Below are 72,089 nucleotides of genomic sequence, written 5' to 3'. Positions count from 1 at the left end.
CTCAATGGACGTCCACTGACCTCCATGGACATCCCTAATGAGGAACCATGGGAATCTGAGGCTCACACTGAGACCATAGAGATTCCAGTGAATTTACTTTTGCCATTCATGAGCTCTGATGAGTATTCCTCCTCTGAAGAGGATGAAGATGTTACTGAAGAAATTGCTAAGTACCTTGGAGCAATCATGAAGTTAAATGCCAAGTTATTTGGTAATGAGACTTGGGAGGATGAACCTCCATTGCTCATTAAAGAACTGGATAACCTGACAAGGTAGAAATTCCCTCTGAAGAGACAGGATCCTGGAAAGTTCTTAATACCTTGTACCATAGGCACCATGACCTTTGAGAAGGCTCTGTGTGACCTAGGGTCAAGTATAAACCTCATGCCTCTCTTTGTAATGGAGAAGCTAGGGATCATCGAGGTATAAGCTGCAAGAATCTCACTGGAGATGGCAAACAATTCAAAGAAACAGGCTTATGGACTTGTAGAGGATGTCTTGGTAAAGGTTGAAGACCACTACATCCCTGTTGACTTCATAATCCTAGAGACTGGGAAGTGTATAGATGAATCCATCATCCTTGGCAGACCCTTCCTAGCCACAGCAAAAGCTGTGATTAATGTTGACAGAGGAGAATTGATCATTCAAGTGAATAAAGACTCCCTTGTGTTTAAAGCTCAAGGATATCCCTCTGTCACCATGGAGAGGAAGCATGAAGAGCTTCTCTCAATACAGAGTCAAACAGAGCCCCCACAGTCAAACTCTAAGTTTGATGTTGGGAGGCCACAACCAAACTTTAAGTTTGGTGTTGAACCCCCACATTCAAACTCTAAGTTTGGTTTTGGGAGGTTCCAACATTGCTCTAAATATCTGTGAAGTTCCATGAGAGCCACTGTCAAGCTATTGACATTAAAGAAGCGCTTGTTGGGAGGCAACCCAATTTTTACTTATCTATGTTAAATTTCTATTTTCTATTTGTTATTTTATGTTTTCTGTAGGTTGATGATCATGTGAAGTCACAAAAATAATTGAAGAAGCAAAAATAGAAGGAAAAATAGAATGAAAATAGAACACCCTGGAGGAGAAACTTACTGGCGTTTAAACGCCAGTAAGAGTAGCAGAATGGGCGTTAAACGCCCAGTCTGGCACCATTCTGGGCGTTTAACGCCAGAAATGGGCACCAGACTGGCGTTTAACGCCAGGAATGGGCAAGAAGCTGGCGTTAAACGCCAGAAATGGGCAGCAGCCTGGCGTTTAACGCCAGGATTGGCAGCAAGGGGCGTTTTTGCACGCCACATGGTGCAGGGATGAGAAATCCTTGACACCTCAGGATCTGTGGACCCCACAGGATCCCCACCTACCCCATCTCTCTCTCTCTTCTTCACCCATTCACCAATCACCTCAATACCTCTTCCCCAAAAACCCCTCACCTATCAAATCCCACCATTCTCTTCACCACTCACATCCATCCTTCATAAAACCCCACCTACCTCACCATTCAAATTCAAACCACTTCCCCACCCAAACCCACCCATAATGGCCGAACCGTACCCCCCCTCTCCACTTCTATATAAACCCATCTTCACTCCTTCATTTTCACACAACATACACACTACCTCTCCCCCTTGGCCGAAACACAAAGCCCACTCCATCTCCTCTATTTCTTCTTCTTCTACTCTCTTCTTTCTTCTTTTGCTTGAGGACGAGCAACCTTCTAAGTTTGGTGTGGTAAAAGCTAAAGCTTTTTTTGTTTTTACATAACCATTAATGGCACCAAAGGCCGGAGAAACCTCTAGAAAGAGGAAAGGGAAGGCAAAATCTTCCACCTCCGAGTCATGGAAGATGGAGAGATTCCTCTCAAGGGTGCATCAAGACCACTTCTATGAAGTTGTGGCCAAGAAGAAGGTGATCCCCGAGGTCCCTTTTAAGCTCAAAAAGGGCGAATATCCGGAGATCCGATATGAGATTCGAAGAAGAGGTTGGGAAGTTCTCACAACCCCATGATACAAGGAGATGCACACCCATACACTAGAAGGGTCAACTTTGATCAAAGGTTGGACCAAGTCCTCATGGACATCTGTGAAGAGGGCGCTCAATGGAAGAGAGATTCAAGAGGGAAGCCGGTTCAACTAAGAAGGCATGACCTCAAGCCCGTGGCTAGGGGATGGTTGGAGTTCATCCAACGCTCAATCATTCCTACTAGCAACCGATCTGAAGTTACTATAGACCGGGCTATCATGATTCATAGCATCATGATTTGAGAGGAAGTAGAAGTTCATGAGATTATATCCCAAGAACTCTACAAGGTGGCGGACAAGTCCTCCACTGTCGCAAGGATAGCCTTCCCTCATCTCATTTATCACCTCTGCAATTCAGCTGGAATTGACATAGAGAAAGACATCCTCATTGATGAGGACAAACCCATCACTAAGAAAAGGATGGAGCAAACAAGAGATCCCACTCATGGACAAGAGCATGAGGAATTTCCTCATCATGAAATTCCTGAGATGCCTCAAGGGATGCATTTTCCTCCACAAAACTATTGGGAGCAAATCAACACCTCCCTAGGAAAATTAAGTTCCAATATGGGACAACTAAGGGTGGAGCACCAAGAGCATTCCATCCTCCTCCATGAAATTAGAGAAGACTAAAGAACCATGAGAGAGGAGCAACAAAGGCAAGGAAGAGACATTGAGGGGCTCAAGCACTCCATAAGATCTTCAAGAGGAAGAACAAGCCGCCATCACTAAGGTGGACCCGTTCTTTAATTTCCTTGTTCTTTATTTTCCTGTTTTTCGAATTTTTATGCTTATGTTTATTTATGTTTGTGTCTTTATTACATGATCATTAGTGTCTAAGTGTTTATGCCTTAAAGTTATGAAAATGAATCCATCACCTTTTTTAAAAGAAAAATGTTTTTAATTGAAAAAGAAAAAGAAGTGCATGAATTTCAAATTTTAAAACAGTTTAATGTGGTGGCAATACTATTGTTTTTCTGAATGAATGCTTGAACAGTGCATATTTTTTAATTTGATTGTTTATGAATGTTAAAAATTGTTGGCTCTTGAAAGAATGATGGAAAAAGGAGAAATGTTATCTGATGATCTGAAAAATCATAAAATTGATTCTTGAAGCAAGAAAAAGCAGTGAAAAGCTTGCAGAAAAAAGATATAGTCAAAAAAAAAGCAAGCAAAAAAAGCCAATACCCCTTTAAACCAAAAGACAAGGGTGATAAAACGGATCCAAGGCTTTGAGAATCAGTGGATAGGAGGGCCCACAGGAATAAAATCCTGGCCTAAGCGGCTCAACCAAGCTGTCCCTAATCATGTGCTTGTGGCGTGAAGGTATCAAGTGAAAACTTGAGACTGAGCGGTTAAAGTTGAGGTCCAAAGCAAAAAGAAGAGTGTGCTTAAGAACCTTGGACACCTCTAATTGGGGACTCTAGCAAAGCTGAGTCACAATCTGAAAAGGTTCACCCAGTTATGTGTCTGTGGCATTTATGTATCCGGTGGTAATACTGGAAAACAAAGTGCTTAGGGCCACGGCCAAGACTCATAAAGTAGCTGTGTTCAAGAATCAACATACTTAACTAGGAGAATCAATAACACTATCTGGATTCTGAGTTCCTATAGATGCCAATCATTCTGAACTTCAAGGAATAAAGTGAGATGCCAAAACTGTTCAGAAGCAAAAAGCTAAAAGCCCCGCTTATCTAATTAATACTGATCTTCATAGATGTTTTTGGAATTCATTGTATATTCTCTTCTTTTTATCTTATTTGATTTTCAGTTGCTTGGGGACAAGCAACAATTTAAGTTTGGTGTTGTGATGAGCGGATAATTTATACGCTTTTTGACATTGTTTTTAGTATGTTTTTAGTATATTTTAGTTAGTTTTTGTTATATTTTTATTAGTTTTTAAATAAAAATCACAATTCTGGACTTTACTATGAGTTTGTGTATTTTTCTGTGATTTCAGGTATTTTCTGGCTGAAATTGAGGGACCTGAGCAAAAATCTGATTCAGAGGCTGAAAAAGGACTGCAGATGCTGTTGGATTCTGACCTCCCTGCACTCGAAGTAAATTTTCTGGAGCTACAGAAGCTCAATTGGTGCGCTCTTAATTGCGTTCGAAAGTAGACATTCTGGGCTTTCCAACAATATATAATAGTCTATACTTTGCCCGAGATTTGATGGCCCAAACCGGCGTTCCAAGTCAGCTCAAGAATTATGGCGTTTAACTCCAAAACTGGCACAAAAGCTGGAGTTAAACGCCCAAACTGGCACAAAAGCTGGTGTTTAACTCCAAGAAAAGTCTCTACACATGGAAGCTTCAATGCTCAGCCCAAGAACGCACCAAGTGGGCCCGGAAGAAGATTTCTGCATTAATTACTGATTTCTGTAAACTCTAGGCTACTAGTTCTCTATAAATAGGACCTTATACTATTGTATTTTCATCTTTGGACGTTTAGTCCCTAGACCTTGGAGGCTGGCCATTCGGTCATGCTTACACCATTATCACTTTTGTATTTTCAACGGTTGAGTTTCTACACACCATAGATTAAGGTGTGGAACTCTGCTGTTCTTCATGAATTAATACAAAGTACTATTGTTTTTCTATTCAACTCAAGTCTATTTCTTCTCCAAGATATTCATTCGTTCTTTAACTTGATGAATGTGATGATCCGTGACACTCATCATCATTCTCACCTATGAACATGTGCCTGACAACCACCTCTGTTCTACTAGCAATGGCTTGAATGCGTATCTCTTGGGTTTCTAATCTTAGATTAGAACCTTCGTGGTATAAGCTAGAATTATTGGCGGCCATTCCTGAGATCCGGAACGTCTAAACCTTGTCTGTGGTATTCTGAGTAGGATCTGGGAAGGGATGGCTGTGACGAGCTTCAAACTCGCGATTGTTGGGCGTGTGACAGACGCAAAAGGATCAATGGATCCTATTCCGACATGATCGAGAACCGACAGATGATTAGCCGTGCGGTGACAGCGCATTTGGAACGTTTTCACTGAGAGGACGGGAAGTAGCCATTGACAACGGTGATGCCCAACATAAAGCTTGCCATGGAAAGGAGTATGAATGATTGGAAGAAGGCAATAGAAAAGCAGAGGTTCAGGAGGAACAAAGCATCTTCATACGCTTATCTGAAATTCCAACCAAAGAATTACATAAGTATCTCTATCTTTATTTTATGTTTTATTTATCTTTTAATTATCAATTCTCCATCACCATCTGAATTCGCCTGACTGAGATTTACAAGGTGACCATAGCCTGCTTCAAGCCGACAGTCTCCGTGGGATCGACCCTTACTCACGTAAGGTATTACTTGGACGACCCAGTACACTTGCTGGTTAGTTGTGCGGAATTGTGACAAAGTGTGATTCATGTTTAAGAGCTCCAAGTCCTTTGGCGCCATTGTTGATGATCACAATTTCGTATACCAGTAAGTCAATTCGATACTATTATTAAGTAATTTCCGGATTAAGCTCACTCTTTTTTAGAAGAGTAGTATCTGCTCTCCGAATTGTGATTCTGATACAAGTTTGATTCGATACCCTGTCGAGATATACCAAAAATTAAGTGAAACACATATAAACAACACCTTAGTGTTATTTGTCTACTTTCTGTTAGGAGTTGCAATTCTATATTAGATTGTTGATATCATGACCTAATTAGGCCCATCGTCCTACTAGATTTTGAAACTAATTTCCAAATTCAAAATAGTCTCGTTGTTTTCTTCTTGAATTTAAGGGAAAATGTTAGAGTAGTATTTAATACTAGAATATTTGTATATTATTCAGTTTGATTCTTTTATGATTTGTTTAACATCTATAAAAAACTTATATATTGTTTAAACACGAAACAAACATACATGACATATTCCTCAGATCTTCTTTTTTGGTTTCTAACAGCACCAATAATAATAATATATGGATTCAACATAGATTATATAATTGAAAATATATAAATAATACTAATTCAAAATTAGATAAGAAAATATCAGATGCCTAGATTCTTATGTGCCGTAGCTATAGCCACCAATGGCCCTCCGTTATCTGGGAATGATTGGTACTGTTATTGTTAACAACAAGCAATTAATCTAAAATTTACTTAGGAAATGTTGATAGATCAATATAATAATATGACCATATTTATTCAATATAGTAACACTACAAAAAGTCGCTGAATGCCGTCAGATTTATTAGTTGAATTATTAAAAAAATTTGCCCGTAAACTGTTTACTGTTAGATTTAGCGGCGGACTAAATCAGACGATGAAAACTTTGCTGGTAACTATTTATTAGCAGATTTTTTTGTCCACTGTTAATTACCAACAGAATTAGGAGCGGATATAAACTTTCAATTGGCAAAACTCTGGAGGTTGTTACTGTTGAAAAATTTTCAACAGTAACTTTGGCGCTATAAATTAGGTTTTCGCATGTTTACATCATTGAATTTAGCTCTCGATAAATTCGACAGTAATATATTATTTATTAATAATTAAATTATTAACTACAGGTAGATTCAACTGATAATAAATCCAATAGTAACTTAAATTTTAATTCTTTTTTTTTGAATGGCTATACAAAATACCTGTTATAACTTGATATATCATCATCAATACATCAAGAATTAATAGTCAAATACAAATTAATGAAAATCTAACAATACATTTAGGTAGTGTTTGTTTTGAAGTATTGGGACTACGATTGAGGGACTAAGACTCAATATTATGTTTGTTGGCTTGAGACTGGAACTAAAATTTTAGTCTTGAGATACAAAATTTCAGTCCTTTCAATACCTCCAGAAAATAAGGACATAAGGGATAGAATTTCGGGGATGGAAATCGAAACTTTAACAATATTTTTTCCAAAAATACCATCATTTAACTTTTCAAATTCTTAATTTACCCCTTCCACCATCTTTACATCTCCTTCCCTTCAATTGAAACATCATGTGTTCTCTCTTCAAAAATGCAACGGAAGTTATAGGGGAAACACTAACTTGCACAACCAATTGGTCCAAAAGAATTAAAAAGGCAGACGCAAAGGTATCCATCAATGACCTTGTACATGGTATTTTGAAGATCAGGAACCGACTCCATGACACTCGATTTCCATGGCAGCCAGGAAAAAAATGGAATGCAATCCGCAAAAAAAAAAGGAAATTTGAAATTGGTGAAAGTAATGTAGAGTAAGAATAGGATTGGGCGAGTACCAAAGAAGCAAAGGGGAAGGTGAAATGCGAAGAAGAGAAGGAGAAAGATTGGCGCCATGGGAGAACAGAGAACCCTAGGAGAAGGAGAAAGGGAAAAGGGTTATTCAAATAGGAAACTGAGACATAACTCTGTCCTATATACTTTACACCAAACACCAAATACCAAACACATCCTTAATCAATCATATACAACTATAATCTGAAATAACAAATGTATAGAAAAAAAGTCAAACAGATAAACTAATAGTACTATCAAACAAAGCAAAACTATATGTTGATCACTAGGGGTCTTGATAATCATCTTCGTCATTGTCTCCCTGGTCTTGCTGATTCAGAAATCTAGGTGGGGGTGTTAGTGCCTGTGTAGAGGACGAGAAGCCCATCCATAGTAGACCGCCATCTATTATCGCATTCGCTGAATCTTCTCCAGCTTCTGCCTTAGCTACTGCCTCATGGACTTTGTCTATGCATCGCGAGCATCCCTCTTTGCCATGCGTGCGAGAAGCTCATTATATCTCTCCTTAGCCAGATGCAGCTAGTGACACTGGTCCTAAAGGCTCTGGGTTAGGCAGTGAACCTGCTTGTGCAAATTGACGTCCTCGGGATCTGTAGGGCTAGTGGCTGAGATGGACGAAGCATTCAAGATGGAGGTGCGGAGGTTTCTGACAAAGAACGACTCCAGCCCATAGACACGATTCTTGTATGGCTCGGATGTGGTTTGGCACCACACTGCATCAGGATCGACAATAGAAGAAGAGGAGTTATTGCCGTCCTCCCCATTCTACTGAGATTGTTGGGTCGTGGCCTCCAAGTTCTGTGTGTATTATTCCTACCACATGATATGCAAATGTTATTACTTATTAGGAATGGACTGACTATGCTTCGATTGCATACTCTAAGCGTCTGTCATGTAGTAGGTCTCGTCTGAACGACAGGGGTTAGAGCTTTATGCACATGACTGTCTACAGATTTAACTTTATTAGTCTACCGTGCATATTTCGTGGTATTCGGTATAGCCAACCTAATGGCATTGGTCTGTGTATTTGGGAACACTAATGGATTATCATAGACGATATAGAAGTGATAAGTTATGCGAATCGTGGGGTTTGGGGAACCTTAGAAGCTATATTTCAAAGATAGATTGATTTTGAATCTTAATCTTTGCTTGTATCTTTATGGCTTGATATATCTCTTCCTTCGCAGTTTGCATTGAAATTCCTTGTTTCGGATTTCTTTCTTGAAAAGTGATTTGATTATTTCCCAATCCTGTTTCCTTGTTTGCATACATTCTTGTTTAATCTTATTTGTGAATTACTTCTTGAATCTTTGGAAACTTGCTATTAAGTTGATCAGTTGCCTTCATTTACGAACTCGTATTTTCTTGAATCAGCTGGAACTGTTTTGCCTTGCTATGCTTTATTGTTTCCATCAGAGTTCTTTAGTTTAGATTTTCTCCTTAAGATATGACTTGATCCACTTCCTAACGCACCTCAATGTTTATGGACATCCATAGTCAGTTGTGATTATGAGCACCCTTCTAAAATATTTTGTATATTATGTTAATTTTTGAGGACAGAAATTTTTTAAGTGGAATAGGATGTAAGACTCCAGACTTTTTGGAAATTAAATAATAAGTTATTCATAATTTGTTATGTTTACAAAAGATGATATTTTTCAAGATTTTTGTATTAGCTGCGCAATTTCTTATTTATGATTTTAAGCTTTAGTAATTGAAAAATATTGAGAATTTATATGTTTGAATTTGAATATTGAGATTTTGAACTTTGTTATATGAATGTCAAGAAAAAATATAAGAACATAAACTCAAGTACTTATCTTAAAGGTTTTGTCCCAAGATAAGGTCAACGGACCCAAAATCACAAACAGGCACGTGTTGGGCCCAAGCCCAGGGCTTATAAGCCTTCCACCCTTCACAATTCAGCACACTCCACTCCCATTTGAGAGAGAGGGGCACACATAGAGAGAGGAGAGGAAGAACAAAGCCCTAGCCTCCACTATTCACTTTAATCTTCAAACTTACATAACTTTCAATCCATAACTTCGATCAAAGACCCGTTTGTGGTCACGGGTCGCTCTCGATTTCCTCTTCATTTCTATCTAACTTTTATGGTGAGTAATCTCAAGAACCCATCTCTAGTTCTTAGTTTGCTTCTAATTTCAAGTTTGGGTTTGAGATATGGAGGGAATTGTGATTTTGATATTTAGGGGAGGATTAATCCTGCGTCCTAGCGGGTTTTTGCCTAAGGTTCTATCAGAAAAGATAAGAAAATATTCCTCCATTGATTTATTCTATTATATGTGAAATTCTATGTTAAAATGTATGAAATTTGGTGTTATTAAATTAAATTACATTAATTGAGAGATTAGTTTGGCGCGTAGAGCTTTGGTTAAGACTTGGATTGGATTGTGAAGGAAATTCAATTAGATTCACGCCCAAATTTATCGTCAAAATTAATGACAGATTAAGGAATTTGACGATATATTATTTGGATGATGAAAAATTATGTCAAACCGACGAAAAATTTGACGATATTATGCCGTTCTAAATTTAATGGTAAATTCAGAGATAATCAATAAATTTTTTGTAGTGTAAAATATGAGATGAGAACATATATGAGAAATGTATGGTATTATCTAGAGGTGTAAGTTACCGAACCGAACTGAAAAATACCGTAAAACCGAACCAAAAATTACAACAACCAAATAAAAAACCGAAAAAATTGGTTTTTTTTTTGTTTTTTTCGAATTAAACCGATCGATTCGGTTCGGTTTTTGGTTGGTTTGGTAAAAACCGAACCGAGACAGATGTTCTCTAATAGTTGTTTTTACTAGTTTACCCTTAGTTTAACCTAGGTATAAAAGCCTAAATCTGAAACCCCTTCACTCTCTTTCCCTTTCACTCACGCAGCCTCACTCACACAGACACCCACTTTCCCTTCCATCTTCCATTCTTCCTCCTCCATGCGGCCACGACTGAGAGAATAAGAGGTTGAGAGAGCCAGAGAGCCAGAGAGCGTCATCCACCATCAAGGAATCCCTCCACCGTCGCTCGAAGCCGTTGCAAGTCATCCGTTCATCTCTATCGCTCGAAGCCGTCGCAAGTCATCAGTTCATCTCTGTCGCAGACTCGCAGGCGTAGCAAAGAGCAGTGCCGTCGTGTAGCCAGAAGCCCAGAAGCATCATCCAGTTCGCGCCCTCCACCGTCGCTCGAAGCCGCCGTCCAGTCATAAGCCGTGGCAACAAACCCTAAGCGGAGCAGCACTCCAGTCGCCGAGCAGCACTCCCATCCCAGTTTTATTTTTTTGCTTTTTTTTTTACTAATACCTGCATTATGGGCTTAAACTTTAAGAATAATGTTGTGTTGGAATACTGTGTGCTGCCCCAGGACTGCTTTTTCATTTCTGTGGTTATCAGAAACAAACCTGCGTTGTTGGACAAGCCTGTAGCTGTATGTCACTCAAATAATTCGAAGGGAACATCTGAGATTTCCTCTGCAAATTACCCAGCTCGTAGTTATGGTTGGATATATACCAATTTATATATAACTCAATCAGCCATATTGTTTGCTCAGTTTTTTGGTTTCAAACTATGCTCTATGGTTGAAGATCCTGAACTTTTGGCTTCATCAATTAGAAAAGAGATCTATGAAACCAATAGGTGTACAGCAAGTGCTGGTATAGGGGGAATATGCTTATGGCTCGTATTGCTACTAGGACTGCAAAACCAAATGATCAATGTTACACAACTCCAGAGAGAGTATGTTTTGGAGTATTATGTGATTCACAACCTTATATCTTTCTTTCTTGTTCGTAAGCAAATTTTACTTATCTCATTTAGCGATAATAGTGTTTGTGCCATGAATTTTATGCTGAATCTCATATCCTTGTATATTTGCAGATCATAGTATCGATGTACTTGGTGCACTTGTTATTCTCTTTTTTTATTGTTGTCTATTATTCTTTATTTATAACATTTAAATGAGAAATAGCTCTTTTGTTCTTGATGGCAATTGGTAGTTGTAGAGATTATCTTCTTATTAAGTTCCATTACATATGTAGATTTTGCTCAAAAGTGATAATTCTAAGTTTCACTTGTATTGTGTATTATTGGAAGTGACTCTTTATGGTTCACTAGGAAGAGCTTATGATAGTTTATGTTCAATGTTTTCGATATATCTTATTCAATAACCTCTGGAACTTTTTTAGATCCCATTTCCGTTCTCAATGGACGATGGATGAAGTTTCTCTCCATCTATAATTTATTTGGTGATGTATAATTTTTCAGATCTTCATGAAAATCATTTTAAACAACTTTGCAATGCACTTTTACAAATAAAACATTTTTCGGAGTTTGTTCAGCTCTTTCTTCCTTCAATTGTTCCCTTGACTTCATAATTGATAATGCTAATATATGAATTTGTTATGGATGTGAAAGAATCAAGGTGGTGTTTGAGGTGGACACGTTGTATTTGAGAAGTAACATGTGGCAACTATGCTTGGGAGGTGTACACGTTGCGTTTGAGAAGTAACATGACATATTCTACATTGTTCTCACTTCTAAGAATTCTTAAAGCATTATTATTATTATTATTATTATTATTATTGTTGTTGTTATTATTATTTCTTGAACATGTTTTAATGCTGAATTTGTTGTTGGAAACAATACTTTTAGTGCTGATTTTTCTTAAAGCATTATGTTTATGTTTATAATCTATAATTCTATATTGATTTTTTTGTTTTGTTTTTGTAGAAATTGTACCAACCGGGGAAGATGATGATGAGTCTGGTGTAGATTCAGATTAAACATGGTGGCTGTTTGGTTTTTATTTGGTTTAAAGTGGCTGTTTAGGTTTTTAGTATATTTTAAAATGCGTTTGTTTTTGTTGTTTGCTAGACATTTTTAATTGTTTTTGTTTTATGTTTAATTGTTGTGACAAGTTGAATTTGTATTGAATTTGGATGTGATATAATCTTGTTATTCTAGATTATTGATGGTTTTAAACTTGATTTTATAGTAATTTAAATTCTGATTATTAATTTCAAAAACCGAAAAAATCGATCAAACTAAACCGTTATTGGTTCGGTTCGGTTCGTTTCGATTGTCCAAATAATAACAAACCAAACGGTTGACATCAGTGAAAAACCAAACTTATCGATTCGATTAATTTTCGGTTCAAAACCGAACCAAACCGAACCGATTACACCCCTAGTATTATCCCATTATAAACTCGGATATATGAGAAACGTATATATCCTCCAATAATAATATGAGAAAAATATGAGATGCGAACATGAGATCGATGATCAAAATATTTTTGAATGTATGTATTATATTTATTTATACTATATATATATATTAGGAACTATGAGGAATTTGATGTACAACTTTTTTTTTCCCTAAAATATCTTTCTTTTTACAGATATCACTAAAAATATTTGAACGACTCAAGGGTCAAGACCTTTTTCAATAAAGCTAAACATTTATTATTTTAACTAGTTTCACGTGTGTTATTATTTATATATATTTCATTAATAAAAAGTGTATATGAACCAAAATTCTGAGAATCCAATTGAATTGGTCCATTCAATTGAGTTAATTAAGAATTGGTCAGTAAATCGATTCGATTGAAGTAAAAAATTAATTAGTAATGAATCGATCAAAGAATAAAAAATTTAATGAGAAAATTAGTTAATTAGATAAATCGATACATTCTATTAACAGTTAACCGGTTTAAAATAATAAAACATAAAAAAATATTTTTTTCAAAAAATATATATTTATAAATATGTTATTTTATTATATTCAATTCAATTCTGATTGAATCTCAGTTGAGTCTCTAAATTTTTAAATTTTTAACACTACTAAATTAATGACCGATTCAATTTTGAGAAACTTGAAGTTAACTCACTATTATATATAAATCACTTGTGCAATGGTGTTAATTAATAAGTCACTGTAACCTAATGTCGTGTCTTTAAAAAATGTTTAGTGCTGCTCTCTTATTCAATAAGATAAATTTGGAGAAACAACAAAAATTAAACGACATGAATTTTGGATGTGTACTTTTAAATTTTAAAATGTATGTTGTTTTTCTTTTTTTTTTTCTTTCTTTTTTTTATTTTTTGATTTTTGCTGTTTTTCTAATAACACTGCCTTAAAATATAGATAGAATTATTCACACAAAAAAATGAAAAGAAAAGAAAAAAGGAATCTAGATATTTTATTTTAAAGAAAGAAAAAGAGAATAATATCACTTAAATATAATTAAACATGTAAACTAGCTAGCTAGCTACTACATTAGAATATCATTGTGGATTTAAAGATTCAAATACAATTTGGTGGTCAACACAAAGACATTATTACAATATATATACCCTCTAGTAGTGCACATGCTAGGGAGTAGAATAAAGTTATTAGGTATAAAAATGACAAGATGATGATATTATTCTTGTTCATTTATTGCTAATAATTAAAATTAACCATTTTGCATTAAAGCATGATCCTAAGAACCCACCATGATTTTGCTGACCAATTTATTCTCTGTCTAGACGATTGTCAAGGCATCCCATTTAGATTTGGAACCACAAAAGCATTTCAAAAGATTTTCCATCATAAATTAAATGAAAGACCTTAAGTTGTTTTTGAATGATTAGTGATTATATAGTAAATAAATTATAATTTTAACCAAGTTAATAGATACCATATGATCTCTCAACCAAAGATTTCGAGCTTGAAATCTGTCAATAGATTGATTAAATTTATGTTAAAAGATTTTTATTTCATAAGACTTCTGTTTGGCTGCATCGGGTTAGTTGAATTTTTAATATGATCATATTATATATATAAAAAATTAATTATTAAATTAATTATTTATATAGAATACATAAAATACAAAATATATATATTGAAATAGAATTAAATAACACATATATTTACACACAATATTGAATGACTGATTTAGTTATTATTTTTTTGTGTGCATATATAGCATTTTTGTTTTTCTTTTTGTAATATATAGAACTCAAAAGTACTAACAAAACAAAAGAAAGAATATATAATTTCCAGAGATCAAATTCATGGTATTGGTCCCATAGCTAGATTAGAATATCCCTCTTAAAAACAACTGTTTTATCTCATAATTGCTCAATCAATATTGTTCGTTAAACAAACTTGGATCATATCCAAATACCTAATTGATATAGGAGGTGACGATAATTAATAGAACAATCTTGTGATGATGAGTGGAGTTGAAGAAAAATAAACAAATAAATATCATTAGAAAGAGCATGATTCTTTGCCGCTAAACTTTTGGCTTTAATTCATTCTCTTATTATTCCATTCTTATTCTTAGGTATATATATATATATATATTAAAGAAGAATAGTCCTACGAGTATTAAATTAATCGCATCCATATGAAGGATCAAACAAACGTTTACCTCATGATTTGAAGCTCATCGATCTTCTTCCTTTTTCTTTAATTGATTTGCATGTGGTTGTTAATATTCAATTCGTTATGGATCCCTAACAAATTCTAGTAAATTTTTTATTCGTTAAAAAAGAAATGAAAAGTAAAATGTATACTCCAAAAAGCTGCCTCTTGATTTTATTTAACCAACGTCACTCTTTCGAATATGTAATCTAAATATGCTAAACATGATTTAATCTTAAATAATTATAGTTTAGAAATGTAGAGTTACATTCTTGCAAATGATTATATATTTTAGCTTAATAATAAAAAAATTAAAATTAAATAAAAAAATTCAAAAAAAAATATTTTGACATTCAACCAATGAAAATGTTGACGGTTGATTCTAGAATCACAATATGCAAACTTTGATTAAAAAATCTAACTCCTAAACTCATAAATCGAGATAGTAATCAACGATGGATAGAAATTTTTTTTTTTTTTGAACAAATGAGCTCAACACAGTAAAGTGGAGCGATAGAACAAACAGACAGGAAAACATGTAAAGACTATAAATAGACAACTATCTCTATTGTCATCTCCGATATTGCCATCAATAACAAAAGGGATCCAAGCTACTCCACTCTCTGAAATTGATTAAGGATTTTTGGAACACCTCCTCCGTACTCCCTTCCTTCATATTGAAAAGCCGCCCATTCCTTTCTAGCCAAACGTTCCAAATAACCGAAAAAAAAAAAACATATGAGCCACTTGTTGCGTTCTCCCTTCCTATTAGCAACACCTGTCCAGCTCTCAAAGTGTTCTTTTAGCGAGCCCGAAAAAGACCACAATCTCCCAAAGTCACGTAGCCAATAACACCACACCTGCCAAGTAAACTCACAGCCCAGAAACAAGTGGTGAATATATTCTACGTCTTTTTTACCCAACACGCATATGTTATCACCCTGGCTAATAATTCCCAGTCTACCCAGTCTTTCTTTAGTGTTAACTCTTCCTATCAAAGTAAACCAAATAAATAACTCTACTCGCGGCGGAACCAAACCTTTCCAAATGGTTCAGGTGAAGCTGTAGCTAGTTATTTCTTCCGGGAGGAATTTTAACTGCATCACCTGCACAAAAGAGTTAGTTGAAAATATACCTTCCTTGTCGAACTTCCAAACAACTCTGTCTTGCTTTCCATGAGCTAGCTTAATCGGCCTTAAGGTTTCATGTAGCCAGTCCACTAATTCCAGCTCCCATTGGTATAACTCTCTTCTCCACTGGAAATTTCAGATCCACTCTAACCATCCCAAAACCCACAGTCCCCTATAACAGATCCTGTTTGGTTTGAAACAGAGAAAAGTCTCGGAAAACTCATCTTTAACGGACCACTTTGTAACCAAACATCTTCCCAGAATCGAGTCCGCCTTCCATCACCTACCTCCATAGATAACCCCTCTATTATCTTCTCTCTCACATTACTGTCCCTGACCTGCAACTGACAGATATCCTTCCAAGAGCCCCCTCTAGTAGGTAATGTCTGAGCTGATAACATCACATTAAGGTTTAAGTCATAGCATGAGCACACGACCCTCTTCCAGAATGGACACTCCTCTTTTGAAAACCGCCACTACCACTTGAACAGAAGTGCAGTGTTTCTAATCACTGCATCACCCACCCCCAACCCACCCGCCTTTTTAGGGGCCTGAACAATCTCCCACTTTACTAGTGCCAAACCATTTCTGCCTCCCTCTTTGCTCCATAGGAACCTCCTCTACAACGATATCAACTTATCTGCCACAGCTTTTGGCATCTTATACAAGCTCAAATAGTACACCGGCAAGCTATTTAACACAGATTTGATAAGTACAAGCTTACCCGCTTTATTGAGAACTTTTGCCTTCCACAAGCTGAGCTTTCCCTCAACCTTGTCAATTATCGGTTTCCAGGTCCTGACCAATCTCAAATTTGCTCCTAAGGAAATACCGAGATATCTGACTAGAAGACTAGCCTCCTTGCATCCCAATAAGCTACACATGTTGTAAGTCCACTGCTGATCACAATTTATTGGGATTAAGCTTGACTTATCAAAGTTAATAGATAGCTCTGACATCATCTCAAAGCATCTTAGCAATCTAGCATAGTTCCTGATGGTCTCCTCCTCTGGTGGACAGAACAATATAGTGTTGTCTGCAAACTGCAAGTGTGATAACTCTATATTGTCCTTACCAACCAGTAGCGGCAAAATACGTTTGTTCCTAATTGCCTCCTCTACCATCCTATGAAGAATATCAACAACCAGAACAAACAGAAATGGAGATAGTGGATCATCTTGTCTCAAGCCCCTCTCCATCTTGAAAGGTTTAGATGGTGAGCCATTAATCAGGATCGACATAGACGCTGTACCCAGGCACTCCTTCACCCATTCCCTCCATCTCCATCCAAAGCCCATCTTCTGTAGCACAATATCCACAAAGCTCCACTTTACCCGGTCATAAGCCTTCTGGAAGTCTAACTTGATAATTGCCGCTTTCTTCCTCTTTGTCCTTAACCAGTGCACTGTTTCACATGCAATAAGAGCTCCATCATGTATTTTCTGTCCCTTCACAAATGTGCTCTGGGTCTCCCCCACTAGACCTGGCATGACTGATCTCATCCTCCTAACCATCACTTTGGAGATTACTTTATACACACAACCTACCATGCTGATCGGTCGAAGATCCTTGATCTCCTTTGCTCCTGTGAACTTTGGTGCAAGGGCCACCCAAGTAATATTGGAATCCGAAGGCAACCTTGACGATCGAAAGAAATTCAGAACAGCTATCATGAACTCTGCACCAATCTCGTCCCAGCATTTCTGGATGAAATTCATATTATATCCGTCACTCCCTGGAGCCTTGAAAGATTCACAATCCCAAACAGCTTCCTTTATCTCTTCCATTGTCGGTAATCTCTCCAGAGCTATTGAGTCTTCTACATCAATTTGATTTACCAGACTGTCTCTGAAACCCACAACCGGTGAACTCTCCTGGTGGTACAAATCTTTGTAAAAATCTCTGATCGCAATCTTGATCCGAGCTTGATTTCTTACCAACCTTCCGTTAATTACCAAGGCATCTAGTCTATTATTCCTCCTTCTTGCCGACGCCAGGTTATGGAAGTACCTAGTATTCATATCCATATCCTTCGCATGCCTGGAGCGCGACATCTGCTTCCAGTGTAATTCTTTTCTGACATACCACTGCTTGCAACAGCCTACTAAGGCCTTCCTTCTAGCCTCCACTGTATCATCATAAACTCCGTTTCCTACCAAATCATCTAGCTTCCTTATCTCCTCCTCAAAGCGCTGTATTTTCTTGTCCATGTCATCGAAATTGTCCTTGTGCCATCTTCCCAAAGGCATCCTTAAAGCCTTCAACTTATCTGTGAATTGTAGCTCACCAAGATCCCTCCATTCTTCTCTGACCATTCTTAGGAACCCGTCATGTGTAAACCAGGAGTCCAAGCTACGAAAAGGTCGTGGGCCGCCTCTAGAATTGGTATCCTCCACTATAATTGGGCAGTGATCTGACAGGCCTCTCGGTCCCCCTTTTAATCGAATCTCCGGGAACTCCTCCGTCCATTCTACACTCACTAGAACTCTATCAATGCGGCTGCAAGAGTTGCCTCTAAACCATGTAAATTTTCGGTCATTCAACGGTAGATCCATTAACTGCATATCTTGTATCCAACACTTAAAATCTTCTGCAGAGCCTGTTAACCTGTCCTGGCCTTTTCTCTCTTCAACCTGTGTAAACTCGTTAAAATCACCCATATAGCATATCGGAACGTGACATAGACCATCTATGAAACTCAGTTCCTCTCACACTGCAAGTTTTTCAACCCTTGTATGAGCATCATATACCAAACAGAAAGCACAGTGAAAATTATTTTTCAATAAGACTCCTTCGACACATAGCCATCTCTCTCCTTTATAACAGTTATGCATTCTAAAAAACAAGTCATCCCACATTAGCAGCAACCCCCCGGAGGTGCCATCCGAACCCACATACTCCCACCCCACAGCATCGCTTCCCCAAATACGTACTACATCAAACTTAGTCACAGCTTGCATTTTAGATTCAATCAGGCCTAACATATTCAGCTTCTGTTTCTTTTTGAGATCTTTTATCATACTCACCTTTCCAATCCCTCCTAACCCCCTAACATTCCAACAGCTAAAAATCATAATAAACCTTTGTTACACACCTTATTGAGCTTTTTCGGTCTGCATCTACGTGCCTTCTCTTTCTGCTTAGCCAGTCTCCTCTTTTGGGCAAGCGCTTCATTCTGTTCCTGTAAAATTACCATTATGTCATCATCTTCATCGCACTGCATTGCTCCAGATTCTACTGCCAGATCCCAAGTCTTTTTATCCTCAATCATCTGCGCTTCTCTTTCAAGAGCCTTACCATCACTGAATCTTTGGTCCCCGGTACCAGCACACACGTATGCACCGTTATCGCCACTGCCCTCAACAAGGCTAGCAGCAGCAGGGTGTATCATTCCTGCCCCATTACCGTCCTCAAGAGTCTTATCCTGGCCACGTGTAATTTCCTTCCCCAGCAATGAACTTGGCTTCTTTGTCTCTCCGTCAAACCCGTCTTCCCTGGAGACTTCATTTCCTCTTGTCACCGATGCATCAATCACTGAAGGCATAGGAATGCCTCCCTTAGGTATCATGTCAGCCGCGCAATTCCCAGCTCCAAAGCCTCGTGCTCCCGCCGCATCATTAGCGTCCAAGGCACCTCCTCCAGCAATGATATGTGCAGCGGCGCATGGGCTGATAGATGGGTCGTAACCTTCATGATGGAGTCCAACCTGATCCGGCATAGCGTGCATGGAAGGCATAGGGAGGCGGCCCAAAGGATTCATGTCAGCCGCGCAGTGCCCAGCCACAGCACCTGTAGCGCCGTGCACAACCCGACAGTCACCTGGCTCTTCAGTTCGAGTGGCGCTCCTGCCTGAAGCTCCATCTGCGTCATTAGGGTCCAGAGTAACCCCTCCAGCAGTGGCCTGTGCATCGCAGCACGATCCGGGAGAAGGACCGTACCAATCCAGACGGATCCCGACCCGACCCGGTCGCTGGAGCAAGCTTGCCGTGTCCTCTTCAGCAGCATCTGGGCCAGCAGATGATGAGGAGCAGCCCATTAACCTCTCTACAGCACATTTGCCATCCGCTTGATTTTTGGGCCAGCCCTTTTTGGTTATCATTTTCCCTCCAACAGTCACTAACATTCAGCCCGTCACACCTATAATCCCAGCTAACGGTTTTTTCAGAATCAGCATCAATAGCCAAATTCTGACCTTCCTTGAATCCAGCAATTCCCTCAATAACAGCATCCTCCGTTATCCTCGAACATTTAAGGCCAATTAAATTACAATAATTCCATTCATTCAAAATTTTTTCTGAAATTACCAATCTATCCTCATCAGCTACCTCCTCTCTTTGCACCACCATCGCCCCATCAACCACCGGATCTCTGCTTGTCACTGGTACTATCGATAGCACGTTGCTTGTACCCAAGGTCCCGCATTCTTCTGGGGGGCCGACTTTGCTATCGTCCTCAACGTTGCACTGCGAACCATAATTCTCATATCCAATTTCTCTGACTAGGACGTCGAATCCACTAATACCAATGGTGATGTGAATCCACTCATTGATAGTATCCATAATACAAGTGTCGATCTGAACCCGACCCACACTGAACGAGAGACATGATTTCGTCGTGCCTTCGTCGCATCCAACAACTTCTCCCCATTGACTTCCTATTAGCTTGAAAGTTTCCTCAAACCACGTATGCAAAGGAACACCAAAACACTCCAGCCACACCCTTCGAGTATCACTACGCTCTTCTTCATCCCATCCCCATACGCTATGGAAGAACTTCAAGCAATTGTTCATCTTGAACGTGAAGGCTTCTTCAGCACTTAGGATACTATCGAAAGTCAAGAGAGCTTTGTACGCCCCTAGTTCTCGTATCTCTATGACCTGCGGTAGATTCTTACTGATTGTGGTCCTTAAAGACTTGTAGTCGATCGCCTTAGTTGTACCGCCTATTAGACTTCTCTGCAACCAGACCAGGTTCTCCTTTGCCACAGATACTTCTATCTTCTTCGTCCACCCGTTGCCATGAGGGTCTCCTTTCTTTTCCTCTTTTCTCATCTCTTTCACGTTCTTCTCCGGTTCCCTTTGGCCGAGGTCATGTTGCGGATGGATCTTCACCATATTCTGAGCATTAGGTGCCTTCTGATGTCTCTTAATATCCGTCGTTTCATCTGTGCGATGATATCGCGCTTCGCCGATGGAAACCACCTTTCCCCGCAACCTCATTCTATTCATTTCCGCAATAGCCGTCAACGCTCCACCCTTTGTTGTATACCGGATGAACGCAAAGATGTATGGTCTTCCATTTTTTCGTTTACGTGATAAGTAAATATCATTTATTCGTCCCGTCCAGTTGAACAAATGAAATAGCTCCTTCTTCGATATATCTTCGGGAAGATGTTCTACAAAGATATTGAACGACTCGTTTTCCAATCGGTAGTACTCTTCTCGATTCTAAACCCTAGGATCTCTGCTCAAAGGCCTAGCTCTACCCCTCCCAGTATTTTCCACCCCCTCTCTCTCTCTACCTCTCATCTTTTGTTGATTTCAAGAATATGATCTAAGAACATGGATAGAAATTATGGTCAGAGTTCGGACTTTATATATAAGAAAAGTAAGCGAAATAAAAAGTTACTTCACCTTAAAGGATGAGACGTTTGGGTTGAGATCTGAAATTCGGAAAATCTTTCTCGAAAGAAAGACATACCGAGTTTGGGAGTTTGTTATAGAATATTTTTATAGACCCAATACTAAAATTGGGTTCAAGAGTATAAGAAATTCTAAGAAACCAGTTTGATAATTAAGTACACTCTCGAATTCCAAAGGATATGTTACAAAGAGGACACTAACTCCTCATAACTCATTCTAATGCCTAATAATTCAATTTTGAGGTTAATTGTTATCTTGTAACCATCATTCTACTATTAAAGGAGAATGTTACAATATTGACTATATAAAGGCCTAAGAGTATCATATGAAGGAAGACCATAATAAGACATCAAGCATCTTATGACGAGAATAGTTCATGAAAAGAGCAATCCACAAAAGAGAAGCTCATAACATCATAACCTCGTAATATATGTACTATTCCATATATGTGCACTAAGGTATGATATCTCTAACTTAGTTTCTCTTGTGACCCATGCTAACATAGAGCGTCGAAGTCCTTACAAGAACACTCCCCACCATTGGGATATTAGAAACTCGAAATAGGAGGATGGCAGTAATATCGTGTCTCCAACTTACTCTCTACAATTTTATTCAGATAACTTCTAAAGAGCAAAAACACTTCTGAAAAATGGCGCCATCTGTGAGGACACATCACTTGTCACGTTCTCTTCTTTCTAAGTTCTACCCCGAGATGAGTTTAACATGATACATGTTCACAAGATGAACAATATAAAAAAAGAGCAGAAAATACATGGTTATAAAAAGACAAACATTAAAGCACATAATACAAAATTTTTACCAAAAAAATGAAAAGGTTTACAAATTTAAATTTGTGATTATATCATTATATTTTCAAATGCTTATAATTGCTAAATCAATTAAATGGTTAATAATTTGGAAGGTTAGAGTAACAACGTAAAAATTGTGAAGCAAGAAATAAAAAAAATTGTAAATTTACCACAAAAAATACAACTTAAAACCCATAAATCGAAGTTTATAAAATTAGAAGACGAAAACTCGTTCTCATGTTAAAAATTCTAATTAAGTTCTTTGAAGCCAAACCACATTCATACTTAGACACGTAAATATATGATTTATTTTCTCTAAATTTTTTTAAAATATTTTAGAATATATTATTATTTAAAAAATAATAATATGAAAATTTGTGGTAGATCGAAATAAAAGAATAATTTCTAAATAGTTATGTATTAAAAAAATTCATGAGTCAATTAATTTAAATTAAAAAAATCTATCATTCAATTGTTAAAACAATTGCTTTAAATTGAAAAAGTTTCATTTAGATAGATTACACTTAAATGAAAAAATTCATCAAGCAATTATTTCAAAAAAAATAATTTCTTTATTTTAAACTCAACATGTTGATGATTGAATTACTATTTCATGCATAATAAATTTAATAATTATTAATTTTGAAAACTTGAATTTATTTTAATATTTCTTCATTGGAATCTCGAAAATTCGGACACTCTAGCTATAAACTACCAGTTGGAGGTATCTACCACGGGAAGTCCATGAAATCAAATAAAAAAATTCAAGAAAATCATTTTGACATTCAAAAAATAAAAGTATTGACTCTTAATCCTAGAATCACAATATGCAAACTTTAATTAAAAAAACTAATTCTCAAACTCATAAATCGAGGTAGTAATCTACGATTGATAGAATTCGGACTTTATAAGAAAAGTAAGCAAAATAAAAAGTTGCTCCACCTTAATGAATTAGACACTTGGGTTGAAATCTGAAACTCAAAAAACTTTTCTCAAAAAAAAAAAGACATCGAATCTAGAAATCTGTTCTGAAATATTTCTATAGGCTCAATACTAAAATCGGATTCAAAAGTATAAGAAGTTCTAAGAAATCGGTTTGATAATTAAGTATTCTCTTGAATTCCAAAGGATATGTTATAAAGAGGACATTAATTCCTCATAACTCATTTTAATGCCTAATAACTCAATTTTATGAAATTAATTGTTACATTATAACTATCATTCTACTATTAAAGGAGAATGTTGAGTGTATAAAGGCCTAAGAGCATCATATAAAAAGAGATCATAGTAAAACATCAATCATATTATGATGAGAGTAGTTCATGAAAAGAATAATCTACATAAAACATGTTCATAACATCACAATTTCACAATATATGCATTATTTTAAATATGTGTACTAAGACATGATCTCTAATTTAGTTTTTTTTGCAACTCATACTAAATTAAGCGTCCGAATCCTTGCAGAAATACTTCCACTATTAAAAATAACAAATTCGTGACATTAAAAATTTAGAATAAGAGAATAGTGATAACATCGTGTCTCCAATTTATTTTTTATATCTTAAATTTAGACGAGTAAAAACACTTTCGAACAGTATTTTTGTCTTAATAATAAATAATTTGATTAAAAAAAGAAAGGTGTAGGACCACACATCATCGTAATTCAAATTAAAAAGCATATACCAAATACGTGATGTCGAGAACTATTGTGCATATGTTGTGAATTTGGAAGGTTTATATCATCCCAATCAAGAAGGAGAACATGGGTCATGGACACGTAGCATATGTATACTTGTTTCTTTCACACATTGAAACGAACAGACAAAGAAAACAGTTACGAACAAAATCGCCTAGCAAATTAACATAGGTAAGAGATCTTGTTCCCTGAATTTTGCTACACGGGTTTGGTTCCGTACTAGCCCTCTCAACGTTTCCATTAGAAAAATGAATAATAGGAAGTAGGAACAGTAGATCTTTTGAAAAATTTGCGATAAATTTGACGTGTCTTTTTTTTATTATTATTTGAAAAATAACGTATCAAATTCTACATAATGTAGACTATATATAGACGAAAAAGGGGATTTATGTGCGTATAATGTAGTAGATGACATCATATCAATTCACATTCAATTATTTATCCTCAAAGTATGATATACCTTCCATTTGGATTCAATAATATTTATATATATAAAAGTATTTTTATCCATAATAACGTTATGAAAATATAAATCTTTTGAAATTATGTTAGCTTTATTCTAACATTATAAATTATGTTAGAAAAAATTTATAAAATTAAATTACTTTTAAAAAAAAGTAATATAGAACAAAGTTCTTATTATCTTAAAAAGACTAAATTAAATTTTTTATAGATAAAAATATTAAATAATAAATTTTTTAGTTATTATTTTTATAGAAAATAATTTAATTTTTTATTAATAATTAATTTTAATATTTATTATCTAAAATTTAAAAAAATTTAATGTGTATACTTTTATATTTTGATTAAGTGTTAAGTCTCTTGTACAAATAAAAGTACTTAACTTTTATGTTTGCTATTTGAAAAAAAAATCTCTATATATATATAATTAGATTTTAATTAGTATTAAAAAAGTGACATGTGATACATTTTAATTATAAAATTAGTAATTTTGGTTGTAAGATTTATATTAATAGTTATAAAATTAACTCAAAATTAATTTTTTTAAAGCAATTGAATCTTGATTCTAATTATTAATCATAACATTAGTATTTTTTCAAATAAATTATATTTAATAAATATTTAAAGGTAAAAAAGCAAAAATATAAATTAAAAATATAAACAATAAAATTTTGAAATTAAATAAAAAATTAAAAAAATATAAATATAATAATAATATATTTTTTAAATAATATTACTGGATTTTTTTAATTATTTTATTTTATTAAATTTATTTTTTGTAAAATAAAAAGATGGGGAGAGATAGAAATAAGAGAGAAAAAAAGAGAAAGATAAAGAAGAAGGAGAAGGAGAGATAAAGTTTGTTAATTTTGAAGAAAAATATTTTATTTTAATTGTAATAAAAGAATATCTCATGATATATTTTAATTTGTTAAATTAGTATTATAAAATATCAATTATAAGTTATATATAGAATGAGAAGGGTAGAAAGAAATAGAGGAGAAAAATATAAATAAAAGAATGAAGGAATAAAATTTATTAATTTTAAAAAAAAATATTTTATCTTAATGTTAATGAGAGAGTATTATATATAAATTACAATAATAATATAATATAATATAGTTATATCTCAATTTTAATTTTAATTATAATTAAAAATATTATGTTGTATATTTTAATTATCAAATTTATAATTAATCATTGATAATTATATATAAGAGAGATAAATTGAGTGAAAGAATAAGAGAGACATAGAGAATGGGTCAAAAAAATAGAGGATGAGGAGAGAACTTTTTAATTTTGAAAAAAAAATTAATTTCAATTACAATAAAAAAAATAACATATGACATATTTTGGTTATAAGATTAGTAATATTTAATAGATTTTAATTTCCTTAATGGTAGTAGTAGTGCAAGAGGGAACCATTAGCAATATTGACATAAGGTGTATTTTTAGTGGTAGACAAAGAAGAGAAAATATGACGCAAATGAGACATATGATTAAAGCAACCGGAATCAAAATACCATTTAAAATTACCTGAAGGAGTCAAAAAAGTAGCAGGAGAATTACTAGAAAGAGAGAGAGAAGATGTTTAAGAAGAGACGCAAAATTAGATAGAGAGACAGGAGAGGGGTTGAGCGGAGCAGAGGCGGTAGATTCAGTAGTAGCAGCAAGTTGGGATGAGAATGATACTTGAGGTAATTAGGACGTGGTAGGCGAGTAGGACATGTAGTAATCAAATGTCTCGAGAGCTTGCAGTAATGGCAGAACAGTTGTGGACAATTGTAGCTAATGTGACCTTTCTGTTGGTATTTGCGACATTCAACAGAAGGAAAGTTTGAGAAGAGGTGCCTAGAACGGTTACAGTTTAGACAGAATTTACCCTTTCTATCTATGGCAGTAAAAACATCTAATTTTTCCATAATAGTAGATGCAAAAATCAAAGAGATGAGAGAAAACTACAAATTCGGGGTCAAAAACGAGAAAACGGAAAGTAGAATTGGAAAGAGCTCACCAAAAAATCTTAGGGGGGTCCCACAATTTGCCACATCAGCGCCACATCAGCAGGGGTAGGCCACGTGGCAACGCGTGATAGGAGAAGGAAGATGCATTAGTGCTTACGCGAAGAAGGAGGTGGCACGCGGGTCAGAGAGGCGGGCCGGATCGGGTTCAACGTGGGCTGGGGCGGGCCGTGTGATGTTTTGGTTTCGACACGTGGCGCTCTGGGTGCTGTTGATCCTGGCAGTGGATCCAACGATGCTCGAGGTGTCTAGAGAGTGGAAAACCTGAAGCGAACACTGATCTTCAGGAGGCACGTGAGGGCGCGTCTGGCGGCGGCTGGCGACGAGTCTGGAGGCGTTGGAATCGTGACGACGAGACGAACACACTGGTGGCGGCGGTGATGAACCAAAGCGTTGGAAAATGATCGAAAAACAAAGGTAAAACACTGCCATAAGAGAAAGACAAAGGGGCTATGAATGAATTTTCATGGGAAAAAAAAAGAATCTATATTCTGAAATCATGTTAGAAACAAGAGAGTAATTTGAAGAGTGCATTATTCACGTTGTTGTTAAATGTACAATGCACAAGGGTATATATAGATATTAGAAGAATTAAAGTAATAAAAGTATAAAATATTACAATAAATACACAAATATGTTATATAAATATAGGTGATATTAATTGATCCTAATTTATTCTAATTATAATTTAATATTTTTAAAGAGCATTTATATTGAATGTTTTTATCACATTTTAAAATATTATAAACATATTTTTAGTAATAACAAATTTGAAGGATATTTTTTCTTTAAACAAAAAAGGCAAAGCTTATATTTATCATTTCAAATATTACTATACATGTGTGGCTGACTGGCTGTGATGCATACTGGAAATATGAATATATAATTATGGACCAAAAAAAATAAAATAAAAAAAATGAATATCTTTCGTTCACAGTTATTGGAGAAGAATATAATATTTATCAAAATCATATATCCATTATATATATCTAATTTTGAGGCCAAAAATTGCCACGTGGCATCTTCTCATTATCCCTAAATAAAAAATGTTTCCCGCTTTTTTTACTCTATTCGCGCTTCTTTACTCCAATCTCAATCCCCAATTGTTGCATATTCAGATTAATGCTTAACAAAAAGTTTCTTCCAAATTTAACCATCTTTCACCTTTGAAATTCCCATGCCCTGTTCCGCTTGAACCTTGGTTTCCGCTTGAACCTTGGTCTCCAACAGCTTCCGCAACCTTCAGAGAACGCTGCCTTACAGTCACTTCACTGGATCTTCTTCTTCCATTTCCATCAACTGAGTCGCTCAATCATCTGCTCCCTAGCACTGTCGACGATTCAACTCACCACCTTACCACTGCATCAATTACTTCAGTTTCATGTGAGGCAGCTGTGTTATCCTTTCTATCCTTTCTACTCTTACCTTATGATTAGAGATTGGGTTTGTTCATAACTCTATGCTTATATTCAAGCAAGAGATTGGTCAATCCCTTTACTTTCTTTCACTGTATAGTACATGTTTGATGATTTTGAACTTAATAATCGGTGAATTACTTTACTTCTTTTTGTTTGCACATTACATGTTTGTTGAATTGCTATGCATAAACTTAGTTGCTGATTTTTTTGAAGCATTGCTTCCTTGCACATTACATGTTTGATGAATTGCTTTGTATTATAAATATTAGGTAGCCAAACTTAATAATCAGTGAATTGCATCACTTCCTTTCTCTTGCACAATACATGTTTGATGAATTGCTAGGCCTAAACTTAGTTGCTGATTTTTTAATAGCATTGCTTCATTGCGCATTACATGTTTGATTAATTGCTAGGCCTAAACTTAGTTGCTGATTTTTTATAGCATTCCTTTCTATTCCTTACTCTTCCTCTGTCTTTATTTTTCTTCTTCTTTCAAAAACAAAGAACACTTAACAAGAAGAAAGTCTTTTCACCAGGTCCTAGAAGCCTTCCAATAATTGAAAATCTTCACCAATTAGATACTTCTTCCCTTTATCTTTAGCTATTCCAATTCTTAAAGAAATATGGCCCTATATTCTCCATTCAATTAGGTCTAAGGCCATCAATTGTTATTTCATCCTGGCCAAAGAAGCATTGAAAAATCATGATCGTGAATTTGAAGGAAGACCAAACATGATTGCTCAACAAAAACTTTCCTATAATGGATTGGAGATCTTCTTTTAATTTTATATTCTTATAAGCACACTATAATATATTAATTCAGATTGAACTTTGTGTGGACCTAATCAGTGTGGTGTATTGCATTACATGATATAAATTGAAACTTTAATTATCACATGAACCTCATTTCAATCTATTATACATGCTATCATTCTTATTTCAATCACATATGGCATTTAACTTGAATTTATACATAAGTTGTTTATACATATCTAAGTAATACTTATTCATTAGTTTGTATAAATTTTATTAGACATCTTTAATTTAAATTGCTTTCTATTTTAAATTATTATATTATGATTTAGTATTTGATATTAGAGCTTATTAGTTTATTCTGTTATAATTTTTGCAGTTATTATTAGAAAGAAAAGAATGAATTCTACTAAAGATGAGTGCAAAAAGGCTAGATTAAGAAGAAAATCAATATTACTGCTGAAAAGAGGGCGACAAAAAAAAACTGGTGACTCTCAAACTAATGAAAGGAATATGAAAAATTTAGGAAAAAGAAAAGTGTTAGCTGAAATCACTAATAGAGAGTCAAAAAAGAAAAAGATTTTCATTGGTATTGGAGAAATTCAAAAAAAAGCTACAAGGATAGAGAGTTTGTTGCAAGTACTTCATACCTACCAGTACATATGTTGACTGATGAACTTGAAAGACTAGAGTCTTTTACACAAATATTTTTTAATCCAAATGCATTTCAATATGGAGTAGCTGCTGGTCAAGATTATTCAAATACAAAGAAATCTATGACACATCCAAGTTGTCATTTATCTTCTGGACGACATGTGATCAGTGGGATGAAGTTATTTTCTCAAGATTCTGAATTTGATATTTTAGAAGATGGATTAGTTTTTGTTAGAGTTGATTATGATTTCAACTATGATGATATTTCTGGTGAGTTTGCTATGAGAAATTAATTTTTTTATGCTATTAGTACTGTTACCTATTCTGAGTTAGTTTAGTGTTTAACTTTTCTATTTTATATGCAAGTAGCTTCTCAAAAATTTTACTCTCTGAGCATTGGTTTATATGAAAGTAACACTGATTTTCAAGAAGGTACTATTATGCTATGTTTTTATTATATTGTTTCACATATATTTATTTTGTCAATTACTTTTACATTTATTTCATTTTGAAGTTAAATTTATTTAGTTGAGAAATATTATATTTGATATGATACAGGTAATGGTCACCAAGAAAATAACTTTCAGTTCACATATGGAGGTAAAAGGTTACTTTTTACCTATAAATATTCTTTTTCTTTTGTATTGTATATTCTAAAGAAAAAAATTTGTCATATAATGCAGATTATTTTGATTTCGGTGATCCAATTTCAATTTGTCAAGAGTGTGGTGCTTTAATGTGGTATGATGAAAGAAATCGAAAAAATAGAAATTATATCATTCCAGAGTTTAGTCTATGCTGCAGTTTAGGAAAAGTGCAATTGCCTTTTCTAACAGAGCCTCCTGAAGTTCTAAAAGAGTTACTTTATGACTATGGTTCAAAGCATTACAAGAATTTTTAAAATAATATCAGAGCATATAATCAAATATTTGCATTTACTTCTTCTGCTGGAAAGGTGGACTCATCTATAAACAAAGGCCATAGACGTGCTCCAACGGTCTACAAGATTAGTGGAGAAAATGTTCATTATATTGGTAGTTTAATGCCTATGCCCGGTGAAAAACCTAAGTTTGCTCAGTTGTATATCTATGACACAGAAAACGAAGTATACAATAGGATAGCACCATTTAGGTAATTTGCTTTATCTAAACTCGATTACTAATATGTTTTTTTCCATTTATATTTTCTGTCTATTTTCTATATCATTTTGTTTAGCTATAGAAGTTCTTATTTTTTTTTACTTCTTTTTTATTGATGTTGTAGGTCAAATGATTCTGAATATGCTATTGACTCTGAGATTGTTGGCAAGTTACAAAAGATGTTAGATGAGAATAATGCTTTGGCAAAATCATTTAGAATGGCAAAAGAAAGATTTGCAGGTTCTAATACAGAACATGTAAGGTTGAAGCTTTTAAGTTCAAGGGAAAAAGATGGAAGAATTTATAATTTGCCTGATGTTTCTGAAGTGGCAGCTTTAGTTGTTGGTGATATTGATTCTCTTTCATCAACCAGAGATATAATCTTAGAAAGGCAAGATGGTCGCTTAAAGCGTATAAATGAGATTCATGTTGCTTATCTTGGTTTACAATATCCACTTCTTTTTCCATATGGAGAAGATGGCTACAGAATTGATATTCAACATAAAATCATCGGGAGTTTGAAACCTAACAAGAGGAGCAAATTGACCATGCGACAATTTTTTGCATTTAGGCTTCAAACCAGGAAAACAGAAGCTCCAACAATACTGGTTTCTAAAAAACTTTTTCAGCAATTTGTAGTGGATGCTTGCACTATGATTGAGTCAGAACGTTTGTTATATTTTAGGATTCATCAAAAGGAACTTAGAGCTAATGATTACAAGAGTTTGAAAATTGCTAAATCTACAGGTCAAATAAGTGGCTCAAGTGTAGGAAAAAGAATAGTTTTGCCATCAAGTTTTATAGGAGGTAGGCGTTATATGGATGGCTTATACCATGATTGTGTTGCAATTTGTGGCCATGTTGGTTATCCAGATTTGTTCATCACTTTCACATGTAATTCAGAATGGCCAGAGATCAAGCGACTCTTAGACCCTTTACATCTCAAACCAGTAGACCGTCCTGACATTGTTTGTCGAATGTTCAAAATGAAGCTTGATATGCTAATTAAATATTTGAAAAAGGAAAGATTCTTTGGTAAAGTTGTTGCTGGTAAGGTGTACATTAAAAAAAAGTATATACTATTTTAAGAACATCAAGTATATCTATAGTTGCTAATATGTACTATATTATGATTTATGTGCAGATGTTCATACAATTGAATTTCAGAAACGAGGTCTACCACATGCTCATATTTTGATATTCTTGGATTCTTTAAGCAAATTTCCAGATCCAAAAGATATAGATAAAGTAATTTGTGCTGAGATTCCTAATCAATTTGAGCATCCAGAGTTGTACAAGGCTGTAAAAAAATTTATGCTTCATGGTCCATGCGGTTCTATAAATATATTTTCACCATGCATGAAAGAAGGTCGTTGTTCAAAGTTCTATCCCAAGTCTTTTGCTGATTTAAAAACTATTGATGCTGAAGGGTATCCAATATATAGAAGAAGAAAGACTGGTTGTTATGCTGAAAAAGGAAATGTGGCTCTAGATAATCGCTATGTTGTTCCTTATAATCCTTCTTTGCTAATGAAATATCAAGCACACATGAATGTTGAGTGGTGTAATCAGAGCAGAGCAATTAAGTATCTCTTCAAATATATAAACAAGGGTTATGATCGCGTCACTGCTATTTTAGATAATGCTGATGATAGTGAATGCTCAAATAAAGTTATTGATGAAATAAAAAACTATCTTGATTGTAGATATATATCCCCATGTGAAGCTGTTTGGAGAATATTTGCATACCCTATTCATTCTAGAGAACCTGCTGTACAGAGATTGAGCTTTCATTTGCCTGGTCGGAATCCAATTCTATATGAAGATGGTGAAGATATTGATGATATTCTGTCAAAACCCGGGATTGATCAATCAATGTTTACTGCATGGATGGAGGCTAATAACAATTACTCGGAGGCTAAAGAGTTGATATATTCTGAGTTTCCAAGATTCTTTGTTTATAATAAAAAAGAAAAAATCTGGTCAAGAAGAAAGTGTGGCTATACTATTGGAAGGCTTTATTATGTACCTCCAACATGTGGAGAGTTATTTTATTTACGAATGATGTTGAATTTTGTTCGAGGTCCTACCAACTATGACCAAATCAAAAGTGCAAATGGTGTTATTCACAATAGCTTTAGAGATGCTTGCTTTGCTTTGGGATTACTTAATGATGATAGAGAATATATTGAAGCTATCAAAGAAGCTTCATGTTGGGGTTTAGGTGATTATCTAAGGAAGTTTTTCACTGTAATGTTGATGTCAAATAGTGTGAGCAGACCAGAACATGTTTGGAAAGAAACTTGGAGGCTTCTATCTGATGATATTTTGTATAATGAAAGAAAATTGTCTAAAAATTCAGGTTCTCCTTTGATTCTAATAAAAATTTATTTTTTAATGATTCATATTGTGTTTCTTACTATAACTATTTTATTTGTTCTTATATTGTTTTTTCTTTTTATTTGCAGATTTATCTTTGACTGATGAAGAGCTGAAAACAAGATGCTTATATGAAATTGAGATGATATTGCAAGATAATAGGAAGAGCTTAAAGGAATATCCTCATATGCCTTTTCCAGAATGTTTTGTGAGGCTGAAATTTCAAAATAGTTTAATTTATAAGGAGCTAAACTATGACAAGAACAATTTGAAAAATGAATTTCAAACATTATTCTCATCCTTAACACAAGAACAACAAGGTGTTTTTGAGAAAATTGTGGAAGCAGTTTCTAAAGAAGATGGTGGAGTATTCTTTGTATATGGCCATGGAGGAACAGGTAAGACTTATCTCTGGACAGTTTTGACTTCTTTTTTAAGGTCACAAGGAATGATTGTTCTTACTGTTACATTGAGTGGAATTGCTGCTTTGCTACTACCTGGAGGTAGAACAGCTCATTCTAGGTTTGCTATACCATTAACGGTGCATGAGGATTCTGTATGTAATATTAAACAAAATAGTGAACTAGCTGAGTTGTTAAAGCAAACAAAGCTTATCATATGGGATGAAGCATCTATGGTTCACAGATATAGTGTTGAGGCAGTTGATAAAAGTTTAAGAGACATTATGTCATCTACAAATAATAATAATGCTAATTTGCCTTTTGGTGGGAAGGTAGTGGTTTCTGGTGGAGATTTTAGACAAATTCTTCCTGTCATTCCTGGAGGTGGCAGGACAGAAATTGTTAATGCAAGCATATATTCCTCTTACATATGGGACTATTGTAGTGTTTTGAGACTTACAAAAAATATGAGATTAGAGGAATCTTCACATGCTGATAATGATGAATTGGCTTTGTTTTCACAATGGATCTTAAATGTTGGAGATGGCAATATAGGTGGGCCTAATGATGGCATCTCTGAGATTATGATTCCTACTGAGTTGCTCATATCAAATTTTGAAGATCCTCTTAGTTCTATTGTGGATTGTATATATCCAAATCTTCTTGAAAATCACTTGGATTCTAATTGGTTGCAATCACGAGCAATTCTTTGTTCTATGCTTGATGTCGTTGAGAAGGTAAATCAATATATTATCATGAAAATTTCAGGAGATGAAAAAATTTACTTGAGTTCAGATAGTGTTGACAAATCTTATGGAAGCGGACAGTATGCTACTGAAACACTTACTCCAGAGTTTTTAAATAGCCTCCAATGTTCAGGATTACCTCATCATGCTTTGAAGTTGAAGGTTGGAATTCCTATAATGCTTTTAAGAAATCTAGACCAATGTGCAGGTTTATGTAATGGCACCAGGCTAATTATAACAAAGTTATCTAATCATGTTATAGAAGCAGAAGTATTAGTTGGAAGCTATCTTGGCAAAAAGGTCTTAATCCCACGCATGTGCATGTCTCCTTCTCAATCACCATGGCCTTTCAAATTTGATAGGAGACAATTTCCTATTGTTGTCTCATATGCCATGACCATCAATAAAAGTCAAGGACAATCTCTTAGCAATGTTGGAGTGTATCTTCCTAAACCCGTGTTTAGTCATGGACAACTTTATGTTGCTATATCTCGTGCTCGAAGTAAGAAGGGATTAAAAATTCTTATTCACAACAAAGAAGGGCATGTTTTAAGTAGCACAACAAATATTGTATTCAAAGAAATTTTCTCAAATTTAAAATAGCATGTTATTTTTTATTATTACTATTTTTATTTTTTTATTATTTGTATTCTACATTACAATTAAACATTTTAGATATTTTTATTATATTTTATCATAGTTAATTTTAGTCTAAATATACCCGTGATTTTTCACGGGTAAAAATACTAGTATTACAATAAAAACGAAGGCAAAATCAATTTAAAAAGAATGCGCTGTTTGTACTTTGTATTTCAATAGTGATCAAAAAGGAATTTGGATCCTTTAAATTTTAGATTTTTATTTTAGAGGATAAAATAAAACTTTTTCTTATTAATTATTTTTTTATGTATTCTTTTAGTTTCACCTATTAAATAAATAGTAATAGATCATAGGGGTGTTCGCAGTGCGGTTTGGATCGGTTTTGAGTTAAAAACTCATTCGATCCGAACACTAGTTTTACTTGCGGTGCGATTTGGATTGGATACTTTTTTTAAAAAATTCCGATCCGATTCGATCTAATTTCAAGCGGTTTGGATTGGATTGGATTTGCGGTTTTGTAAATTAAAAAAATTAAATACATATAACAAGTCTCAACATCAAATTTTAAATAATCAACAATGACATAACAAATCTCAACAATATTTTAAAAAACTAACGATAACATAACAATGGAAATAAAATTCTAAGTTAGTTAAAATAAAAAAATAAATAACATTTTGAACATAAAATATTTATTAAATAATAATAATACATGAATAATATAAAAATGTATAACAAATTGAATATGTTATAAGTATAATTGTAAATATAATAATAAAATAATAATATTATAATACATTGTATGGTTTGGATTGGATTGAATTGGTTATGAAAAGTAGATCCGAAATTCGATCCGATCCAGCGGTTTGCAAAAAATAGAATCCAATCAAATCCGAATTAGTGCGGTTTTAGTCGGTTTTCGATTTGAATTGGATTGGATGAACGGTTTAATTTGGATCGGTTTAAATTTGAACACCCCTAATAAATCATATTTTACTCTTTTTTACAGTTAAATTCAAATTTTAGAGGATCTAAATCCAATTAAAAAATAAGGAAATGTGTGTATTATTGTTGGCGCGAGGAATTTGTGTGGACTGAAAATGCCAAAATAAAAGTGCGCAATTCAAGTTTAAGGTCAGCGAGTCACAGAATATAAGGAAACATCCAAAGTGGGCCTTATAAGAATACACATCTATGGTCTATGCCAAACAAACCAAAACAGATTAGAAAAAAAAGATCGGAATTGTGATGGATAACACTAGATTTGAGTTGCGTAAGAAGGTTGAACTATCTTTACTAGTTCTCATAACATAATTAATTTAATACTATCTTCAGTTCATAACCAGTCATTTTGGCTATTTTGTACACTAATTAAGAAACCTAAAACTAAGATTAATTGTAAAATTATTTATTAAAATACCTGTACTTAATAATTAAGTTATAGTGCTAATGCTCCCATGGTTATTATATGAAAGAAAAAATAACAAAAATATTTAATAAAAATTACATTGAAATAAGAATGAAGTTTTTTTTTCAAGTGATCGTCATTGTGGTGGTATACTATTCTACTAGTACTAGACACCAAAAAATATACTACTATTCTACCCCTTTCAGTTTCAGTCCATCCCCTTCTAAGGATGCTTTCGGTGAAGTAGATCAATTATTTAAGAATTGACGATATACATAATTGTTAGGGACCTTTTATCCACAATAATAATTTTAAGGGACCAAGGTATTGGGGATAAAAGATTGACACACGATTGACACTGTTATAGTACAATGATGCATGTATTTTTATTCCAATAGATTAAAAGAAAGGCAAAAGGTTCAAGTTGTCATTTTCTTCAAAAATCAAGACAATAGCTGCTATAGCCTATAAGCCGTGTCACGATAGTTTTGGGTGACCTATGTTCGATTTCACAGCCTTTCTATTCTTTTTAAGGTATTACACATGTCACGGTTCTGTCATGTAACAAAGAAAAAATACAAAGGTGTGTATATTATAGACATTTTGAAAAAGGGATTTTTCTGAAATAAAATAAAAAAAATTATTATTTTTCCAAACCTAATATTCCAACTTTAATTTCAGAAATATAAATTTTTTTTGAATGAGTTTGCCCAACTCTTATATAATTTTATAGAGTTTGCCGTACTCAGGTAAACTTCTTCTAAATTTTCAAAAATTCCAATTTTTAAGTCATTATCATCCTCTCGAACGGTGTATAAGAATACACAAAAATAGACGAATAACAAGTGTGGCTTTTTTTTCAATATCGCCGACACCAATGACAACTGTTCATATTCTGACCTAATACTAAGACTCAGGTCTAGATAAAAGGCTCAATCTAAAGATTGGCCTTCACTCGACACCGACCTTCTCTTAAGAAGTCGGATCCAGCACAGACTTGCTCTAAGGAAGTCGGAGCGAAGATTAGCTGGCAGATAACACTTATTCAAATTAAGTAACTGCCCCTAAAATCTCTCAACCCACTTCCAGGAGGCATATCTCAACTTCCCTAAGATAAAGGGACAGTTATCCACCTTAAAGGGTGGAACTACTCCAACGGTGGTTATTGGTTCACCACTATAAATACACTGACACTCCTCAGGTATCTCTAAATTCCAATACTCTCTAAACTTGCTTAGACCCTTGCTGACTTAGGCATCGGAGTGTCTTTGCAGGTACCACCCCCATTCCTTCACACATACAAGTCGGACGGAGGCTCCCAGACGCAAACTTAGTCAGAGGCTCCCTCCTTCAGACGATTGGGCCAACCCAACGAGTCCAGTCCACTAATCTCCGGTTACCCATCGTAACATTGGTGCCGTTGTCAGGGACCCGAGAGATCAACTAGTAATGACGGATGACTCGCACAAAGATGGCCACACAGCGTCCGATTCTGAGCAGGAAAATCAGGATGTTGGAAACAATAATGAGGATATCGACACTCACTCCTTGGTGACCAATCAGCATAAAGAAGGCACCTCAGGATTGAAAAACCCGAAGGCAAAATCTTCTGAAGGGCGCGAGTCAGGAAAGGAGGGACAACACCACGCAGCTGATTTCATGGGATTGTTCCACGACCATCAAGGGCGCTTGGAACAGTTGGAAAAAGAGCTGGAACGACAGCGAGAGGCAGAGAGAAGCTTGAGGAACGAGATTGAACGGCGAAAAGAGCTAGAAGAAAAACTCTTAAAGTTGGAGTCTGCTCTTAAAAGTTGAAGCTCCCACAGCGATCGAGAAGATTCTCCCTTGGGAGGAGAAGACCTGTTCAGCGAGGATATTATGAGGGCAAAAGTTACAAGAAACTTTAAAAGCCCTTATATGGACCTCTACGATGGAACCACCGATCCAAAGCATCATTTGAGCAACTTCAAAAGTCGGATGTATCTGGCCGACGCCTCTGATGCCACTCGCTGCAAGGCTTTCCCGACAACCTTGACGAAAGCAGCGATGAAGTGGTTCGATAGTCTTCCCCCGAGGTCGGTCACCAGCTTCGACGACCTCTCGCGAAAGTTCCTGATGCGATTCTCCATCCAAAAAGACAAAGTGAAGTACGCACCAAGCCTCCTGGGAGTAAAACAGGAGGTCGGAGAACCTTTGAGGGACTACATGGAGAGGTTCAATAAAGCGTGCTTGGAGATTCAAGACCTGCCCATAGGGCAGTGATTATGGGCCTAGTCAACGGACTTCGAGAAGGTCCCTTCTCCCAGTCCATCTCGAAAAGGCATCCGACTCCCTAAGTGATGTACAGGAGAGAGCTGAGAAGTACATTAACATGGAAGAAAATACCAGACTTCGAGAACTAGGCTGGCGACCTGGGCACTCTCACTCATCAAAAGAGAAAGAGAGAGAGCCCAAGAAAAAAGAGGAGGTCGGCCCTGAGAGGCCCAGGAGATACCACTCTTATACCCCTCTACGAGTTTTCCTAGTTGATGTCTATAGGAAAATTTGTCATACTGAAAGACTGCCTCCCCCTAGGCCTATTAAAAATAAAAGGGGGGAGTCGTGGCGACTACTGTGAGTACCATAAGCTATATGGTCACTCAACAAATGATTGTTACGGCCTAAAAAATGTGTTAGAAAAGCTGGCCAAAGAAGGTCGGCTTGATAGATATCTCATGGAAAGGTCGGACCATCATGGCAAAAGGAAGCGAGATGACGAGGACCGAAGAGATCCCCCACCACAAACCCCGGAAAGACATATGCACATGATCTTAGGAGAATTTGGCGGAGGTGGCCACACAAAGTCGTCTCGCAAGAGACACTTGAAGGAAGTCTATCAGGTCGGAGGCGAACTCCCGACCTACCAACTATTTCTTTCACCAAAGAAGATGGGCAAGGAATCATTTCTGGACATGATGATCCAGTTGTCATAACCATGATCCTTGCCAACACCCATCTTCACAGAACCCTGGTAGATCAGGGAAGCTCAGCCGACATCCTTTTCAATCCAGCACTCGATAAGCTGGGGTTAGATGAAAAGGAATTAAGAGCTTATCTTGACACACTATATGGGCTAGGAGATACACCAATAAAGCCACTGGGATTCATACCCCTTCACACAACTTTTGGAAAAGGGGCAAAATCCAAAACTTTGAGTATCGACTTCATAGTCATCGATGTCGGTTCAGCCTACAATGCCCTAATCGGCATAACCACCCTAAATCAACTCGGAGCAGTTGTGTCCACCCTCCACCTTTGCATGAAATTTCCAACACCAGAGGGAATAGCAACCATTAGGAGAGACCAGAAATTGGCGAGGAAGTGCTACAATGAAAGCCTAAACCTGAGGGGAAAGGGCAAGGAGGTGCACACCATTGAGCTACGAGGAATCCGAGCTAAAGAAGAGTTGCGACCGCAACCCAGCGGAAGAACTGAAGAGGTCCAGGTCGGAGAAGAGGAAGGAAAAAATACCAACATAGAGGCCAATCTGGAAGAAGATCTGAAACAGAGGCTCATAAGGCTCCTACGAAATAATTCCGACCTCTTTGCCTGGAAAGCCTCCGACATGCTAGGGATAGATCTCGAGCTCATGTCACATAAACTCTCAGTGTACCCCGGATCGCGACCGGTCCAGCAAAGGAGACGGAAGCTCGGACCTGAACGAGCTCAAGTGGTAGAAGAGCAAGTAAAGGCCCTCCTAGAAGCCGGTTTCATCAAAGAGGTCAAGTATTCGGCATGGCTTGCAAATGTAGTGCTGGTCAAAAAACAAAATGGCAAGTGGAGGATGTATGTCGATTACACTGACCTAAACAAGGCGTGTCCCAAAGACCTATATCCACTTCCTAACATTGATACCTTAGTAGATTCCAACTCGGGGTATCAATACTTTCATTTATGGACGCATACTCAGGGTACAATCAGACTCCGATGTACAAGACGGATCAAGAAAAAATATCATTCATCACGCCTAGGGCAAACTATTGCTTTGTGGTCATGCCCTTCGGACTGAAAAATGCTGGAGCCACATATCAAAGGCTGATGAACAAGGTGTTCATGCCTCACCTTAGGAGATTGATGGAAGTTTACGTAGACGACATGCTAGTAAAAACCAAGGATGAGGCCGATCTCCTGGCTGACCTTTCGCAAGTTTTCAGCACCATAAGGATGCATGGGATGAGACTAAATCCTGCAAAATGCACCTTCGCGGTGGAGGCAGGAAAGTTTCTAGGATTCATGCTTACACAAAGGGGAATCGAAGCCAATCCCGACAAGTGTAAGGCAGTCATAGAAATGAAAAGTCCGACTTGCTTAAAGGAAGTCCAGCAGCTGAACGACCGACTAGCCGCCCTCTCCAGGTTCTTGACAGGATCAGCATTAAGATTTCTACCACTCTTCTCTCTACTAAGAAAAGGATGCCAGTTCGAATGGACTCCTGAGTGCGAAGAAGCATTCTAGGAATTCAAAAGGTTTTTAAGCCAACCTCCCATTCTGACCCGACCTAAAGTTGGGGAAGAACTCGTCCTGTATTTGTCCGTAGCAGACAAAGCTGTAGCATCAGCTCTAATATGGGAAGACGAGGTCGGACAGCATCCTGTATACTTCACCAGCAAGGTTCTACAAGACCCTGAATTAAGGTATCAAAAACTCGAGAAATTTGCGTATGCCTTAATAGTAGCCTCTCGAAGGCTACGACCTTATTTTCAAGCTCATACAATAAGGGTTCGAACGAATCAGCCCATGAAGCAAATCCTCCAGAAGACGGATATTGCGGGTAGAATGGTTCAATGGGCAATAGAGCTATCCGAGTTCGACTTAAAGTACGAAACTCGGACGGCAATAAAAGCCCAGTACCTCACCGACTTTGTAGCAGAATATGAAGGAGATCAAGAGGAAGAATCCACTACGTGGGAGTTATATGTAGATGGATCCTCAAATAAAATCAGAAGCGATGCAGCCGTAATACTAGTCAACCAAGGGGAAACGCAAATAGAAGTCTCCCTCAAATTCGACTTTCCAGCTTCTAACAATCAGGTAGAATATGAAGCCTTGATTGCAGGGTTAAAACTGGCAAAGGAAGTCGGTGCAACAAAAGTAGTTATGTTCTGCGACTCCCAGGTGGTGACCTCTCAAATAAATGGAGAGTATCAGGCTAAAGACCCCAATATGAAGAGGTACTTGGACAAAACCTTGGAGTATCTCAGGCGATTCGCTAAAACCGAGGTCAAAGATATAACTCGGGATCTCAACAGCAGAGCATATGCCCTCTCCAAGCTTGCAAGTACCAAGCCAGGAGGGAATAATAGAAGCCTGATTCAAGAAAATCTCCAAGAGCCCTCTATCTCAAAGGCAGAAGTCAAACAAGATGTCCTTGAAGTATCCGGATTGGACCTCGAATGGATGAACCCACTAGTCGAATATCTGAAATTCGACATCCTACCCAAAGGGGAAAAAGAGGCCAAGAAAATCCGGAGGAAAGCACAAAACTACACTTTGGTGAAAAATATCCTCTACAAAAGAGGGATATCAGCACCATTATTGAAGTGTGTCCCGACCTCAAGGACGACAGAAGTCTTAGAAGAGGTCCACAATGGTATCTGTGGGAATCATCTCGGAGCAAGGTCCCTGGCTAGGAAAGTCATCTGAGCTGGGTTCTACTGGCCGACTTTGCAGAAAGATGCCACCGAGTTCGTAAAGAAGTGTCAGCCATGCCAAATGCATGCAAACTTCCATGTCGCTCCCCCCGAAGAGCTCATAAGTATAACTTCTACATGTCCTTTTGCAAAATGGGGATTGGACCTATTGGGACCCTTTCCCCAAGCGCCTGGACAAGTAAAGTACCTAATAGTAGGGATAGACTACTTCACGAAATGGATTGAAGCAGAACCATTGGCCACTATCACCGCCCAAAGAAGTCAGAAATTTCTCTACAAGAACATTATCACAAGGTATGGGGTACCTTACTCCATCACCACTAATAATGACACTCAGTTCACCGACTCTACCTTCAGAAACCTGGTAGCCAGTATGAAGATCAAGCACCAGTTCACCTCGGTAGAACACCCACAAGCAAATGGGCAAGCCGAGGCAGCCAACAAAGTTATACTGGCAGGATTGAAGAAAAGGCTACAAGATGCAAAAGGAGCATGGGCTGAGGAACTCCCTCAAGTACTATGGGCTTATCGAACTACACCTCAGTCTGCCACAGGAGAAACACCCTTCCGACTTGCTTATGGCATAGAAGCCATGATACCAGTTGAAATCAATGAGCAAAGTCCAAGGGTGAGCTTCTACGACGAGGTTAGCAACATATAGGGGCACAAAGAAGAACTCGAACTACTCCCCAAAGTCCGAGAACAAGCCCAAATAAGAGAAGCAACGCTAAAGCAAAGGATGACAAACAGATACAACAAAAAAGTCATTCGAAGAAACTTCGCCCAGATGACTTGGTCTTGATTAGAAACGACATTGGAGTTAACAAATCTGGGGATGGAAAGCTTGTTGCCAACTGGAAAGGTCCATACAAAATTAATGAGGTCTTAGGAAAAGGCTACTATAAGGTGACCGACTTGAACGGCACCGAGCTACCCAGGTCATGGCATGCTTGTAATATGAAAAGGTACTATACTTAGAAGCGAACTTCACTCCCTGATGTACTCTTTTCCTGACTTCATGGTTTTTTCCCAAAAGAAAGGGTTTTCTTGAAGGGGGGTTTTTAACGAGGCATCAAAGTGGAGACTAAGGGGCAACAATTTTTAACCCTTGGTAGCAAAAAGTACCTTTGCAAAATAAAATAAAGATCTTATTCTACATCTCTTTATAAATTTCATTAAGATATTACTATTTTTTCAATGAAACGCGCTGACTTAAACTTGACAAAACGTGAAAATCCCATGAATCGACCTAGTAGGTCGTCAGGATAAAACGACGAGGTACAAGTCGGTGTAAAGAGGTTATAAAAACGGATCATAATAACTCGGAAATATAACGACTAGTAAGTCAGAAAAACTGAGAAGACTAAAATGCATCGCGAAAATAACCTAAGTTATGAGCAATTCAGATAGAAAAATTTGAATTCATAAGGAATACAAAAAAGAGAAAAAGGGAAAAATCATAAAAAATCAGAAGCAGGAACTGGCTCGAAATCTTTGGAAAATCTAAGTCATTTCAAATAAAGCACAGCATGCCCAGATAAAAGGTTTTTCCAAGAAACAAGAAAAGATCAAAAGGGTCTTTTACAAAGAGCCTAACAAAGAAAAACATAGAAAGCATGCACAAGCTAATTAACCATAAAATCCCTTATCCAAAAAAAGGGGATTAAAAGCATTTTTTGTTAATGGCCGTAAAAAGACAAAAAGTGTCAAGAACCAACCACAACAACAAGCAAAATAAAAATTGTTCAAAGAAGGGGGCTCACAGGCTGGGCCCCACACTAGCCAAAAAATCACTTAAGCAGCAGGAAGGTCATCATCACCAAAAGGCAAAAAGGCCGGGTCAGCAGCAGAAGAGGACGGAGCAGTTCCTTCAGCAGTGGGAGTCGGTAAGCCTGAAGACGTCGGCTGAGATCCCTCTCGTTGATCCTCACGAGGAGGAGATTCTAGAATCCTTTGACCACGGGTCTTCAACTCAGAATCCGTCTCAGGACGGGGAGGAGAGACAATAGCACCATTCACCACGATCTTACCAGGATCCAGAGGAGAAAGGTCCAGGCTAGGAGCAATAACTGTGACCTGCTCCTTGAAGATCCTCCAGGCCTCCTCCAAGCTCTCTGCCACGGAGTCCTCCAGATCCTGATAAGCCTCCCTACCCTTCTCCAACTCCCGCTGGAGGTCGATGTTGTCGGTGAAGACCCTGACATAGTTCTGCTTGGCTTTCTCTTTCAGCCCCTCCGTCATGGCACACTGGGCCATCAATTTTTTCTCCCTGTCCTGAAGTCGGGACTTCTCCTCCTTTAGACCAGCAACTTCCTCCAAAAGCCTCTTTTCTTCCTCCTGATATAGGAGAATCCTCCCCTCCAGTTCATCAACTTTATGGGTAGAACCCAAAGAGCTAAGGGAATTCTTTTCAAAAATATCAAAAAGTTTTATGCATACCCCAGCTGCCCAAACACTCCCCTGAACCAGGATATTAAGATGGTTTTGAACGGAAGCATCATCCATATTAATATGAATATGGGAAAAGATGTGATTCTGAACAAATTGAGGACCATCAAAATCCCTAGAGGAAGCACATGACCCTGAAGTCTTGCGCCTCTTCCTCTCAGGCTCAGGGGAAGATTAGGCAGGAAGGATATGAGAAGGAAGAGAAGAGGCAGAAGTAGACGTTACCGTAAGGGGACGAGAAGAGGTCCCCAAATCACGAGGAGGAGGAGGTGGAGGAGGGGGAAGAGTGCCGGCAGCCCTCGTGGGGTCAACCCATGAACGACACCTCCTTTTAGCATCCTGGACCTTCTGGTAAGAAGCACTAGAACCCTTCTTCACCATTTCTGAAAAGAAGGAAACAAAAAGAGTTAAGACTTCTACAAGTCGGAAATAGCTAGTTACAAGTCGGAAACAGCTAGTTACAAATCGGAAATTATCAAAAGCAACAATAAAGCTACCTAGTTGGGTCCGCACAAAATTCGAAGATCCCTGAAGAAACTTTTTTGTATCCAAATAAGGGGCTCTTCCCCAAGCTTCTCGGAAGAACCCCACAACCGCCTCCTCAACCTAGTCCAAATCATCCAGGCCGTATTTTTCGACAGGAGAGGCCTCCAACCAATATAGAGGAAATCGGGGAGAGGAATTTTCATCAAGAAAGAAGGGATGGTGACCCTCTATGGCTTGGACTTTAAAGAAAAATTTTTTGAAGTCATGAAAAGATTCATTAAAGATGGAAAAAATTTTTCGACCTTGGATGGCCCGGAAAGAGATCCACTACTGTTTATTATTTTGCCCACTGAAGGGCTTGGTCATATGGAAGAGATAGAAAAAGATCCTCAAAGACGTCGGAAAATCCAACTCTCGACTTATAAGTTGGTAAATTTTTATAAAACCCCAAGAATTGAGGTGAAGTTGGGTGGGAGCAACTCGGCAGTGGTTCAGAACCTCTACCTCAAAATCAGAAAAAGGTAGAAACACCACTCAGACGGGTAAAAAGACTCTCATGCATAAAAAAGAAATGAGGGTCATCATCGGCAACCAACTCATACTTTGGTTCGTCAGCATCAGAGCAACAAATCCTATAGTGAGTACGAAGTTCGGTGATATAATCTGTGTCCACTAAGGGTTCCTCCCCAAGAACGGTATCATCCACCCACAGCAAAAGGGACTCAAGGGAAGACATCTCTTATAGTTTGTAAAAAGACAACGAGACCTACAAAGAAAAAATGGAAAGAATAAAAAATAGGGTCTCTAAAAGGCCAAAACGGTCTCTCAAAGAAAAACAAAATCGCTGGGTCTGCTAACAAACTCGTTACTATCATACAAAAAACTCCTCTAAAAATGCATATTAGAGCATTCAGTAATAAGGAGGAGAAAGAAAAGGGCTAATCTTAGAGGTAACGACGAGCAGGAGCAACAGCAGAGTACGTCAAGAAAGAAGGCAAAAAGCTTCTCTTTGAAAAGAGTAAGGATTGCAGGCAAGAGAATTCAGAAAACGAAAGAAATGGAAGAAAGAGAGGGAAAAGTATTTATAAATGCACCATGGGCAAAACAGTAAAATGAGGCTATCATTAAAGATATGCGCCGTTACCAATGTAATCGCTCCCTACGTATAAATATGAAACCCCTAACGGACGCGAGGTTTGATTAGACGCGATTATTGAAGATTTTTGAAATCACGTCGGTTTTAAAATCACGTCGGCTACAAGCCCAAGTTCAAATACTCGAATCTAACCCATAATTAAAAGAGATTGGACTCGAGTAGGGGCACTGTTCATACCCTGGCCCAATACTAAGACCCAGGTCTAGATAAAAGGCCCAATCCAAAGATTGGCCTTCACTCGACACCGACCTTCTCTCAAGAAGTCAGATCCAGCACAGACTTGCTCTAAGGAAGTCGGAGCGAAGATTAGCTGGCAGATAACACTTATTCAAATTAAGTAACTGCCCCTAAAATCTCTCAACCCACTTCCAGGAGCCATATCTCAACTTCCCTAAGATAAAGGGACGGTTATCCACCTTAAAGGATGGAACTACTCCAACGGTGATTATTGGTTCATCACTATAAATACACTGACACCCCTCAGGTAGGGGTGGCAAGCGGTGAAGCCCGCCCCGCCCCGCCAGAAGCCCGCCCTTTGGCGGGCTGGCCCGCCCCGCCCCGCCTAGTGAGGCGGTCCCAGAATCCCAGCCCGCCCCGCCTAACGACGGGCTGGCGGGCCGACGGGCTAAGCCTGCCAAATATCCTTTTTTTTTACTTTTAACTATTAAATAATATATATAAACGCATAAAAAAATCTCTTCTGTTTTCTACTTTTAACTATTATAATTTCTAAAAGTATAAATAAATTATAATTTTTATATTCACAAACATTAAAGTCTTTATAATCTAATAAACATAATTATAAACCAAGTTTTCATCCAAAACATAATTATAAATATTGTTCCCAAAGCAAAATAAACATAATCCAAAACACTCAATTTTCATCTTCATTCTCTTGTAAGTTGGGTTGGGAAAAGTTGGATTTTGGCAAAAAAATTGTAAAAATACCCCTTGCAAAAAAAATACTAAGCCTGGCGGGGAAGCCCGCCCCGCCCCGCCAAAGCCCGCGGTTTAAGCGGTGCGGATTAGGCGGGCTTTTGCTATTTGGCGGCCCAATTTTCCAGTCCAATCCGCCTTTTTTGGCGCCCATTTGCCACCCCTACCCTCAAGTATCTCTAAGTTCCAATACTCTCTAAACTTGCTTAGACCCTTGCTGACTTAGGCATCGGAGTGTCTTTGCAGGTACCCCCCAATTCCTTCACACATACAAGTCGGACGGAGGCTCCCAAACGCAAACTTAGTCAGAGGCTCCTTCCTTCAGACGATTTAGCCAACCCGAGTCCAGTCCACTAATTTTCGGTTACACATCGTAACAACTATTATTATAGTCTCCAAAAATACACAGGTATACAGAAATAAATCATATTAACAAGAATTTTTTAATTACAAATAAAAAAATCACTATTTCAAAAAAAAAAATATTAACAAGAATTTTTTAATTACAAATAAAAAAAATCACTATTTCAAAAAAAAATAAGACTTACTCCTTGTGTACTTTTATGTACTCTAAAAATGATAATAGTTATCATTATTAACCTTCTAACTTTTTTTTCTCACCCAATCTGATAAGTACGATAAACTTGCCCTAAATACAAAAAAAAAATCATATTTAAGAAATTAAAATTAAAAAATCGAATTTGAAAAAATAATTATTTTTTATTTTATTTCAGAAAAAAATCCTTTTTGAAAAACCAACCAACAAAACACTTAAATGAAACTGATTCGCAATAAATTTACCTTTGGCTTAATAAACTGAAAAAAACAACGTACAACCAAAAAATAGACATTTTGAGAAAATAATTATCTAAAATTAAAAAAATGATAAATTACAAAGGTTAAAACTTAAGTGTTGTTAATTTTATAACTTACATCATGCACATAATCCGCTATCTTAATTTAATGACAATTAAACTCATTTTTTCATTTTCAATCTCAAACTTCTAACAATTACTTAAACATGAATAAACTATCCAATTTAAAAAGAAAAATAAAAATCGTATTAAAATATATATCTTCATAAAATAAATTAATAAATAGATAATAATGATAATATTCATAAATTTTAAAGTTATTTTGAATTATGTAGATTTAATGTTAAAGGTAGCTAGGCAATTAAACATTCCATGGCTGCAGGTTACGACGTTTCATAAACTTGGAACTTGTTCAAAACCTAGTAATGCTGTACCATCTACCAAACAACCAGAAAATCTGCAACTGAGATTTGAATCAAACATACATACGACTTTACGGAAATTGAATCAAGAATACTTTTCCAAATTAGGATGAGCACACAATCAAATGAGATTTTTAAGACCTGAATTTGACAGGGTAAAACCAAAGAGAAAACGAAAACAAGCAAAAACAAGAAAACACGTAGAGAAGATGCTAACGAAACTCGAGTTTTACAAGGCATAATCTCCTAAACAGTTCCATCAGTAGGAAAATCTCAGTCATCCAGAGGACGCGTCTCAACCGAAGAGAAAGCACCATATTTCAACAAATGACAGCAACTCAATCTGTTCGATTTCTACTACTTTCGGCATTTCTGACTGGGTTGAAGTAAGGATGGGCCTGGGTAACATCAAACAATTTCAACAACTGTACCACATTCACAAGTCATTGCGTAGTAAACAGATATACTGAACAATTCAGGTTTTACCATGGCTTCTTTTGCAGTTGGACGTTCTTGGTGATCATACCGTAGTAGCTTGTCCACAAAGTCAATAGCCTTAAAAAGACAAAAGAAAAGGGGTTTTGGGGGGGGTTTAAATTAGAATGAGAATAAGCTACAATATGGAATTATGAGGAAATTTAAAACAATTATTGTATATTACCTCAGGAACAGCCAAGTGTTGATTTTCTACACTAATGAACTTTGTCCATGGCTTTCGGCTATGCCTATTGCAATATTAGTGTGTTAACTAACAATGGTTGGAAGGAGTGAAGCACCAATTTGAGCTTCAAAATATTAACAGTGATAATTTAAACCCCAAAAATTATTTTTCAAGTGGTACCCGAATGATTCAAATGACCCCACAAATTAGTCTCAAGACCATTTTGCTAGCAAATTAATCCAATAGTCATTTCATTATTAATACTGAAAAACACCAATAGGAATGACTAATTAAAACAGCATTGATCATTGAGGTACCATGGAGTAACAAAAACATCTTTTCGGGACTAATCTTTCTGGGTCAAATTAAACCCTTGAATGAACAAAAGCAACATCTATACAGAATTATAGCACATAAACAAACCTCCCAACAAGCGCTGCAAGATGTGGGTCCAACTCTATGCGATACTTATTTAAATATGCACTTAATTCATCTGTACCGAGTACCTATAGCAGTGGAGGAGAAAACAGAGATCAATCTACATTCTTGATCTCAATCTATTCAATGTTCAAGTTGCATCTAAAACATGATATAGCTAACAATATGAGCGAACATCCTTTGCAGATCCAAATCTAGTTTGGATTTCCGGTTGACTTTCACAAACATGAATAACAGAAGATAAAACAAGCAACTAGCAACACGCTTAGATAAGTTTCTAAAAATCAAGATCTGAACAGAGGAAGGAGACTTTCGAAACCCATTGACATTTCAATACTTCACAGAAAGAAATTATTCCACCACAAGAACAACCACTGAGATAAGCTATAGTACAAAGAAAAAATAGTAAAGAAAACGGCAACAAAATTAAGGGGGGACTACAATAGACCAGAACATCACACATATGCATTGGACCAAAATCCATAGTCAGAATCAGGCAGGTACAAATTAAAAACATCAAAAGACCAAGAGCAAAAGCAGAAATGCTTTTTCACCCAAACACAGAACCAACACAATCTGGCACCAACACCACTAACAGTCTTCACTTACCTTGGCTATTTTGACCAGTTGATCGTAGTTATCATGTCCATAAAAGAATGGCTCCTTCCGGAATATCTGAAAGAACATACAACTCAGGTAAATGCAGAGTTCAAGGTATACACTGTCTTCAAAGAAGATATTAATACATCCCCTAGTTAAAGATTACAACGTTTTACATGCCAAGGACCAAGCATAGACAGTAAATATTTAAAAAATAAAATAAAATAAGTTTGCACAATATGCATCTCTTACCATTCCAGCAAACATACAACCAAGACTCCATAAATCAAGAGAGTAATCGTAGTCTTGAAGATCAACAAGAAGCTCAGGGCCTTTGAAATATCTACAAGCAAAGCACATATAAAGATCACAATTGTGAATGACAACATGAAGAGCCCACCATGGGGGATTTGCCGAGTTAAGTAGTGTTTTTTCTTTTCTTTTCTTTTTTGTTCAGTTTTCTTTTGACCAAAATACTAAGCTATAATATAGTTGTCCATTTTTTTTAAACTCTATTTGGTCCCAAACCAATTGAACTCTTTTTCAAATCAACTACATACTTCCTCTGGTAACAAATAATTGTTCATTTTTTAAACTTTATTTGGTCCCAAATAGAGAATATAGGAAGCATCAATTAATTAATTTTTCCCACAAACCTATTAAATGAAATAGAGAAAGTATAAGAATAGGATAAGTAATAAGGGTGATTTTGTACACTCAAATTTGTCTAAACTCAAAATGTTACGAATTATTTCCTCAACCCAAGTGTTACTGCAAATTTGGGAAGGAAGGAGTACTTTCTATAGTCCATTTATAAAGAACAAACATATGAGATAGAATTACATATTTGGCATTTATCTGGTGTAAAGCTCATCATCTGTAAAGAGGGCTTCCTCTCTTAAACATGTTAATAGATTGGAAAGCTATGATTAATAGATAAATCTTTTGTTTGTTTACTCCTCTATAGGGGAATTTTTATTCTCTATCTTGTATTATCCTTTTGATCATCTTATTGAAATTCTTCTTTTATCCAAAAAAGTAGTACAAATATATACTCTTCTTTATTAAAACAAACAAACACCATCAATAACTATTGCCCATTTTCTAAGAAGCAACAAGTCTTTCTTTCAGATGCATTTACCTTTAAATATGGCACCAGTAAACATAGTTCAGGTTGTTTAAATATTAGTTGAATTATAATTAATCCCTTTTTGTCTTTCAGTTCAAGTTTAAATTTTCTTAAAGAAGTATCAGATTATTTTAAAATATGTAAAAACTACACCAAAAAGAGAAGGAAAAAAATAAAAAAACTGAGTTAAAACATAAGCGCCTATTTCATTAGTTCACTGGTAATAATGTAGATGACTACTATTCTGAAGTTTTCCATATTTGATCTTTGTAATCAGATGGCTTAAGGATTCCTGCGAAAATTATTAAAATTAGCATTGAGCACACCAAATTTTGAAGATCCAAAACCCTTTCCTTTCTGGTCATCCTCAAGTTTCCATCATACCAAATATCACTTTATCTGGTTTGCAAAACCAAATGAAATCCTCATAAGCTTGGAACTTGATCAACTTATTCCTTTGGAATTAGTGGTATTAATTTTACTGGCATATATATAAACAAGACATTCTTATGGCTGATAGAAGGAATAATTGCAAATAGTGGATAGCAAGAGAAATTGACTACTTTATTAAAATTGATATATCATCTGAAAAAGTAACAAATAAGACAAGGCGTATAAGAACCTGGACGCAACGCGAACATTATATTCTTTCCCAGGATGATAAAACTCTGCAAGCCCCCAATCTATAAGCCGAAGTTTTCGCTGCTCATGGTCAATCATCACATTATGTGGCTTTACATCCCGATGCATAATTCCTTGAGAGTGGCAGTAATCTAGTGCCTGGCAGAAACTTCAAATAATTTAGCACCTCTAAGTTGATGACCAAAAACTATTGGAAAAAATTGCATTGGTCAAGAAACCTTATGCAAATTTAAATTACAAACTTAACTAAGTAACACAATTTCAATACATACACCAAATGCAAATCAGGATATACAGCACGTTTGACTATATGTGAGAATATGTAAAATTGCAGGATGCACAGCATACAGAACTTCATATTTTAGTGCTGCTGCAGAACAGTTGATGAAATTTAATGACATGTACCTCTCCCCCCAATCAAGATAATCATTATTGAATAACCCATAAATAATTTGCACAAAGGGGAAAAAAACCAAAACAAAAAAAAGCAACCTAGTGCACAAGCATCCCACGTTAACGCAGGTTTCGAAAAAGGGTCGCACCCAAAGGGTGTAATGTACGCAGTACTAAATACTCTTCATATAAAATGGGTATACCAAATGTGCTATGATCAACAAGAAATAAAAAGCATTTAAGTTGAAGAATCTTAATCAGAGACATTGGCATTACAAGCATGTCACATGAGGAAAAAATGGCTAAACAATCCCTTGCATGCAAGCCTGGCTTCGTAAAATGATACAATGAGAAAGAAACAGGTTCTTTAATTGTTATAATCATGAAAGGGAAGAGTACTTGCATCAAAGCATTGCAATAACAGAAGTGGAGCATAATTGAGTTCTACAAACCCCTTATATGACATAAACCAAATGCGAGAAATCAGGCCCCAATAAACCAACCAAAATTCATCCCTTTTTTGTATATTAATATCATTAAGATCGGACAACCAAAATGGATCATTCATCTTCACTATACCTAAGACAGAAGTATTCACCAAATCTCTACAGCAATCAGCAGAAATATTAAACAGTTACTAATTTCAATTAACAGCAATTTTATTTTATTTTTTTAACAAATAGGGTTTAATTTAACAGCAAAATTCACAAACACAACAACCAACCCATTTAATATATCTTGTATCCAGTGAGACACAAGGGGGGAAAAGCACCAACAGAAATATGAGAGCACCGAACTTACTTGTCTGAAAAATCTGTCATTAAAATAAGAGAAACACGCTCCAACTGAACAAAGTTATCATACAAAGTTTAGTCGGAGAATATTTCTCTTATTTTAATGACAGAATTTCAGACAAGCAGGTTCAGTGCTCTCATATTTCTTTGGTATGATAACTGATTTAAGGCAAGGCACAACCACCACCGACCAAATATATAGTACAAAGTGTTGTATAAAGAGTATTCACAGAACAGTGCAAAATGAGATGCAGAATAGAACAGCTTAAGTCTTAATATTTCTAAGTCAAATGAAGCATTTAATATGAATGAGTAACAAATGATAGCATTAGATGTTCATGTTCTTTGACAAAATGAGAGATTTAAACTTGCCTTTAAAAGTTCATAGATGTAATATCTTATATCATAGTCCGACAATGTGGGATAAAGCACTTTAAAATCAGTGTTATTAACATATTCAAATATAAGGCTTGGGGTCTTTGACTGCTGGTCTCTAACAATGTCGAGCAACTTTACAATATTGGGCCCCCCACAAAGATTCTGTAAAATTTTGATTTCCCTCTTGATCTGCATTCAAAATGCAAAGCAAATATAAGATTTTGAGAACATCATACAAAATCAGCATATGGAAGGCAATTATATTGTATTTTTCAAACACAACTAAATAACTAACAACCGGTCACCAAGAAGCTTTGCTATTAGACCATACATATTCCAAGTGAACAAATGGAACTAAGTTGAACCACCCTCTATCACAACGCCACTTACATGACAGTCAAATCCAAGAATGAAGACACAATGCCATCGGCAGTAAAGATGCATAGGCAACAGTGGTTCAGAAGAGACAAAAAAACATGACTCATCGGCTCATCTAACCAGGTGGGGATGGCTAAAATTATATGCATCAAACTATAGTTATAACACCAATTTGTCCAATCACTATCAGTATTAAATTATCGAAGAACCATTTAAATCAAGGACTTCAGATAAATCTCTCTAGTACCTAAGCAATGGATCACGCTTAAAGTGAAACTACATATTACCATTCTAAAATGCCCCACACAGAAGTAATAGTATAACTATCCAAACTGAAATAGAATCTCAAGCCACCTCTGAATACATTATCCTACAAAGAAATAGAAGAAAACACATATACACCACTATGTTTTCTACAGCCACTCGCCATAGGGATACAACTGACATCTCGATCAAGTAAAATCATTTTGAGTGATTCTGACAAACCCTACCCCCAAAAGTAACAATCTGTGTCTGTGAGTGTATAAGTGAAACTTTCCAACTGCAATCCAATGTCTGCATTATACATACTTATACATACTCTATAGTCTATACTTATACACTATAGCCTTTATATATTTACTATCTATCTCCACTATTACAACATATTACGTGGCCAAAACTATACTATTACTATACCATATTATTATATTAACAACAAACCCAGTTGAATGATATAAACGATAACAAGATATTTCAAACCAAAAAAAATCAAAACTGCATAAAGCACACAAGAATATCACTAACCTTCTTCTTCTTCACAGGCTTCAGGATCTTTATGACGCATTTTTCGTTATCGGTGCAGTGAACACCCTCAAACACCTCACTGTATTTCCCTCTTCCCACCTTCCTCACCACCTCATAATCATCTTGCTCCCTGCAACTCGCAAAAAAACCAACAAGGAATGAACACACACCACGGGGAAAATAAATAACTAGACCCTAATTTTTTGTTGTCAACAATTTGCAAAATCCAAAGAAATTTTAGAAATAATAAAGAGGATAGGGATATCGAAATTGAAAATTGAAGAGAGGAAAATAAGGAGAGTGGATTATTCTTTACCCCCACTGGACGTTGAGGGTTTCGTAGTCCCAATATTCTTTAGGGCGAACGACGTTGACGTCGGCGTAAACCCTTGCCTTGGACGACGCGCCGGGGCGGCGCGTCGATTTGCCAATCTTTTGTGCCAGGGTTTCGGCGGCGGCGAGTGCTGGCGGAGGGCGACGGAAGGTAGAGGCGGCGGCGCGTGAGGTGAAGCGGGTGAGAAAGAAGAGGAGAGGAAGAGCTCGCGGTAGGTTGGGATAGCGAAGGGAAGGAGGAGTACGGAAGAGAGAAAGCAACGCGTCGCGCGAGAGGGAGAAGGAGAAGGAGGTCTGTTGGAACTGGAAGGGCCTTATGGCCATTTACTTCGAAATTCGAGGAGAAAAACAGAATTAAAACCACTTTGATGATTCATGACTTTGGACTTCGAAGTTCGGACTCAATTTTCGAGCTCTCTTTTCCTTTTCACTTAAAATATATATATAAAAAATAATATTTTGTCATTTCTGCACATTTATTATTTAAGAAGATATCCAAATATGTGAGTTTAAATAGAGAGTAAATTTTATTTTTTGTCACTAATATTTTTTAAAAATTATAAAAACATTTTTAATATTAATTTATTTTAGAGTAATCCAAATTAATTCTCAAAAATTTTAAAAGCAAATATTTTAATTCCAAAACAAAATTAATAGACAGATTAATTTTAGCATTTTTTTTTCTCAGACATAATATTTCCCAATCTATTTTCCTGTGTAACTCACTAATGGAAGAAAAAATAATCTCTAGCAAGGAGGAGAAAACAGTCCTTAAGGTAGCGTTTGGTGGAGAGACAGAAACGAAAAGACTGAGACTGAGAGACAGAGACTAAGAGACAGAGATTGAAATAGATCTCAGTATTCTGTTTGGTGCAAAATGGGAGACAGAAATTGAAACAAGAATGAAACTCTAATTTAATTTGCACAAAAAGTAAAATTGGAATTAATTAATTGAAATGAGAGTATTTTAGGTATAAAATGTTATTAAAGTTTCAGTCTTCATTTCTAAAAATTTTAGTCCTCTGTGTCCCTACTTTTTTGAGGTACTGAAATACTGAAATTTTGGAGACAGAGACAGAAATTTTAGTACCAGTCTCTGAACCAACAAACACGATACTGAGTCTCAGTCTCTCTATCTCTGTCTCAGTACTTCAAAACAAACGCTACATAATAGTTTTGTTCTTCCTCTTCTTCTTCACTGCCTGAAGTCTCTTTAACTTAGAAATCATTTAGACCAAAAGCATTGGTCATCTCAGTGACTACTGCGACAAAAACGTCTCCTCTACCTAGTGTCTGTCCGCTGCGGCTCCGCCCAGTGCTCCACCGCCGGTTTCACCTCCTGCGGCACTTGCAATGCCCCTCCCTACCTAAGATGCCCCTCCCTACCTAAGATGCTGCAACAACACGTGGCCTCATATTAGACAACACCATCACCCACACCACCATTGACGGCAAACTTGCCAAAGACATAGTATCCGTATAATCCACTAACAGCTTTAACCCAGTGACGGATCCAAAAAAATTTTGGTAGTGGGAGCAAAATTTATGTAACATGATAATAATTTTAATAATAAAAATAATATGCGCATATAAAAAATTAAATATTAAATTATCTATTAACCACTATATATCTGTGTATAAATATATGTATTGTTTAACTTATTTTTAATGTGTATTTTATATTTTAATATATATTTTATACAGATAATTATTTTTTATGTACATATAGCATGATTATTGTTATGATTATATTTTGTTATTGTAAAATATGATTAGTCTTCAAAATATCTAATATACAAATTAAAACACTAAAATAGTAATTTAAATAATAATATATAATTTAAAATTCTATTCTTTTAGATTTTATATTTTTAAAAAAGTAAGTAATTTTTCTTTTAACACTACCATCAAAATTTCTCTCTTTCCATATATATTACTAAACAATTATTTAAAAATTCACTTCCCAACACAATTAGAAGCCGATTCTTATTGATATTCATAGTTAAAAAAGTTCTTTCAATTAATATAGTTGCTACGCAAAAATTAAAGCTAATTTGAAAAGAAGATAAATAATATTTTTTGAGTTGATTTTTAAAAAAGAACACTAATTTCGTTTAAATATGAGAATTGATCATTTTAACGAATGTCTAATATAAAATTTTTAAATTAATGATTAAGTACCAAAAGTTGAATAAAAAATTATTGTAGGGTCAAATTTAATAATCTAATGGGGGCAAATAAATATTATTATCATATACTACTTAAAAAATTTTCAAATTGTAGTGGGGGCGCTTGCCCCACACTAATGCACTTGGAACTGTCCCTACTTCAACCCAGGCCAAAATATCACTGTTTTACGCTTCTTCTTCTCCTACACTCTCACTTTCCTCTTCAAATTGGATTGTCCTTCATCCCTCTCTTCTCACTGCAACCATCCTCTAATTTAAATTTTTCGGTTATAATCGTTAACAGAGACAACACCGTGTGCAAAGACAATGACATCATTGTGTGTTTTTGGTTTGAATGATTTCTGAGCTGAAGAGACGGTGATGGCAGCGAAAATGAGGAATAAAAGAAAGTTACCAGAAATTATTTTGTCTTTCTTGTTAGGGACGGTTTTATCCTTTATTAGTGTATCATACCATATTGAAAATTATTATGTCCAACGAAAAAAATTACTAAGAATTGATTTGTGTATTAATTTTTTTTGAGTAAAATATTCGCTTTTAAAATTTTTAGGAACTGATTTGGATAAGTACATTATTCTGTATTTTAATTTTATTTTTAAATTTTAAAAAAACGTTAAAAATTAAAAGTAGACGTTACCCTTAATTAACACTTGTTTAAAATTAAGAATAAAATTAAAATAAATTAAGCCTCAAGTGTATTTTAATCTTTTCAAAATCGTTAAAAATACAAAGTAAACTTTACTCTTTATGTTATTACTACATCGAAATTAAATTTATATACAAAATATGAACTGGTATAACGAGTTTAGTTTTCTAATCAATAGTCTTGCTTAATTCTTATGAATAGAAAACATATTTTATATTTTACTATATTTTAACATCTATATTTATATTAGCAATATATAATATATAATAATATAATAATAACATAGTAAAAATATATGATCTATATTACAATTGTAAAAGAGGATTCTGCCCATAGACCATAGTGAAATTCCACCGTGTCAAGCATGGAAGCATTGTTAATGACATGTATATCATCCCTTTTGTGGCATGCATGGTTACATACGAAACTGACATTCAAAGAGGTTTATGCTATTAGTAATGACTTGATCAAAGAAGTTTCAAGTAACAGTGTTAGTTTTGTTAGTTCTATCAGTATTGTGATTTATGTTTTTAGCCGACCTTAATTTATTATAATGTAAGATCTCTTTAATGTGTATTAGTTAATGCAATATAAGACATAATATATTAATCAGATGATATAATGTGATCTATTAGTATATTTAAAATTATAAATATTTAATTATTAATTTATGTATCTCTTCTTCTTAAAGTTGTCTCCAATCTATGTTAGTATGAGTAGTATACGAAAATAAAATTTATATCTAAATAGATTGGTTTAATTTTATTATTATTATTATTATTATTATTATTATTATTATTATTATTATTATTATTATTATTATTATTATTATTATTATTATTATTATGGATAAGTATTGTTTTGATCCCTAACGTTGAGGGTCAGAATCGAAACCGTCTCCAACGTAATTTTAGATTTAAAATCATCTTTAACGTGTTTTTTCGTATTAAAATCGTCCTTTTAATTTTTTCTGGACAAAAATGCCCTCCACTACCATCAGCACTTTACCTCCACCACCACCAGCACCTTTACTCCCACTATCACCACCAGCACCTTTACCTCCACCACCAAGAAAAACAACATCAATAAAATCAACACAAATTCAACAAATCCAGAAATCAGAAATTCAACAAATTAATACAAATTTAACAAATTCAGAAATCAGAAATTCAACAAATTAATACAAATTTAACAAATTCAGAAATCAGAAATTCAACAAATCAACCCAAAGTCAACAAATTCAACAACCAAATCAAAAAACAACAAATCAAAATCAGAAGCAGAGGCAGTCATAGAATCAGAAACTGAAACTCAAGCAGAAGCAGATGCAGAATAAGAAGATGCTGATGCAGAAGCCGAAGCTGCAGAAGCAGATGCAGCAGAAGAAGAAGCAGAAGAAGCAGATGCAAAACTACCGGCGCTTGGCCACCCATCACCAGTGGCGGCGACGGAGCGTGCGAGGACAGGCGACGCACTCCACCCTCGGATCCCTCTCTCTCCTCGGCCACCCATCACTCGCGGACCGGCGACGGAGCGTGCGCGGACCAGCTCAGCCTCGGATCCCTCTCTCTCTCCTTCGCGCGTCGCCCTTCTCGCGTTGGGCTCCTCTTCCCGTTGACGCACTCCACGGCGGCAGAAGCATGCATGAACGGTCCTCCCCTCCACCGGTGCTCCCTCTCTCTTTCCCCTCTTCTCTTCTCCCCCGTCGCAGCCCCTCTGCTTTCTTCTTTCTTCCGGCGACGGCAGCTCCAAGCTTCACCGGCGCCGTCCTCTCCCTCCTTCCCCTTCCCCCTCTTCCTTTCCCCTTTCCCCTCTCCCTCCCCTCACCCTTCGCGTTTCTTTTCGGCCCCCCTCCAAAAACGTGTTTCCTTTCCCTCCCACCTCCCCCAAAACGCGTTCTTTTTTTTTATTTTATAATTTTTTTATTAAAGTAGGGATATTTTAGGAATAAAATTAAAAAATTTATTAAAAATGACGATTTTAATACAAAAAAACACGTTAAGGATGATTTTAAATCCGAGACCAAAACAATACTTATCCATTATTATTATTATTATTATTATTATTATTATTATTATTATTATTATTATTATTATTATTATTATTATTATTATTGAGCTTTCCATGGCGACGCGTGCGCGTACCTGATGCGTACGCGTGATTTGAAGATTTGCACGGCGACGCGTGCGCGTACCTGACACGTACGCGTGACACGCGAAGAAAACCATCGACGCGTACGCGTGACTGACGCGTATGCGTGACATGTGTGACATGCAGAGAATGCAGAAAATGCTGGGGGCGATTTCAGGCCGAGTTTCGACCCAGTTTTCGGCCCAGAAACATAGACTAAAGCCAGGGGATAGCAAAGACTCAAGGGAGATTCACACAAGAATGGTTATGCCCACTCCAAGTTAGGCGTGGACCCTACGAAGCAAGTGGTCCCCATCCATCAATTGAAGACATGCTGATTTGTGTAATTAATCCTGATCTAAACTTTATTTTTATTTTAAAAATAGGAAAAGATGTTATTTTAGTTTTAGAAGATAAATTTTAAATTAGTTAGGATTAGATATAAAAGGGGATTCCAACAGGGGATTCCAACACAACATTATTCAAATTCACAATTCACAATTTACAATCCTTATTTTTACTCTGAACCATGAGCAACTAAACCTCCACTGTTAAGGTTAGGAGCTCTGTCTATTGTATGGATTGATTTTATTGTTTTTCTATTTTAATTCATGTCTTGATTTATATTTAAGAATTGTTTTCGTTCTTTATTTTATGAATTGGGTGGAACGGAAGTATGACCTTCATTCTAATTGAGTTGATGTATAACTTGGAAAAGCTCTCTACTTGAACAACAGCTTGAAAACAATTTCTCCTAAATTTTTAGTTTATCTGAATTTAACGGGATACGTGACATATAATCCTTTTATATTTGGGTAATTAGGATTTCTGTGGCATATAACTAGAATTGAACTTCACCCCCCTAATTGGAGTGAATTGACCAAGGAATTGGCTGTTGATGAATTTTAGAGGAGACTAGGAAGGTTTAAGGAATTAGGGTCTAGTCACATACAGTTGCCATGAATTAAATCTTACATGATTAAAATAAATTAATAAGAAAAGTCAATCCAGAAAATAGATAACTCTGAAACCTTAACTGCCTTCTCCATATTTTATTCCTAACTCATTTACTTTACTATTTTAATTTCTGAACGATTGTTTAATGCTCTTTGAATATTCAAACACTCTTTTCTGTTTGTCTAACTAAGCCAATCAATCAATCATTGTTGTTTGATCCATCAATCCTCGTGGGATCGACCCTCACTCACCTGAGGTATTACTTGGTACGACCCGGTGCACTTGCCGGTTAGTTTGTGGGTTATAAATACTGCACCAAGTTTTTGGCGTTGTTGTCGGGGATTGATAGTGATTAACAACTATCAGTTGTTTGATTGCTTAGATTAGGCATTTTAGTTTTAATTTTATTTAAATTTTTGCTTAGTATTTTCGAAAAATTTTTAATAAATAGCACTAATAATTTTCCTTAATTTCTGAAATTAAGTTTGGTGTCACCTAGTTAATTTTATTTTAATTTTTTTGTTTATTTTCCCTGTTAAGTTTTGAAAATTTCTGTCTAATTTTTGTTTGCATTTTCGAAAATTATTTAATTATTTTATTTAGTATTTTTATTTTATTATTTTACACAAGATACTTCACTGGGAATTCTCTACACTCTGACGTAGAGATTCCCATCTTTTCTTGTTTTCTGTTTGTTTATGCGCAGGAACAGAGACAAAGAACATCTCTTAGACTTTGATCCTGAACCTGAAAGAACTCTCAGGCAACCTTTACAACAAGCAAGACTTTGCAAGGCTGCAGAATCCACTATGGATCACAATAATGCTGTTAATGGCAATGTGGCAAATCCGAATGGGAATAAAGAACAAAAGAGAGTGCTTGGCTCTTACTCTGCTCCTACTGCAGATCTTTATGGTAAAAGCATTGTGGTGCCTCCTATAATTGCGAACAACTTTGAGTTGAAGTCACAATTGGTCACCCTAGTGCAACAAAACTGCCAGTATCATGGTCTTCTCCACGAAGACCCAAATCAATTTATTTCTAATTTTCTGCAGATTTGTGATACTGTGAAGACAAATGGAGTGAACCCAGAGGTGTACAAACTCATGCTCTTCCCGTTTGCTCGGAGGGATGGAGTAAAGCTATGGCTAGATTCCCAACCCAAGGAGAGTTTGAATACTTGGGACAAGGTTGTTACTGAATTTCTCACTAAATTTTTCCCACCAAAGAAGCTGACTAAGCTTAGGGTGGAGGTTCAAACCTTCAGGCAAAGGGATGGTGAAACTCTTTATGAAGCTTGGGAGAGGTACAAGCTACTGATTAGGTAATGCCCTCCGGACATGTTCTCTAAATGGACCCAACTAGACATCTTTTATGAAGGCTTGGGTGAAATGTCCAAGATGTGCTTAGATAATTCTGCAGGGGGCTCATTGCACAAGAAGAAGACACTGGAGAAGACTATTGAGCTGATTGAATTGGTTGCTAGCAACCAATATTTATACTCATCTAACAGGAATCTTGTAAACTCTGAGGCTCCTCAGAAGAAGGGTGTTATGAAAGTAGAAGCTCTTAATGCTTTTCTTACTCAGAATAAACTTATGTCTCAGCAAATAAGTCTACTTACTCAACAAATGGGTGATATGTAAGTCTCAGCTATCAACACCCAAAACTCACCTCAAGAGGCCTCTTATGACATGACAGGTAATTTTATACAAAATGATAATTATGACTATGCTCAATGCTCTTCTGAACAGATCAATTACATGGGGAGTGGTCCTAGAAATTCCAACAATGACCCATATTCCAAGACATACAATCAGGGGTGGAGAAATCACCCAAATTTTGGGTGGAGGGACCAACCTCAGAGACCTCAGAATTTCAACAATACTTCTCAGGGCGGCTTTCAACAGAACAATCACAATAATCGCCAATTTCAGTCTCAGCAGCAACAACCACCTCAGCAGAAAAACTCTAAATCCCAAGAAGATTCTAATTGGGAGATGATGAGGAGTTTTATGCAGAAAACCAGAGCCTCCATTAGAAACTTAGAGGTGCAAATGGGCTAACTGAGCAAGCAAATACTTGAGAGGTCTGCAAGTACATTTCCAGGTGATACAGTGGTAAACCCAAGAGAAGATTGTAAGGCTATTCAATTGAAAAGTGGTAAAACAGCTGGTTCTGAGACAAGGGCCAATGAATAGCTAGTTGAAAAGAAAGCTCCAGAGGAGAAAAAGGAAGAAGTAGAGCACGCCCCTCCAAAGCGTGCAGACAACCCGTTTCCTGACTCTCTTGACACGTATCCTACATTGCCAAAGGCTCCTGAATACAAGCCAAAAATGCCATATCCTCAAAGACATCAGAAGGCTTCCAAAGAAAAACAGTTCTCTAAATTTTTAGATGTCTTCAAGAAGCTACAGATCAACATTCCTTTTGCAGAGGCTCTTGAGCAAATGCCCCTTTATGCTAAATTTATGAAAGAATTATTGACTAACAAGAGGAATTGGAAGGAGCAAGAAACCGTGGTGTTAACCAAGGAATGTAGTGCTATTATTCAACATAAACTTCCTGAGAAAATGCAAGATCCAGGGAGTTTTGTGATTCCTTGCACCATTGGAGATGTCAACATCCAGAGAGCTTTATGTGATCTTGGAGCTAGCATTAATCTCATGCCATTTTCAGTGATGAAAAAGCTTCAAATTGAGGAGGTAAAACCCACTCGTATTTCTCTTCAACTTGCTGATCTTTCTATTAAATTACCTGTGGGTGTTGTTGAGGATTTACTTGTGAAAGTAGGACCTTTTATTTTTCCTGCTGATTTTGTTATATTATACATGGAAGAGGATGTAAAATCTTCTATTATTCTTGGTAGACCCTTTTTAGCTACAGGTAGAGCTCTGATTGATGTGCAAAAGAGTGAATTAACCCTGAGAGTCAATGAAGAACAGGTGGTCCTTAATATTTTTGAGGCTCTCAAGCACCCTAATGATTCTGAAGGGTGTATGAGAATTGATGTTGTTGAACCACTTGTTCAAGAAGTACTGGAAGCTGAGGTACATGATAACATTCTGGATCCTATTTCTGAATATGAGTTAGTTGAAGTTGATGACTCACCATCCCAGAAGGTACTAGTTCACATGCCTAAAGCAGAGGAGGAAGTCCCCAAGCTTGAGCTCAAAGATTTACCTCCTTCTCTGAAATATGTGTTCTTGGGTGAAAATGGTTCATATCCAGTGATTATTAGCTCTTCCCTGAAGCCTGAAGAGGAAGAGGCGCTTATTTCAATGCTCAGGAGCCATAAAACAGCTATTGGGTGGACCATTAGTGACTTGAAGGGGATTAGTCCAACCAAGTGCATGCACAAGATCCTCCTTGAAGGTGATGCTAAACCAGTTGTACAACCACAAAGGAGACTCAATCCAACTATGAAAGAGGTGGTCCAAAAAGAGGTAATGAAACTATGGGAAGCATGTATTATTTTCCCTATTTCTGACAGTCCTTGGGTAAGTCCTGTGCAGGTAGTTCCCAAGAAAGGAGGGATGACAGTGATCAAGAATAAAGAGAATGAGCTTATTCCTACAAAAATCGTCACATGATGGAGAATGTGTATAGACTACAGGAGGCTCAACACTGTTACCAGGAAGGATCACTTCCCCCTGCCTTTCATTGATCAGATGCTTGAGAGGTTAGCTGGTCATGCTTTTTACAGTTTTCTAGATGGATATTCTGGATATAACCAAATTGCAGTGGACCCTCAAGATTAAGAGAAGACAGAATTCACATGCCCCTTTGGAGTATTTGCCTACAGGAGAATGCCTTTTGGACTTTGCAATGCTCCAGCAACTTTTCAGAGGTGTATGCTTTCAATTTTTTCTGATATGGTTGAAAAGTTCATTGAGGTATTTATGGATGACTTTTCTGTTTTTGGTAATTCTTTTGAATCCTACCTTAAGCATTTGTCTCTTGTCTTGAAATGGTGTCAAGAATCAAACCTTGCTTTAAATTGAGAAAAATGTCATTTTATGGTTACAAAGGTATTGTTCTTGGACACCGGATTCCAAGTAAGGGAATTGAGGTTGATAGAGCAAAGGTGGAGGTAATTGAAAAATTACCACCACCAACTAATGTTAAGGCAGTCAGGAGTTTCTTGGGTCATGTAGGCCTTTATAGAAGATTTATAAAGGATTTTTCTAAAATTGCTAAACCTTTAAGCAACCTGTTGGTTGCTGATGTTCCTTTTGTCTTTGATTCTGATTGTCTGCATGCTTTTGAAACTCTGAAAGCAAATTGTATCTCTGCCCCCATTATAGTTCCCCCTGACTGGGATTTACCATTTGAATTGATGTGTGATACTAGTGACCTTGCTATAGGAGCTGTTTTAGGACAGAGGCATGGTAAGCTTGTACATGTCATTTACTATGCTAGTCATGTGTTAAAATGATGCCCAAAAGAATTACACAACTACAGAAAAGGAATTATTAGCTGTTGTGTATGCTGTTGATAAGTTTAGGTCCTATTTACTTGGTTCTAAGGTTATTGTTTACACTGACCATGCTGCTTTGAAGTACCTTCTAACCAAGCAGGACTCTAAACCAAGATTAACCGTCAGTTGTCCAAACTTGAATAATCCCCGGCAATGGCGCCAAAAACTTGGTGCACAAAATTGTGATCACACTTTTCACAACTCCGCACAACTAACCAGCAAGTGCACTGGGTCGTCCAAGTAATACCTTACGTGAGTAAGGGTCGATCCCACAGAGATTGTCGGCTTGAAGCAAGCTATGGTTATCTTGTAAATCTTAGTCAGGAGATTAATGATAAAAAAGATTTTATTTATGAAAGGCAAATAACATGAAATAAATAATACTCGTGATTCAGTGATGAGGAACAGGTTGAGGTTCCAGAGATGCTCTGTCGTCTGAATCTCTGCTTTCCTACTGTCTTCTTCTCCAAACACGCATGGCTTCCTTCAATGGTAAGCTGTATGATCCTCTCGGATGAAAAATACCAGGCACGATTTTTGCACGGCTAATCAACTGTCGGATTTCTCGTCTCGGATGAAAAATACCAGGTATAACTACTGCACGGTTAATCATCTGTCGGTTTTCACTAGCGTAGGAATAGGATCTCTCTATCCTTTTGCACACTGTCACTGTGCCTAACATTCGCGAGTTTGAAGCTTGTCACAGTCATCCCTTTCTAGATCCTACTCGGAATACCACAGACAAGGTTTAGACTTTCCGAATCCCAAGAATGCTGCCAATTGGTTCTAGCCTATACCACGAAGGTTCTGATCTCACGGACTCGGTTCGTGGATCAGAGACCCAAGAGATATGCACTCAAGCTGTCGCCCAATGACTACGTTGAGCTCAGGTAGAACGGGAGTGGTTGTCAGGCATGCATTCTTAGATGTGAGAATGATGATGAGTGTCACGGATCATCATCTTCTCCAGATTGAAGTCCGAGTGAATATCTTAGAACAGAATCAAACGTGATTGAATAGAAAATAATAGTAATTGCATTAATCCATTGAGACACAGCAGAGCTCCTCACCCCCCACCTATGGGGTTTAGAGGCTCATGCTGTAGAAGATACAATATCAAATGTACAATGTCATGAGTTGCCAAATGAATCTCTAAAAGTAGTTTTTATACTAAACTAGTAACTTAGGTTTACAGAAAATGAGTAACTAGGTGTAGATAGTGCAGAATTCCACTTCCGGGGCCTACTTGGTGAGTGTTTGGGCTGAGCTTTCAAACTTCCACGTGCATATGCGTCAAATTGGAGTTAAACGCCACCCTGGGTGCCAAAATGGGCATTTAACGCCAAGAAGTGTGCCAGTTCTGGCGTTTTACGCCAGAAAAGGGTCTCTAGCTGGCGTTTAACGCCTGTTTGGGCCATCAAATCTCGGGAAAAGTATAGGCTATTATATATTGCTGGAAAGCCCAAGATGTATACTTTCCAACGCAATTAAGAGCGTGCCAATTGGGCTTCTGTAGCTCCAGAAAATCCACTTCGAGTGCAGGAGGGTCAGAATCCAACAACATCTGCAGTCCTTTCTCAGCCTTTGAATCAGACTTTTACTCAGATCCCTCAATTTCAGCCAGAAAATATCTGAAATTACAAAAAAACATACAAACTTATAGTAAAGTCCAGAAATGTGATTTTTGCGCAAAAACTAATAAAAATATAATAAAAAGTAACTAAAACATACTAAAAACTATGTAAAAACAATGCCAAAAAGGGTATAAATTATCCGCTCATCAGTGTTGCTCTTTCAGGAGTTTGATATTGAGATAAAAGATAGGAAAGGGTCAGAAAATCAAGTAGCTGACTATCTCTCCAGAATTGAGCCTGAAGCAGGAGTACTACCACCCACAACTGTGACTGAGACATTTTCGGATAAGCAATTGTTCCTCATTCAGCAGGCTCCATGGTTTGCAGACATTGCAAATTATAAGGCCATGAATTTTATCCCAAAGGAGTACAATAGGCAACAAGTGAAGAAGCTATTGACTGATGCAAAGTACTACATTTGGGAGGAACCATACCTTTTTAAAAGGTGTTCAGATAGTATCATCCGGAGATGTGTCCCAGATAAAGAAAAATAGCAAATTCTTTGGCACTGTCATGGTTCTGAGTATGGAGGCCACTTTGGTGGTGAAAGGACAGCTATAAAAGTCCTTCAGAGCGGGTTTTACTGGCCGACTCTCTTCAGAGACTCAAGAGCATTTGTGAAGCACTGTGACAGATGTGAAAAAGCCACAAATCTCCCTGCCAACCATGAAATGCCATAGCAAGGAATTCTTGAGGTTGAGCTGTTTGATGTGTGGGGTATTAATTTTATGGGACCTTTCCCACCCTCACATTCAAATAATTATATTCTATTGGCAGTAGATTACATGTCCAAGTGGGTAGAAGCTGTGGCTCTGCCCACCAATGATGCCAAGGTGGTAATGAGCTTCCTTTAGAGATATATCTTTAGTCGGTTTGGTGTCCCAAGGACACTCATTAGTGATGGTGGAAGCCACTTCTGCAACAGACAGCTGGACTCTCTTCTGTAGAGATATGGAGTTCGTCATAAAGTGGCAACCCCTATCACCCTCAGACAAGTGGACAGGTTGAAGTTTCCAACAGGGAACTTAAGAGGATTTTAGAGAAGACAGTTAGTGTTTCAGGAAAGGACTGGTCTAAGAAGCTTGATGATGCTCTCTGGGCATACTGGACAGCCTACAAGACTCCTATTGGCATGTCCCCTTATCAGTTGGTCTATGGCAAAGCCTGTCACTTGCCAGTTGAGCTGGAGCATAAAGCTTACTGGGCAATCCGATATCTGAATCTTGATTCAGAAGCTGCAGGAATCAAGCAAATGCTTCAGTTGAATGAGCTTGATGAATTCAGATATTTGGCCTATGAGAATTCCAAGCTCTATAAGGAGAGAACCAAGTTACTGCATGACAAGAAGATTGCCATAAGAGTCTTTGAGCCAGGACAGAGAGTGCTTTTGTATAATTCAAGGCTCAAACTCTTTCCCGGGAAGCTGAAATTCTGGTGGTCAAGACCGTTTGTGGTTACCAGAGCTTCACCATATGGTTATGTGAAAATACAGGAAGAGAATTCTGACAGGAAATTTTCAGTGAATGGCCAAAGGTTGAAGCACTATCTTGGAGGCGAGATCGATCGCCAGAGGTCCGCTCATCTGCTGACTTAGCAAAACTGACCGTCAAGCTAGTGACGTTAAAGAAGCGGTTGTCGGGAGGCAACCCGATAATTTCATATCCTTAGTTATTTTTCGTAGTAGTAGCTTTCTTACTTGTTTGATTTTTATTGAGTTTTTACTATTTTTTTTATCATGCAGCTATTTTATAACAGGAACCGAACACTTCAGGCAACACACACTCACATATTTCAAAAAAAAAAAAAAACGAGCACACAACGCGCAAGTGCCGCTGACGCGTACGCGTCATATGTGTGTGCGTGAAAAATAATATTGGACAGAGAGTTGAGCATGAGTGGGGCTGGAACTATGCTAGGTGCATAAGTCGCATCACGCGTGCGCATCCCTGACGCGTGCGCGTCCTTTCCCCAAATGACCATCCACGCGTGCGCATGCATGACGCACACGCGTCATATGAAAATTGTGGTTCCTAGGCCACACGAACAGAGAGTTGTGCATGCACGCGGCCGCCTTCACGCGATTCGCACAAACCAAATCGATGCGTACGCGTCCCTACGCATCCCTGACGCGTACGCGTCACTTGAAATTTGCGCGATCCACGCGTACGCGTGCCTTACGCGTACGCGTTGCATGCGACGCCCAAATTAAATTCCTCAGCGCCTGAATTCAAATCATCCACCCCCCAATCCTAATTATCTCTTGTTCTTTTATCATTTTATTCTTCTTTTATCTTACTATTTGTTATTGTTTTCAGTTCTTCTTTACTTGAGGACAAGCAAACCTTTAAGTTTGGTGTTGTGTCGATACACTTATGGCTTTTCTGCTTATTTAATAGCACCAAAGGGAGATGAATGTTCTTCATGGAGGAATGAGATGGCCACTAACATAACTAAGGTGGTTGAGTTCCTTTCATTCTATTTCTCTTCCGTTCTTATTTTGTTGTTTTCTTTTTTCTGTTGCTTTGATTGCCTGCATGGTCTTTAGTACTTTCAGTTCTTAGAATTAGTTTCATTCTATTATTTGTCTCATGTACCTCTCACTGAACTTGAATCTAAAAAGAAAAAGAAAAAGAAGTGATATATTGCATGAGAAATTGAGTTTACATTGAAGAGTAGTCTTATTCACTTAAATGTGGTGGTATTCTCTGAGATTCTGAATGCATGATATGAACAGTGCATATTTAAATTTGAATCAAAGAATGTTAATGTACAAGGAACAAAGATTTAGAGAATTATTATGATTTCTCTTAAATAAACAAAAATTTAATCCTGGAAGTAAAAGAGACAGCGAAAAAAAGAAGAAGCAAGGTCCAAGGCTCTGAGCATCAATGACTAGGGAGGTCAGACATGATTAAAAGCTCAAAGAGTTGTTTCCCTAGTTATATGTGATAAACCACTATTTTATGGTTTATCTTGTGCTAATTTGAGTGATTTTTATCAACTCTTTACTCACTTATTCATATAAATTGCATGGTTTTACATTTTCCTTCCTAATTTCGTTCTATAATTGGAAACTTGCTTCCCAAGCCTTTAAATTACCAAAAATTAATTCTCATTTATACCATTCGATGCCTTGATATGTGTGTTAAGTGACTTCAGGATTTATAGGGCCGGAATGGCTTAGAGGATGGAAAGAAAGCATGCAAAAGTGGAAGAAATACAAGAAGTTGAAGAAATTGCTAAGCTGTCCAGCTTGACCTCTTCGTACTTAACTGACCCTAACTTGAGCTATAGAGGTCCAAATGAGGTGGTTCCAGTTGCGTTGGAAAGCTAACTTCTGGGGCTTCGAAATGATATATAATTTGACATAGTGGCCTTAAATATAAGTGACGCGCATGCGTGAATCCACGCACACGTGTGGTTCTACAGAAAAACCAGCGATCTGTACGTAACTGAATTCGTCCCCAGCTATTTCTGGGCTGTTTCTGACCTAGTTTTTGGCCCAGAAAATATATATTAGAGGCTATAAAGTGGGAGAATCTATTCATTCATTCACACAACATTTATTATTCACAATTTTAGGTTTGAGATGTAGTTTTAGAGAGAGAGAGAGAGAGTCTCTCTCCTCTCTCTTAGGTTTTAGGATTAGGATTTCTTCTTCTTCTCAATTCCAGGTTCAATGTTCCTTTAAATTATTAATGTAAAGAGTACTTTTTTATTTAATTTTAATTATTTATTTAATTATTTCTAATTTTATTTCAATTATCATGTCTCTTTTCCACTCCTTTCTCCCAACAACAAAGATGGTATGCATGTTGACAAAGTAGACTCCCAACTTGACTTGGGAGTTGATTAAAAGGAGACCCTTGAGTTGGAATACTCAAGTGATTAGTTAAATTGGAAGTTGTTGCCTAATTCTCTATTTACTAACGCTAATCCTTCCCAGGGGAAAGGATTAGGATTTGCGAATAAGAGTTAGCTCAATCACTTGACTTTCCTTTATTTAGTAAGGGTTAACTAAGTGAAAATAACAACCTTTTGATACTACACTTGAGAAAATCCAACAAGGATAGAACTTCTAATTAATCATTCTTCTAGTCAAGGCTTTTTATTTTAATTACATAAAACCTCTTGTTAATTTTCATTGCTTTAATTTATAATTATTTATTTTTCCATTCCTCATTCCAAAATTTCTCAGAAAATTCATAACCAATAATAACTACACCTCCCTGCAATTCCTTGAGAGACGACCCGAGGTTTAAATACTTCGGTTATTACTTTTTAGGGGTTTTGTTACTTGTGACAACCAAACTTTTGTACGAAAGGATTCTCTGTTGGTTTAGAAACTATACTTACAACGGGAATTTATTTGTGAAAATTCTTTACTAGCAGAAAGTCCCGTACGTCAATATGCTTGTGGTGTTCTTGTGTCAAGTAATCCTTGAGACAAAACATTTAGAGTCGAGATCAATTAAAATTAGCGGAGTATGCCAAAGGCTTTGAGCACCACTGTCTGGGAGTAGCTGAAAGAAAAATCAGAACTTCAAAAGAGTTCCCCAATTAAGTGCTTGTGGTGTTTCTGTGTCAAGTAAAACTTGAGACAAAATATTTAAAGTCATGGCTAGGCTCAAGGTGCAAAGCACCAAAGAAAAGAAAAATTGCTGTGTTCAAGGGTTAAATTAAGCTACAAAAGATCAAAGAATTCATAATATTATCCGGATTCTAATTCCGAGTGACAGTAACATTCTTCTGATTCAAAGGAGAGTGAGATGCCAAAACTATTCAAGATTGCAGTTATAAACCCCACTGTAAGAAGAGACATGAGCTTAATCGAACTCTCATTCTCATGAAAATTCACATTCTAAGCCTATATTAGTTTGGTTGCTTGAGGACAAGCAACAATTCAAGTTTGGTTGTTGTGATGTGCGAGCATCTTTCTTACCTTTTCCTAGTGAATTTGCATTTAATTTGTTAAGTTTGATCAAGAATTAATTATCTTTTAGCCACTATAGATGCTACTTTGAGTTTTGTACAATTCTGTTTATTTTAGGTAGCATTTGGTTGGATTTGATGGAGTTTCTGCAGAGAAAGAGAAGAAACCAAGGAGCTGACCAGTAAGGAGCGACGTGTGCGCGTACCTGATGCGTACGCATGATTTGAAGATTTGCACGGCGACGTGTGCGCATACCTGACGCGTACGCGTGACTGACGCGTACGTGTGACATGCGCGACATGCAGAGAACGCAGAAAATGCTGGGGGCGATTTCAGGCCGATTTTCGACCCAGTTTTCAGCCCAGAAACATAGACTAGAGCCAAGGGATAGCAGAGACTCAAGGGAGATTCACACAAGAATGGTTATGCCCACTCCAAGTTAGGCGTGGACCCTACGAAGCAAGTGGTCCCCATCCATCAATTGAAGACATTCTGATTTCTGTAATTAATTCTGATTTAAACTTTATTTTTATTTTAAAAATAGGAAAAGATATTATTTTAGTTTTAGAAGATAAATTTTAAATTAATTAGGATTAGATATAAAAGGGGATTCCAACACAACATTATTCCAATTCACAATTCACAATTTACAATCCTTATTTTCACTCTGAACCATGAGCAACTAAAC

The 72,089-nt window shown here is 36.5% G+C and overlaps 3 protein-coding genes across 3 annotated transcripts; 2 read left to right on the top strand and 1 right to left on the bottom strand.

The window, feature by feature from the left end:
- The first annotated feature begins 29,282 nt into the window (after nucleotides 1-29,282).
- Nucleotides 29,283-34,542, top strand: LOC107648603 (uncharacterized). The gene is made up of 8 exons (XM_088502647.1): nucleotides 29,283-29,544; nucleotides 29,644-29,706; nucleotides 29,833-29,874; nucleotides 29,958-30,121; nucleotides 30,230-30,405; nucleotides 30,538-31,463; nucleotides 31,558-32,775; nucleotides 32,882-34,542. Exons 1-8 carry the CDS (start codon nucleotides 29,283-29,285, stop codon nucleotides 34,540-34,542), a joined length of 4,512 nt encoding a protein of 1,503 aa, XP_088358773.1.
- Nucleotides 34,543-38,921: 4,379 nt separating this feature from the next.
- On the top strand, nucleotides 38,922-39,995 carry LOC148576006 (uncharacterized). Its single transcript, XM_088502645.1, has one exon. The coding sequence runs from the start codon at nucleotides 38,922-38,924 to the stop codon at nucleotides 39,993-39,995; it is 1,074 nt and encodes a 357-aa protein (XP_088358771.1).
- Nucleotides 39,996-47,947: 7,952 nt separating this feature from the next.
- Nucleotides 47,948-54,861, bottom strand: LOC107627614 (casein kinase II subunit alpha). The gene is made up of 10 exons (XM_016330444.3): nucleotides 54,416-54,861; nucleotides 54,100-54,229; nucleotides 52,930-53,124; nucleotides 51,351-51,508; nucleotides 49,852-49,942; nucleotides 49,609-49,674; nucleotides 48,985-49,067; nucleotides 48,562-48,625; nucleotides 48,387-48,455; nucleotides 47,948-48,298 (listed from the first exon to the last, which is right to left on the bottom strand). The coding sequence occupies exons 1-10, from the start codon at nucleotides 54,754-54,756 to the stop codon at nucleotides 48,239-48,241; spliced, it is 1,257 nt and encodes a 418-aa protein (XP_016185930.1). The 5' UTR covers nucleotides 54,757-54,861; the 3' UTR covers nucleotides 47,948-48,238.
- Nucleotides 54,862-72,089: the final 17,228 nt, after the last annotated feature.

This window comes from Arachis ipaensis, chromosome B1 (genome assembly GCF_059453495.1).
Source record: "Arachis ipaensis isolate K30076 ecotype BB chromosome B1, ASM5945349v1, whole genome shotgun sequence".
Classification (NCBI taxonomy): Eukaryota; Viridiplantae; Streptophyta; class Magnoliopsida; order Fabales; family Fabaceae; genus Arachis; species Arachis ipaensis.
The sequence above is the reverse complement of the archived record's forward strand: the minus strand, read 5'-3'. Positions and strand labels throughout refer to the sequence as shown.

What these genes read in the sequence shown, in the direction of transcription:
- LOC107648603 (XM_088502647.1), top strand. Translation starts at nt 29,283, where the DNA reads ATGTTGACTGATGAACTTGAAAGACTAGAGTCTTTTACACAAATATTT. An exon ending in TTCTAACAGAGCCTCCTGAA is followed by an intron (nt 30,122 to 30,229) that starts GTTCTAAAAGAG and finishes TCTGCTGGAAAG; the next exon opens with GTGGACTCATCTATAAACAA. An exon ending in AATAGGATAGCACCATTTAG is followed by an intron (nt 30,406 to 30,537) that starts GTAATTTGCTTT and finishes TTGATGTTGTAG; the next exon opens with GTCAAATGATTCTGAATATG.
- LOC148576006 (XM_088502645.1), top strand. Translation starts at nt 38,922, where the DNA reads ATGATCCTTGCCAACACCCATCTTCACAGAACCCTGGTAGATCAGGGA.
- LOC107627614 (XM_016330444.3), bottom strand. Translation starts at nt 54,756, where the DNA reads ATGGCCATAAGGCCCTTCCAGTTCCAACAGACCTCCTTCTCCTTCTCC. An exon ending in ACCCTCAACGTCCAGTGGGG is followed by an intron (nt 54,230 to 54,415) that starts GTAAAGAATAAT and finishes TGCGAGTTGCAG; the next exon opens with GGAGCAAGATGATTATGAGG. An exon ending in AACACTTGGCTGTTCCTGAG is followed by an intron (nt 48,456 to 48,561) that starts GTAATATACAAT and finishes TGTCTTTTTAAG; the next exon opens with GCTATTGACTTTGTGGACAA.